At 35.4% G+C, this 70000-nt stretch overlaps 8 protein-coding genes, 1 long non-coding RNA gene and 2 other non-coding genes across 16 annotated transcripts in view; 5 read left to right on the forward strand and 6 right to left on the reverse strand.

Moving 5' to 3' along the window:
• Window positions 1-689, forward strand: part of LOC147412019 (uncharacterized) — a 6970-nt gene extending 6281 nt beyond the window's left edge. Inside the window, exon 3 of the long non-coding RNA XR_015181959.1 lies at window positions 551-689. This is a non-coding gene — a long non-coding RNA (uncharacterized LOC147412019). The remainder of the gene's footprint in view (window positions 1-550) is intronic.
• Window positions 1-6363, reverse strand: part of KAT3 (potassium channel protein) — a 10862-nt gene extending 4499 nt beyond the window's left edge. The window contains exons 1-6 of one of the 2 annotated variants that reach the window (XM_086455160.1): window positions 5673-6363; window positions 2930-3145; window positions 1981-2142; window positions 1135-1192; window positions 419-736; window positions 1-175 (exon numbers count right to left, since the gene is read on the reverse strand). The exon at window positions 1-175 is cut by the window's left edge and continues 65 nt beyond it. In XM_086455160.1, coding sequence (XP_086311286.1) covers window positions 1-175; window positions 419-736; window positions 1135-1192; window positions 1981-2142; window positions 2930-3145; window positions 5673-5854 — 1111 coding nt within the window. In that variant the 5' untranslated portion in view covers window positions 5855-6363. Of the gene's footprint in view, window positions 176-418; window positions 737-1134; window positions 1193-1980; window positions 2143-2446; window positions 2579-2929; window positions 3146-5672 lie in introns of those variants that run through there. The other variant, XM_086455168.1, reaches the window with a different exon arrangement.
• Window positions 6364-10741: 4378 nt separating this feature from the next.
• LOC147412021 (Pentatricopeptide repeat (PPR-like) superfamily protein) lies at window positions 10742-15201 on the reverse strand. Of its 2 annotated transcripts, XR_015181954.1 has the most exons (5): window positions 14577-15201; window positions 12648-14485; window positions 12457-12564; window positions 11630-12231; window positions 10742-11101 (listed from the first exon to the last, which is right to left on the reverse strand). XR_015181954.1 is itself a non-coding variant. In XM_086455148.1 (3 exons), exons 1-2 carry the CDS (start codon window positions 14650-14652, stop codon window positions 12657-12659), a joined length of 1905 nt encoding a protein of 634 aa, XP_086311274.1. In that variant the 5' UTR covers window positions 14653-15201; the 3' UTR covers window positions 12453-12564; window positions 12648-12656. The 2 variants fall into 2 exon arrangements, 1 of the variants encoding a protein (XP_086311274.1); XM_086455148.1 differs by lacking the exons at window positions 10742-11101; window positions 11630-12231 and having other exon boundaries at window positions 12453-12564.
• A 135-nt stretch (window positions 15202-15336) lies between these two features.
• MSH7 (MUTS homolog 7) lies at window positions 15337-29626 on the reverse strand. Of its 2 annotated transcripts, none has more exons than XM_086455137.1 (17): window positions 29187-29626; window positions 28109-28652; window positions 26782-26877; window positions 26624-26679; window positions 25810-25876; window positions 24773-24874; window positions 22576-22707; window positions 22435-22468; window positions 22303-22350; window positions 21145-21344; window positions 20939-21065; window positions 20573-20850; window positions 19167-19361; window positions 17418-17837; window positions 17181-17277; window positions 16898-17025; window positions 15337-16283 (listed from the first exon to the last, which is right to left on the reverse strand). In XM_086455137.1, exons 1-17 carry the CDS (start codon window positions 29432-29434, stop codon window positions 15810-15812), a joined length of 3246 nt encoding a protein of 1081 aa, XP_086311263.1. In that variant the 5' UTR covers window positions 29435-29626; the 3' UTR covers window positions 15337-15809. The 2 variants fall into 2 exon arrangements, with proteins under 2 accessions (XP_086311263.1, XP_086311266.1); XM_086455140.1 differs by having other exon boundaries at window positions 24773-24868; window positions 29187-29625.
• Window positions 29627-31155: 1529 nt separating this feature from the next.
• On the reverse strand, window positions 31156-39166 carry LOC147412023 (heat shock 70 kDa protein 15-like). The gene is made up of 10 exons (XM_086455188.1): window positions 39009-39166; window positions 37326-38534; window positions 35044-35271; window positions 34833-34928; window positions 34523-34741; window positions 32590-32784; window positions 32351-32497; window positions 32116-32265; window positions 31872-32002; window positions 31156-31724 (listed from the first exon to the last, which is right to left on the reverse strand). Exons 2-10 carry the CDS (start codon window positions 38493-38495, stop codon window positions 31520-31522), a joined length of 2541 nt encoding a protein of 846 aa, XP_086311314.1. The 5' UTR covers window positions 38496-38534; window positions 39009-39166; the 3' UTR covers window positions 31156-31519.
• A 4375-nt stretch (window positions 39167-43541) lies between these two features.
• On the forward strand, window positions 43542-55250 carry LOC147412024 (DDT domain-containing protein DDR4-like). 3 transcript variants are annotated; one of them, XM_086455207.1, is made up of 12 exons: window positions 43543-44005; window positions 44115-44225; window positions 50075-50161; window positions 50260-50297; window positions 50396-50477; window positions 50701-50807; window positions 50906-51065; window positions 51156-51248; window positions 51424-51547; window positions 53360-53402; window positions 54335-54986; window positions 55148-55221. In XM_086455207.1, the coding sequence occupies exons 1-11, from the start codon at window positions 43820-43822 to the stop codon at window positions 54966-54968; spliced, it is 1665 nt and encodes a 554-aa protein (XP_086311333.1). In that variant the 5' UTR covers window positions 43543-43819; the 3' UTR covers window positions 54969-54986; window positions 55148-55221. The 3 variants fall into 3 exon arrangements, with proteins under 3 accessions (XP_086311342.1, XP_086311333.1, XP_086311326.1); XM_086455216.1 differs by having other exon boundaries at window positions 43542-44005; window positions 44115-44192; window positions 54335-55250; XM_086455200.1 differs by having other exon boundaries at window positions 54335-55246.
• Window positions 55251-56176: 926 nt separating this feature from the next.
• Window positions 56177-56260, forward strand: TRNAL-CAA (transfer RNA leucine (anticodon CAA)). The gene has a single exon. It is a non-coding gene; the product is annotated as a tRNA-Leu (tRNA).
• Window positions 56261-57082: 822 nt separating this feature from the next.
• TRNAL-CAA (transfer RNA leucine (anticodon CAA)) lies at window positions 57083-57166 on the forward strand. Its single transcript has one exon. It is a non-coding gene; the product is annotated as a tRNA-Leu (tRNA).
• A 949-nt stretch (window positions 57167-58115) lies between these two features.
• Window positions 58116-61886, forward strand: LOC147412027 (uncharacterized). Its single transcript, XM_086455251.1, has 2 exons — window positions 58116-58387; window positions 61099-61886. The coding sequence occupies exons 1-2, from the start codon at window positions 58186-58188 to the stop codon at window positions 61782-61784; spliced, it is 888 nt and encodes a 295-aa protein (XP_086311377.1). The 5' UTR covers window positions 58116-58185; the 3' UTR covers window positions 61785-61886.
• A 986-nt stretch (window positions 61887-62872) lies between these two features.
• On the reverse strand, window positions 62873-66058 carry LOC147412028 (FRIGIDA-like protein 4a). Its single transcript, XM_086455228.1, has 3 exons — window positions 65153-66058; window positions 63868-64043; window positions 62873-63687 (listed from the first exon to the last, which is right to left on the reverse strand). The coding sequence occupies exons 1-3, from the start codon at window positions 65997-65999 to the stop codon at window positions 63103-63105; spliced, it is 1608 nt and encodes a 535-aa protein (XP_086311354.1). The 5' UTR covers window positions 66000-66058; the 3' UTR covers window positions 62873-63102.
• Window positions 66059-67930: 1872 nt separating this feature from the next.
• The window catches only part of AME3 (Protein kinase superfamily protein), a 6892-nt gene continuing 4822 nt past the window's right edge, over window positions 67931-70000 (reverse strand). The window contains exons 9-12 of the mRNA XM_086455238.1: window positions 69064-69128; window positions 68839-68936; window positions 68498-68603; window positions 67931-68216 (exon numbers count right to left, since the gene is read on the reverse strand). Coding sequence (XP_086311364.1) covers window positions 68079-68216; window positions 68498-68603; window positions 68839-68936; window positions 69064-69128 — 407 coding nt within the window. The 3' untranslated portion in view covers window positions 67931-68078. The remainder of the gene's footprint in view (window positions 68217-68497; window positions 68604-68838; window positions 68937-69063; window positions 69129-70000) is intronic.

Consider the following 70000-nt stretch of genomic DNA (forward strand, 5'->3'; position numbering starts at 1 on the left):
AAAGATGTTGGGAGATGCTGGATCTTATTGCCTTGGGAAGGTCTTCAAATACTTCGTCTTGCTGCAACTCCACTGTCTTGAATTTTAGTTGCATATGAGCTAACATCTGTTCTTTCATGCTATCTGGAAGCCTGTTCTTGCTTGCAAATCGCAAAATTTGATGGATAGTGTCCCTCTGCAAAGATATCACTCATACTAATATAATTGTGTTTTAGGTCACTTGGTTATTAAGGCTGAACATAGCTTTGGTTAGACCAAAATAGAGTAGGGGAAAAAACCGAAACATAGTTTAAGGCAATGTTTCGGTCTAGAAGGAAAAAAAACAAAACATTTTGAGACAATTTGAAACATTTAATGTTTCAAATGTTTTTACCAAAACATTTTGAAACGGAACAAAATTTTGAACCATGGACGTTACCATTGCGAAGGTCCGAGTAGCACTGTGGACAACGAGATTGGTCATGTTCCCAATGAGGTAAGCAGTGAGCCCAATGTTGAAAAGCATTAAAAAAATTGTAAAGATCTTCTCTCCTGTGTTATTGGCATGCAGATCCCCATAGCCGACGGTGGTGAGTGTGGTGATGGACCAGTACATGGCATAAGTGTATCCCAGCCAGATGCTTCTGTTTTGGAAATCATGTATTTCAGATCCAATCCATGTCTTGTCTTTGTATCGGTATTCAACGGCCATCCAATATAGGAAACAACCTGCCGTGTGCACCACAAAAAGTGTCACCTGCGATAAATAATAACTACATGAGTAATAAAGTTCAGGAAACCGATTTCATCATCATCTACACCTTCTCCTAATTACTTAGTTCGGCAACATGATTCCTACTTCACCAGTTAACGCTGTCATGGACCATATCTTCAGACAAAACATATTCATATATTTTCTTACCACTCCCATCTTTGCCGTTTTTGGTCTTATTCCTACCCTTTTAGAGCATTCGACTTGGAAAAAAACATTCCTTCTCACTGACATGGTTATTGGTTTTATTTACATACACTCCAACCATCTCAAGACTGCTAGCGAAATTTAATATTTATTTAGAAAGTGAGAACTCTAAAACTTTTGTGGTATTTTGGCTTATAAGTAGCAATAACAGGGGTATTCAGGGAAGTGATGCTTACAAAGATGAGTTTAATGTATCTTGTCCAAAAGTAGCTGAAACGCGTGTCTTTCTCTAGCCTGAAGAAAGAGAAGTAGTGATTAGAAATGTGATTTGGATGGGAAATAGTTTGAAACTTCTTCACTCCTTGTGCTCAAATATCATGATTCATTTACAGTAGTATAGTGTACACTTCCAGAAGATATTACACACATAAACAGTGTTCAAATATTGCTCTGCATATATAAAACAATGGGTTTCCGAATATCACTCTGCACGTCATGATTCATCTTAACACAAGCATGTGCCTGCACCCGCACAGCCACACCCACATGTGCACATGAGCTTCAAGTGATCAGTACTCACACTAGTATGAGCTTCAGGTTAATAGTAATCCACACGCATTCGCTCACTTGCACAGACATAAGCTGACACGCACCCACCCACCCATGCAAACACATACACACACACACACACAGGTTGAAGAAGTCTTTTAAGATTATTTGGTTTGTAGATGTTCCTATGTTACAAGAGCGTAGATGATTTCTTCGCAGTGGTATTGGAGCCTAGAATAAATTAGTGAAAAATAGTGAATGTAGGTTAAACACACTAGCTATGGTTTGAAGCTCTTGTGATTTTAGTGTGATAATTCTTAAATGTATGGGATTGGTTGAACAAATCCTGTTCCTCCATTCCATTCTATCTAAAGCCATATCAGGATTCATGTTAGGATCCTTATTCCAAGCTTGAGACCAGAGCACACAAGCTTACTGATCTCACTTGGTTTTGCATGATGTGCAGAGCCCATCATGGCATATCTGCATCTCAGGCCCATTGAAACTTTGATTAAATGTTGGAATGAATTTACCTAGTGAAAAGTTCACTAACACGTCTGAGTCGCCACAGCCGAAGCATGTTTAGGAAGCCAAAAACATCGCCACCATGCATTTTTCCAGTGAAAAGTCTATATATGGCCTGAAATGGTAGTGTTGACGCTACATCCATGAAAAACCATAGCTTGCTTATGTACCTGAAGAAAAAAATGAAAGTTAACACAGGAGGGGATCCATATTACACCAGCAGTCTTATAATGGTGTAACTGCCAGCAAAGCTACCATTATTAGATGATGAGATGGTGGGGGCCACATATGATACTTACAGTTTGGACTGGCCAAGTCAATTCCATCCAAACTGGTTCATACCCATTTGGAATCAATTGGGAAAAAAAACATTTAAATTTAAAACTTTAAATTGGCATTTATTATAAACTGGATTGATTAATGTAATAAGAGTTAGTCTAGCCTTCAAATCTTAATACAGGTCGTTGAGCTCACCTTGTCACAACCAAAAACATGGTCTATGCCATAGAGACATAAAGGGCAAAATTCCCCCCCACACAAATTATATTTTTGAAATTATTATTTTTGGATCTGAGTTTTTCCATGAAATCTAAAGGACTGGTGTTGGATTGCCAAAATTTGATAATCTATTTGAGCTCATCCACCTTAGATTTGATTACTAAGGAAAGTGTTTTTTCAAGTAACAAAGACAAGAGTAACAAATCTCGAGGTCTTTTGGCAGTGAACGAGGCTTAAAAAAGCTTTTTTCCTCGCAAAAAGGTGGTCTAGTGGGGCTCCTAAGACAAAATTATTTGCTTTTTGGTAGCTAGTGAATGATTTGACAATCTACGTGGCAAATCATTTTTGGGCCCACTGATCCCACAAAGTGTGTTTTTTCTAGCCCTTTATGGACCCACACAATGTACCTCTCAATTCCTGACCGTTGGACTAAAAAAAAGTAGAAGAGTGAGTAATTACCGCTTAGCAATTTTCTTGGGATCATCAACGAGGAGGTAGGTGGATTTATCCAAGTAAGCTACGAAGAAAGTAAGGACGATGTCGAATGCGAAGAAAGCATCAACCACCAAATCAACGGGCATGAGAGAACCGGTTCCCACATGTTTGAAAGCTAGCTCGAAAGGAGATGCCCACGCAGAGTAGAAGACTAGGACCACAAGAAACAGCTGCCACCACCTGCGTATCAAGTAACAACTAAATTCAGATCAAGATCAAGATCCTACCGCCCCGACCCAATTCATCAAAGTCTATACTTTGTAGAATTAACACACACTTCACAAACTTACCTACCTCACACCCTAAATTTTATTTTTATATATTTTTCGAAGTTTATGTTTTAAAGTTGATTACTTACTCCTTGGCCTCAATCTTGTTGATATAAATAAAAGAATGAATTATCTTGGAGTGACCTAAGATTGGATCTCATATCGCACATCTTTATATGAAAGTGGATAGGAATTATAGATGCTTTTCACTAGTATATCGAGGAATATCATTTATGATTCTCATATACTTTCATTTCAGGATGTGCAATGTAAGAATAATCAAAATGACTTGTTTGAATCTTGAGGAAAAGAATTGTGTTTCCACCCAAATGTAATAAAATGTTGATGATTTTAGTAAATCAAAGATCTCATTTAAAAATTATTTTGCTTCAATCTCACTCTTAAAAAACCTCTATCTTCTACCTCTAGCCCAAAATCCATATCTTCAAAGTCATTAAAAAAGCATTCTGATAAATAAGTTATTTTTTTTTTTCAAAATGATCCTCAAATAAATTTGATGAAAGACCAAGTTTGCATGTACTGTTTTAAAAAATAAATAATTATCATAAATGTATATATATATATATATATATATATTATATATATATATATATATATAATTTGATAAATATTTTTGAAAAATATATCATTACAGTTATTTTGAAATCTCTAATCCCTTTGATGTATAATTTATTTTTATTTTTGTATACACCGCTTTGAGATGGAACTAATCCTTACAGTTTGACACTTCAATCTAAAATAAAAAAAATTCTCAACACGTAACAGAGTAAGTTAGAATTGGGACCCATGGGGCGAAATCTATGGGATATCTATCGTACACCAACCATTGGATTTGATTGCGCGTGTGCGTATATATATATGAGCCTCTTTTGACTCATTTACTTTTAAGTTTGAATTCTAAGGGTCGCATCCGTGTTACTAAAGGTCCAAAACGGCAATTTCGGAATTACCTAATATTTTGACTATCTTAGTCAAATGGGGCAATCAAGGCCAATTACAACCAATCAGAAGTATTGAACCGCATTGAATTTTATTTATTTATAATATTGCATAATTAATATTACAAAAATAGAAGAAAAAGACGAACCGTAAAAGATAACCTACCTTTGGAATTAGTTTCCCTTGTCCAAAAAACAAAACAAAAAACAAAAAACAAATGGGAAATAGAAATATTTGAACAAGTCATCCACGTTATAGGTTTCCAGGAAATATGTGGCGCAAGTCTATTGGTCATTGGACGTCTCTTATCCAACACCTATTGTCTTGGTTACGGGTCTCGACTCTTTATGTCTATTTGAGCCATACTCATTAGCTAACGTGTCAACTTGACCAAGCCGAATAAATCTAAAAGTAAGGGCGTGTTAAATAACTTTGAATTTAAAACCGTATGATTCCGTCAAGTTTCTAATCGAGTCGGTGTATTTCCTAGTTGACTCTCCCGAATTTCTGAATTGACTCAACAGTTTAATTGAATAAGTTTCAAAGGCTAGTCAAATATTCAACCAAGTCGACTATACTCCATGGTTTCAAAATTCATCTTAGACTAAGATAACTGCTCATATTGGTAGCATTGGTGAATAAGGCAGATATGGTACGTGAATCATCATTCACTCATTCGATATCTAATATGACTCGTTTGAGAGTTTTAAAATTATATCAATGGAATTAATAAATTTTGGATAAGTCTATTTTAATTTTGTAATTTTCTTTATTTTTTTTTTCTTTCCTGATTTAGATATTTATATATTTCAAATAAAATAGGATCTTGCCACTAACAATCTTCTAATCTATCATATTTTGTAAGAGTCAACCGTAAACACCCATAAAGGAAAGTTCAAATCTTACTCACACGCTCCAACCTCACGAAAGTTACTCAACGTACAACAAATTAAAAGATTACTAATTTCGAACACATAGTTCAGAGCACAATAAAAAAAAACAGACCCTTGTCACTAGTTTTAACACACAACGGGTACCACACCTCAAATCTTGCTATATAGACATCAAATAATCTTCTTATTACTCTTATGTATTTGATAAGAGATTTGTAGGGAAGATCTGAAGTTTCGTAACCCTCGTCAGTAGATGCATACAATTTAGACTCATATTATATAATAAAAAGAATGTAATTTTCTAATATATATCATAAATAAATTTAAATCAATCAAGTTAAACAATTGATCTTCCTAACATGATGATCAAGTTAAACGACTTGTCTTGTCCTAGACAAGATGACTCGGGCTAATCAACTCAATATCCATGGGGAACAAGAAGAGATGGAATACCAAGTTTTAAAAACTATAAACAGAAACCTAAAAACCAGTTGAAGGGAGACATATATACACAAAAGATTAAAGCCATGATCTTGCTTCATCCAAAGAAAGAAAGAAAGAAACCAAAAGAGGGAAAAAAGTTACCGATATCTTCGATCGTAAGGAGCGATAATATATTTTCTTAGGTTGAGATAACCATCATCAATGAAAGTTCCAAATGCAGGCAAGATACTACTGGAGACTGTGGCCAAGTTCTTGATTTCTCCGTTCGATGGTCGTACCAACAATGGTGTCGGCGATCTCATTCTGCTATCCGGAATCGACATCGTCGTTTCTGGTGACTCTAAGATGCCGGACGGTCCAACTATTTGGCTCTAAGTGTTGAGAGAATTTCTTGTTTCTTTCTCACAATATACAATTCTTGATGTTCAATAATGTCACCCACGTACGAACTCTAGCTTGGATTATATAATTTTTATATTTATTTAGTAATAAAATAATGGTAATTTTTATTTTATTTTATTGGGGTTGAAATGGAAGTCTCCACCAACTCTTCGGCACTCTGTTGGTGTTAATCGGCGATTAATCGTGACCAACAATTGTAAATTTTTATTAAATTGTAGGTAATAATTAAGCTAAAAAAAGATATATTTTCCTGAACATAAGTTTCTAAAATAGAAACTTTTTTATTTATTTATAATATTTTCAAAACTCCAAAACAAGATAAGCAATCAAATACGGGTTGCGTCTGGGATCCGTAGACACATGAAAAGGAACTCATATATTCACACATGATTCCAACCCTGTAAATTTAAATCTAACGGTTGAGATTTATCTTAGAGATATTTTATATATTAATGAGATATGTATTTTTCTCTAACAGTTGGATCTTTTCTTTAATCGGTTGGGATACGTGTGAACATATCAGTTCCGGATCATAACCCATCAAATACTTGTAATTTGTATTTTTTCAAAAAAATCATTTCCTACCAATTTTGAAAACTCAACTCGAATGTTCACCGATCTGAGCATAGTTGACCTGGAAAAGTCAAACAAAATATATTAAATTTTAAAATAAATAAGAATATTTATTTTTCTGTTCCGGCACGCACTTCAATATTTTGAAGGAACCTTCCATGCATCATAAACTTTTCCAATTTATTTCAAGTCCTTACTTTTTTAATAAATATTAAAAATATCCCTTAAAAAACCACGTGTCATGATGCAAGAAGGGGTTTTTCAAAAATTTGATGATACTTTTTTCCTTAAAAAGAAATATTGACAATCGTGATAAACTGACTAAAAATAACTTTCAACTGACGTGGTTTTGTAATTCATCCTGATAGGGTGACTTAAAAACTCATCTGATGTGGCAGGTGTTAAGATTGTAGATTTTTTTCTCAGGATACACAATTGCACATCTCCATAAAACATGTGCAGTTGTGTCTCCTCCAAGAAATAAATCTACGATTCTTAGACTTATCACTTCAATTGAGTTTTTGAATTATCCTGTCAGGTTGAGTTACAATATCAATATTCCAATAAATATAATTGCAAATTTCATTTGATTTGAGTTTCTGATCTTCCTCGATACATCTTCAAGTTAACTTGGTCGATTTGATAAATTAACTCGATGATTTCCTGTGTTGACTCAGTGAATTGATTTCATTGATTCTTGGCACAACTTGAGGATTCCAATTGAGTCAAAGCAGAGAGTTCAAGTTTTGAGTTGACCTTATGAGTTTTAAAACTATGAGACAAACTAGCAGAAAAACACATCAAGTCCGAGTAAGAAAGAATCGTTGAAATTCAGGATTGATTATTTTATTTGTGATGTTGTTTTCAATTTAATACATCTTTGAAAATATTAAAAACTTAAAAAATTCACAATGGATATCTTCTCATTATTTATGAACTAGATATTGTCATCTCGAGGAGGACATCTTCTACTGAATTATATATACCTTATCCAATTTTTAATTAGGGTTTGGACCGTTGGATTGTCCTTGGGATGGTGTCGTACTCGATTAACCAATGACCCACTAAAATTGAGACAAATTATCCAAATTTATGGGTGGTGGTGTAATTAAGATTTTAAATGGATGTATATGAAAGAAATAGAGTGAGGTGAATCTGACATCCTGCCTAATTTACGACTATTTAAGTCACAGATCATCTCTTGATTTTTAAACCTACGTCTTCTGTCCCCCTCACATTGAATTCATTTTTACTTTTTCATTCGTAATAAATTTACCTAGCAAACACGTGGATTAATCCATGGGATTTTCCGGAAAATGTGCGTAACTTATTTCTAAATTTTGATTTTAGTACACTATTCATACTAATTCCGAAAACAAGTATAAATTATTTTCCAGAGAGTTCGTTGGAAGGTATTTTTAATTTAAAGTGACGAAGTTGTTAGTATTAAAGTAATGAATTCGTACATACATTTTAAGACAAAGTATCCTTATTTTTTTACTGGCAAATTCACCACGTTAAATTAAAAATACTTACTAACGATTCACTGAAAAATGATTCATGCATGTTTTCGGAATTAATATGAACGGTGTATCGGATACTTGATACCAACCAAAGTTGAAGCCGTTCTTATTTTGGAACCACTTTTTTCAGTTCTAGAACTTAAATCGATATCAATCGTAGTCTTTTATATATGACAGATTTTAATTTCAATTATGTGGCTAATCACCCATTGGACATTTCCTTTGAAAAAGAAGAAAAGAAGCCATGAAAGTTCAAAGAGGCACACATCAACACAGTTTTTTTCTTTCCCCATGACCAAGCTTGATTAATGAGGTGAGCTTGCATGCTCTTGTTTACTTATTTATTTAAATTTTTTTTTTTTTTAATATATATAGATAATATTGAATTTTAGATCTTGAAATAATATTAAAATGTTGATGATGTGTTGACATTTGTGGATGGCACCGAAAGAAATGTTTTGTGGAAAAAAAATATATTTTATTTTTATTTCAAACAAAACATAATATATTATAGTTATGGTGGTTTGTGTAGTTTATACTTTATACTTTATAGAGTTGTCAATGGATTTGATCAGATTCGGATATGGATTTAAAATTTAGGATTTGATAAGGATCCAATCCAATTATGGATCGGTTTTGATCAATCATAGAGCTCTAATCTGATAAAATGTGAGGAAATATGTAAATTATATTTTGTGTATATAAATTAACTTTATTTATATTTCAAATCAGATTTGACCTAAACTCGACCACCTATACTATAACAATTGGAACAGATTTAGATCCTATTATCGAGATTAAAAGAACCTGACCCCTCACAAAGGGTCCAATCCAATTCATATTGGATCGGTTTGGGTCCAATTCTATCCTTATCAGATTGTCAGATTGGGACCGTGAACTCTGGATACAATCCCTTGACAACTCTTCTACTCATGGCTTCAAAACTCATCCAAAATCAAGACGTATCGTCCGAGTTAACTCAATATTAGGGCTGAACAATACAAATGCACAAGTCAGGTTTTTGACCGAGATTTAATACCTCACGCTTAATTTTTTATTATTTTTGAATGAGACTTCTCAAACGTATCGGAAAACTCATCCGAGACAACTCAATATCGGACCTGGATGAGACCAGACGCGAAACCAAGTTTTAAAACTATATTTATACTTGAAACTATATATTATTTTTAGAGAAGATAGTACTATATATTATGAATAATCTTGAAGTGACCTCAAGATTAGACCTCACATTGCTCACCCTCACGTAAAAGTGTATAGGAACCATAGATGCTTTCCTTGAGATCTAGCACGACTGTCGTAAGGGTACACGTTAAAATGCATTAAGTACATGTTGGAACAAGCACCTAGGGGTATTTTTTTTTTGTCAAAAAAAAAATAAAATAATTGAGAGTAGTTTTGATAATAAAATAAAATAAAAAAAAATCAGATCCCAAGGTGTGTTTAATGCATTTTAACGTGTGCCCTTAGGGCACATGTTAACAAAATCCTATATTATATTATGAAGCTAATGTAGGAGAATGTAAATGGTCTGGGCGTGGTCCAGGATGTATAATAATACACTTCAAAGTCAGAACTCATAACTACTTCAACTGTACCTAAGTTGGTCCCCCTAGTGAACAAGCAATCATTTCTTTATTTTCATTTGGTTGTCCAGAAGAATCTAAATTTATTGGATGGTTGAGATTAGTCGATCTTACTGATTTCAATGATCTAATGGGTCTTGTTGATTGCCATTCGGCAAATTTCCACAGCCCAATAATTATTTTCCTTGCCTTTAGGCAAATATCCATAGCCCAACATCCAAGAATATGTCCAAACATTCTTAACCCATACCCAATTTGAGTACATTCCCATCATAAGAAGTCCATAACCCAAAAATCCACACACTTCTCCCAAAGATGACACTTGTCAACCCTTTTTATAAGCTCCATTCTTCAAGAAAGGTTGAAGCCTACTGGTGGGTCAACATCCATGATAAAATGTTCACTTTGCCCTCCCATGAGACCAACCAAAGTCAACCGAAAAGTGTTACGGTTTTCTTGTAAATTTGATAAAAGCTTTGAAAATTTTCTACTTAGGATAGCTTTTTTGATATACTTTTTTATGTGGTTAAAGAAATTTTATTACGCTGATTTGTTGTTTGTGTGTGTCATTTCTAATCAGATGAAACCGATGTTGAAAATAGTTGGCGGTATGCATGGTTGCTTGCTCAGTTCTTTCTAAATAGATGACATCAGATTTTGGACATGAATGATAATATCTATTTGTTTTTAGGATAGTATAGGTAGTTCACATTTTGATGGGAATCAATTTATTTTGGAGTAATCCATTTCACTCTTAATATTGTATTTTCTAAGACTAAGGGGTTTCTGCAAGTGAATCAAATTTTGTGTTTGCAAATGTTTGCTATTGCCATACTTCAAAAAAAGTAAATCTTAATTGACTATGGATGTTCCTACCACTAAGCAAAATCGGATATAGAGGAAGTTATCAGAGATAAAGCAAGCTAAAATTAAATCACTTTTTTATTTCTTGTTTTTTTTTTTTTTCTTTTAAAGATTTGTTATAATGGTTTATTTGATAAATATATTTAATTTTAAATTTCTTTCATTGAATCAAAATAATGAATATGTTGTAAAGAATCTGGTTCTTTACTTTCCATAATGTAATTTCAATGTGATTTTGATTGCATTCTTACCTCTGAACAAAGAATCGTGTTATTATTATTATTATTTATTTTTTTAAAGTGTATATGCATAGCTGATTTTGTCATGTGTAATGATTTTCTGACGCCCCCGTCACAAAACCGTAGATCACTTGCATTGGCATATGCATAATCATAAATCTTTTTCTTGTATATCCCGAGGAATCTGATCTACGGTTCTGTTATGGAGAGTCATATTGTACCACATATGTCTAGAAAATCCGTGCTTAAAAAGGAGATTCTTTACCGCAAGTGTGAAGGAGCCTCCATGTGGATTCAAGCAACCTCATTAGGAAAGGGAAAGAGTTCGTGCATGCAACACCAACCAGCTAGCGGGATGAGGCGACCTGAGAGAAGAAGATCAAGTTCGTGCATGTTGTCCAGGATGCATAATAATACACTTAAAAGTCAGAACTACTTCAACAGTAACTAAGTTGGCCCCCCTAGTGAACAAACAATCATTTCTTAATTTTCCTTTGGTTCTAAATTTATAGAATTGTCAAGATTATCCAATCAGACTGATTTCAATGATCTACGGTTCTTGTTTTTTGCCATTTTTTATTTTATTGGGCACTGTAGAATTTTAGTGTGCTTTTGAGTTGGCCATCACAACAATAAAAAAACTTTGTACCAAAAATTCAGGGTTGGCTAAACAAATTATATTCTTCATTCAACTTTGTCCATAGAAAAGTCCTGAAATTGAAAATGAATTCATGTTGCCGGCATCCACCTTCTTTTTTGGTCATCTTTTCATTCTTTTAGAACAGTAGAAAATATGAGTTGACTAACAACTACCCATGTTCAGTGGGGCAAAAGAGTAAGTTAAAAACTACGAGTAATTCAATCATTATAGAATAAGCAAACATGGCACTAACCTTGTAACGTCTTTGCACTAGTCAATAAAGAATCCACCAAAGTTGAAGGGATATCTCACCAAAATGAAATATCGAAGATTAAATCAGCTTCCTACTCCATTAGGCATTTTTGGAAAAATTCGCCGAATTTTGTTACAGTGGTCCATACTTTGTTCTTGAGCTCAAAGCTCCTTACCCCAATGGAGAATCGGACTCTTTCACTGTGACCGTGCTCATTTTTGGAATAGCCAATCTGTAAAAGCTCTTCAGCTCATGCCATGGAGGAAGCAATCTGTCAAGGCACCTTCCATCAAATTCATTTGCCAACACCAAAAAGAGCTAACAGTCTTCAGTCATTGTTGGACATTAAGAGCTCCAATCTTCCTATGCTTGAGCTGAGATTTTCCCTGATGCGAATCATCTGTACTTGGCTATCCTTTGATCTGGCTTTGAAAATCTGATTTCGGATTCCAAAAATGTGTGCCATAAATGGAGTCTGTGAGAGAGCTCTCACTAAACTCTCCTAGAAAGGTGAACTGGTACTGAAAACCAGTGGTCTTTGGCTTAGAAGTAGCGACTTTGAAAGAGTTTTGCTCACAGTGACTACATTGGATATTTTATACCTGTATATTATTCAAAAAAGATTTTATTAGAGTGGGATGCATGCACGGGAGACTAAAATTTCTTTTGACCTAACAGAATATAGAATTTCTGTTGTTCTACAGAGAAAAATATCGCCATACGTAATAAACAGGGGCTACTATGACACAGCACAATTTCCATGTGAAAAACTTCACTTGACAATGAGATCTCACAATATAGTATACAGAGCCAAGTTTTAGAAATACCTCGAACACTTATATATATGGCACAGTGTGGAAGCTCAGAAAGTGGGCATGATGACAAAGAGCTCTATCAGGTCCATTGACATTCTTAAAAGAGCCAGGTGGGCATTCCTGCAGCAATTCAGTCCTCATATGGTATATAATCCACGAAACTTGATAATAAAAGTAATGCCGACAGTATTTATAAAGCTTACCAGACCCCCTTATGAAACTGCATCACTGCGTTCTTCATCGATTTTACCTACGGCTTCAAGTATCGACGAGTATGTAATGAGATCATATTCAAATCCATTTGTATGCATCTCTTTCATCAGCTTAGCAGCTTCTTCAAACATACCAGCACGACTAAGACATCCCAAAACCGTATTATAAGATACAGCATCAGGTTTGATCTTTGAATTCTTCATGTTCATGAACATCTCAATAGCCCGTTTTGGGCCACTGGATCTCGCCAACCCATTCAAAATTATGTTTTGAGAGTTTAGGTCTGGAGCACAACCCTCTTCTTCCATTGTTTGAAGCAAAGAATGAGCTTCGTCTAACATGCCAACCCTTACAAGTCCTGACATGAGTGCATTGTACGAATAGACATCAGGCGTGCATCCAAGTTTTTTCATCTCATTAAAAAGATTGACAGCATCACTGAGTCGACCACATTTTCCAAAGTGTTTAATCATTACAGCATAAACCCGAGCACTCGAAGATCCACAATTCTCTTTTAATTCCTGAAATAACTCATTCGCGGCTTCATACCGTTTTGCTTTTCCAAGAGCATCAATCAAACTACAGTAGGCTGCCGGACAAGGAGGGAAACCCTTCTCATCCATCTCCTCAAGAAGCAACAAAGCCTTCTCCACTCTATTCGTCTTGCAAAAACCATCAATTAAAATTGAGTAAGTAAAGTCGCTAGCAACAATGTTTTTTACCTTCATCTTCTCAAACCATGAATCAACCTCGAATGTCGGAGCCTTGGAGTCAAATAGAGATTTAATTATAGTGTTATAAGTCACCACATTTGGCTCACATTGTAAAGAGCCCATCTCCTCAAACAACTTCACAGCATCTGCCAACCGACCTGCCTTGCCCAAGATGTTAATTAGATTGTTTATGAGCACCACATCAGGCTTAACCCCATCTTTTCGCATACAAAGAAACACCCCATAAGCTTCATCAACCCTTCCACTTTTTCCAAGCCCCTTTATCAATTCCGTATAAGTAAAGACGTTTGGAGCACAACACTTCTCTTTCATTTCACGGAACAAACCCAAAGCTTTCTCCACCTTTTCTGACTTGAAATATATACCCATTAGTGTAGTATAAATCCTCGCTGTGGGCTGTAATCCATTCTCCTTCATTTCATCAAACAGCCTAATGGCAGAATCATCCCGACCCAATTTTCCAAATGTCGATACAAGTGCATTATATGTCATAGTGTCAGGTAAACAGTTACCCTCGTTACACATCTCGTTATAAAGCTCATGGACCTTATCATGATGACCCTCTTGCATTAACATCATGATCATGCAATTATAAGCGCTGGAAGTCGGTTTGCACTTGCGGGTTTTGATTTGGTAGAATATCGAAAGGGCCTTGTTCACCATCTTCGCTTTGCCTAAAATCCTAACTATTTCGGATAATTCGGTGGGTCCGATAATGCAATTGCTATGAACCATGTCTTGGATCGTCCTCCACAATTCACCAACAAGACCAGATTCGTCCAAGCTCCGAATCAAAGCCATGTAAGTGGTCGAATCATGCTCAAAATTCTTTCTTTTTCCAGCCCACTTAAAGAACTGGATTTTAACATTAACTTCAACATTTACGTTCATGACCTCACGAACTAATCGATGATCAACTTTCAACATTAGAACTTCCAAAGCCTTCTCGGCATCAGGTCCCCACTTGAATATTTTCAAAATCCTCATGAACCGCTCGTCCAGTTCACGAAGTGAGCGGTTCGTTCTGGTTTGTTTCGAGTTCGAATGCCCAACATTGGGGTTCGGTAATCGAAACATTTGAACAATTTCGTTGTCTACAGGTTCAGAAGAATTGAAATCCATCAAAAACTTGTTAAATAGTAGTAATTTAGAGAAATAAATTGGGAGAAAAAAAGAGAACGTTACCTGTTTGCTTAATTCTCTCAAAGAGCTGAGGCATAGTTGAGATTGCTCGCTTTGAAACACTCGATGTAGAAAACATCTTTCTTTTACTTTTACTTTTATGAGCAAAAAAGACTAGATTATGAGAAATCGAAAGGAGACTAGAAACCCTAAAATGCTACGCGCCTTCAACACGCGCCTTTTTATCGGATTGGTTTGGGGTTGATCCGAACTCGATCCGAAAATTTTCAATCCAAATCCGTCCTCTTTTTTTTTTCCGGATCGAATCAGTTATCGGATAAAAATTGAACCATTGCCATGCCAGTCCTACCGACAAGTGTGAATTTGGGTAATAATGAGGTACCCTCAGGATTTTGATGAAAATCCAAGATACCCCTTTCCTTCAATCTTCGATTTGAAACTATCCAAATAACCTTGTTTTTCCTTCAAATATCTTTTATCTTCGAAGTGTTCAGTTTGGATAGTAGAACCTGATTGTCGATTCTGATTATGATTTGTAAAAATTAGATTTTAAAAATGGATTTTCAGAATCCACGATCGTGTTTGTTTACTTGATTTCTAAAAATTGATTTTACAATACAAAATCACAACTTTGTTTGGTCAACACTTTTCTTTAAATTGATCTCATGAAAATCTTTATCAAAACGCACATCTTAGGTTTGAATATGAGAAGATTTTTGGTAAGAGATTGAAGATGGGGGTCTTTATGTTGTTTTATTAGTTTCAATTGCATTTCTATTGAAAATTCTAAAATACAAAGGAAGACCCAAACAAATATCTATTGCATTGATGAAAGTAGATATGAAAATGCTTTTAAACAAAAGACACTTGAAAAACTTGATTTGTACTTCCCAGGGATAAGGTTTCGACGATGATGGTCGATTTCATTTGTCCTTTGGCTGGTCTTTCCACTACCTAGCGCAAAGTACTTCTCTAGATGCTCTAACCACAATGGCGGGAGGAGCACAAAGCACTAAAGTTAGTTTTCTAATCAAGGCTTTCGGGTGACCGAGGTAATGTACAACAACCCATCCTAGATCTCGATAATGATTTGTGGTCAACACTTGGTACAATACACAATCCAAAACTTCTCATAACCATCTTCACTATGCACCTACTAGGCACTACAAAGTACAAACCATCTATTTCCTTCCCAAAATTAGGTCACTAATTACTAAACTTTGTAAACACTTACCTCCCAACTTTTATAGAACTTTTTTTAGCAGAATGCTAGTTTCAGTTTCCTGTTTGATAAAAGCTTTTCAACTCATGCCACAGACAAAGAAATGTGTCCGAGGTATCATCATCCAAACCACATCCGTCAATCCTTGACATGGCCAGTATCGACTTCAGCCACTCTTCATGAAGGGTAGAGAACTTTGATCTCTGTTCACTTGACCTGAAATTTTCTTTAATGGACTTTTTCATCACTTGACTAGCCTTCGATGCAACTTCAACCACCTGTTTTGAGATCCCAGCCATTAATGCCACTTGTAGTCCATAGCTCTCTGGGCATGCTCCCGACGTGAGACGGTATAGAAAAACTAGCTCCTGATCTCCTTCGAAGGAGCTTCCAGTTTTGGGCTTAAAAGAACAGGCCATATGTTGTAGTTTCACACGAGGATGAGATGCAAATTCTTTTGTGAGAGAGTGATAGTGAGTGGCAAACAGTAAACGGCAGTTGACGTTTTCAACAAGATGGCGGAAAACCTGTACAATTATTCAGAAGGTACAGCTTTATTAGAATGACAAGCATACATGGAAGTTTCAAGAATAGAAAACTAATTCTCAATAAATCTGAATAAGGACAATGTTTATGCAATGATCAAGGATGCCCAAGCAACTCGTGAAAAGGCATGAAGCATCAGCATCATCTACTCCCCATCAATAACATCGGGATCTGCAAAATGAGTACAAATTCTCCATTCTTCTCAGTCTTGAGCGACAAATTCAGTTAAGGCATCTGTTTTCAAATCTCTCCTTATTACATCCACAACATTATTTTAAACCTTTTTAAAGCCTTTGACTAGCACCAAAGAACGTATTGGTCCTATTATTGACCTATGTTATCACCCAAACTATCTGAAATGACTTTTCTTTATTTTATTCCCATTAGAGATATTCCTAAATTCTCTTGAATGAATTCATTTATGATTTTATCGGTCATATCACCCATTAGAAGGCATGGAGCAAGCTATATAATTCCCAGTAGTACATGATATCAAGCAAATGAAAAAAATAAGACCAAGACTATGTGCGTGACAAATATGGAGAAGAAAACAGTGGAGCATCTATTATAAGCATAGGCGAGACTCAATACTCACAGCATATGCAATGGCGTATCCATCAAATGTGCTTGTCCCCCGACCGAGTTCATCAAGAAGAACAAGAGAATCATTAGTAGCATTCTGAAGAACTGAAGCTGTTTCTGTGCATTCAATAAAAAATGTACCTGCAAAATAGGATTTGCCTTCAAGTTGCAATTTGAAAGATAATAATACAAATCTATACAAAGATTTGTTTCCATTTACTTACATGAGGATCAGGGAAATAAAAAATCAAGCAGCCAAAAACAATCCATAAATTGTTGATTAAATAATAACTCACTTTCTCCTGTCATGATTCGATCAGTTGCACCAAGCCGGGTGAAAATAATATCCACAGGTGATAGCACACATGTCTCACAAGGCACGTAGCATCCTAACTACAAGCCAAGAAAGAAAAAAAGATAAGAAAAGAAAATTGATTGAAAAGGACTCAACATAACAATATTCAAATGCTCCAAATCAGTAAGTAGATTGTATATTAATCATTCAAATATTTCATGTTGACAACATAGCAAACCTGGGCTAGTATAACAGCAAGACAGGTGGCGCGCATCAAGGTTGATTTTCCACCCATATTTGGTCCAGTCAACAACAAAGTACGAGGACAATCTCCATTTGTGTCTTCACCAAGATTTATGTCATTTGGGACAATTGTTCCACCATTCATTCCAACCGCAGCATATGGATGACATAGTCCTTTCATCTTAAGTATTGGTCCTCCAGTCTCCTGGCATGATATCGTTGATCTGCAATTATCAGGCAAGAGAACAGGTCTGCACATAGACCCACATGAAGAAGTTGCAGTCACAGCAAAGGATCGCAGCACATCAATACAGTTGAGAGCATGGATGACTTGAGACCACTCAGTAGCTTTCTCAATAAGCAATTCAATCAAAACAGACAATGTTTCAGCATCTGAGCTTGACACATCATGGTCCTGGTTCCATGTATAAAGTCAGTACCGTGACCGGAACTCCAATGTAGAATGTGAAGTACAGAAAACTATAAATCACAAGTCATATAAATCTTGGTCTTTGGAGAAACTAAAGAAAAAGGATAGGGCACAGTTTTTTTTGCAGATGAAAATATGTTTAAATTATGAATAATGCTGAAGTGACCTCAAGATTGGACCTCACATTGCACACCCTAAGGTGAAAGTGTATGGGAACCATAGATGCTTTTCCTTGAGACAAGTGAAAAAGCATCTATGGTTCCTATCCACTTTCATGTCAAGATGTGTGATATGAGGTCCAATCTTGAGGTCACTCCAGCATGACTCTTAAATTATTTTAAAACTTGGTTGATTTAGATATACCACTTCACGTTCTGGAGAATATTTGCAATACCACATGTTTTCAAGATCAAGGGGGGTATCTCATCAGTTTGAAAACACAAGATGTCTATATCACCAAAAGACTTATAATAGTTTCAGATTTCGCTCATCTTTGTTCACCAATCTGAAAAGGCCAACTCAACTTATTGCTACAAGGGAAAACGATTAAAGAAGGTGAAGAAGAATAAAAGCAAACTCATCTTTTTTCAGTCCCTGAAGCTGTAAATTATATAATCCAAAAGCAGTTGTTCATTAATGATGATGCAGGATCGTAAGAGTGAATTTCATGTTCAATTCCTAGTGAGCTGAACAGATAAGGTTTTCTGTGAGAGTTTATAGAACAAATGAAATGTCCAGTACAGTACTTCATTTTCATTAAAGTTAAAATGACATTGAAAACATATTTCACAAAACCCAACGGAAGCCACAATTCATACCAAAAAAAATTCTACGATAAGCATTTGGATCAAGCATGCCTTTTTTTAAATCTGTAAAACCAAAAATACCATGTCATTGTGTCATTCCCCAAAGATTGTTGAAGGTTATTGCTAAGTTCTTTCATTTTCTAACAACAATCAGACATGCTCGAGACTTCTTCAAGAAAATCCTTAATATAAACATACTAACTAAGAAATAATAAAACAAATTAGTACTCAATTTATTATATTTATATCTAAAAAGCTAAAGTGAGCATCAAGGCAAAAATTGACATATATTTATAAATATGTAGTTTTAAATTTTAAAAATTAGACGTCTAGTTAATACTAATCAATCAAATATAAAACTATAAACTTAACAATGAAGGGGAAATAAAAAGTAATCAAAATAGGGAACCACTAAAAGTATCCACATTAAACAAAGGAAACCTGAACCCCAATTTCCAAGTTTAACTAAAAAGCAAGATTTTTTTTACGCTGGATTAACACCCCGTACATTGTATTTGGGGAAGTCACTATCCACAGCTGCTTCAAATTGGGTAAGGAGTTTATCTAGTCCATTGTTACCACTAAGCAATGGAACATCCACAACTTTTGATAGCGACAAGATCTCATGCTCTTTCTCCTGCAAAATCATTAACAGGTCCATTCCGATCCGTAGTCCTTTAACAAGACACCCAAATGCTTTCACCTGCGTTGGACCCAAAAAAATTATATATGTGATCACTACAATTATCTCATTCAAGTGATACAGAGTGAATCAATACTGATAACAGGGTTTGGGTGAAATTCCTAGATAAATATTGTGCTAGCTGACACAGTAGTAGTATTTTTATTATTGAGAAGAAAAAACATATATGTGAAGACAGTTACAATTGTTACACATCTGCCAAAATATAGGGATGAGCATTGATTACATGTCATAAGGTATTTCGGTATGTAATACTAACAAAAACTCCATTTTAATGAAATCTGCATTATTAATGAAATCTGCTGACTTGGTTATTAAAAACAAAAACCCCATTTAATAGATTTCACAATATAATGAAAATCCTGCACAAGAATGGAGGATTTGCAGAAAATAAGGTTTGTTTATTTTATTCATTAGTAAAAGGCAAAAATATGTTTTGTTTTTCACTAAAAGAATAAAATTGAAAATTAATGAATTCAAAATAAAAAGAAACCAAATCTTATAAAAGTAAACCCCAAATAATATAGGAAATTGAAAAGAAGAAGAAAGAAACTGAATAGGCAAGCCTAGAAATCTAAGATATTTCAATCAATATAGAAATTAATACAAATTTCATACATTTGATGGAAATATTAGGGAAATTTTTATTGACATGGTAAGAAATGATAAAACAAGCATCAAAACAAACTTACAAGTCTTCAAACTATAATAAACCATCATACAAAGTGCAGAAATGAACATCGATAATGTTCCACTACACACTAGCGCAGGCACTTGCAAACCAGAAGCCAAAGTAACTATATTATGCGTAGAATGAGGATATTCATGTTAAATTCACCCCAACACCTTAACATATATATAATGCTGGCATAAATGAGCATATTATTAATCACTGCATTCATGTTTGATTATATGTGAGTGTGAATACGTATGTATTAATATTCTTACATGTGCGTAATAATAATCTTTTGAATAAATCAAAATAAGATTATATAATATGTAATCAATCATAATCCATTTCTACTATTGAATGAACATTATATATAATTTACAAGTTCTTTCTACAAGCATTTTAAAAAGGGGGGAAATAAAAGAAAATAAGGGTTTCTAGGAATACTTAAGAAACCACATTGAAATGGCACTGAAACACTCTGAAAATAAGCCAACAGTTAATGCAAGCAAATACGAACACTTCATAAACAAGTTCATACTCGCTGTTTCAATATTTTTACTCCAATCAAGGGGAATAAAAGTGAAGCTGATGATCCAACACTGGCCTTGACACGTCCAAGGAGCCTCTCTATGTCTGGAAGCTTGCGCAGATATTGAGCCACAAGGAATGTAGTTTCTGGATGCATTATTAGTTCCTCAACCACATTTAGCCTATTATTGATTTCCTCAACATCCTTCAGTGGATGACAGATCCAACTTCTTAAAAACCGCTTACCAGATGATGTTACACAACTATCAAGATATTTGTACAGAGTACCTGAAAATAAAGTAAAAAATAACTCGTTAAAAATAACTAAACAAAACCTAATCTCTTCATTGATAAAAGAAATTGTCTCTCTACTTGCCTGCTGAACTACCATCCGCGTTATTACTAAAAATCTCAAGATTTACAAGTGTCTGCCCGTCCATCCTAAGGCAGCCTCTATAGACTTGATAAGGTAAAAGATCTCCATTGCATAAAACATCATCTAGCTGTTTTAAACTGGAAACTCTCAATAATTACAAAAAAGAAAATTGATAAATGTTAAAGAAAGCATGTAAAAAAGCTTACCTTCAACCTAGATAAGTGACTAACAAGCCCACCAAGGGCACAGATGCAGAGATCATGGTGTAAATCACCATGAAGTGCATAATCCAAAGAACTAGATGACCTTTTAAAGTATCCCTTGGACTGAATTAGTTTTCTAACTTCAGAAGCGTCCACAAAATCAACGACTGACAGCATTGGAGACAATTGCAATGTAGTCGAACCTGTATGATAAACCAAATTTGAGCATGCATGTATACCCTAGATACAAGAAATGTTCGATTATTGGACAGAAAACCAAGGTTCAAGACACCCCATTTTCATACTAATATAATGGATGGATGATCAAGAACCATCATAAACCGAGAACACGCATCAACAAAGTCAATGGAACCCAGACTGACAAGAAACCCCAAATGTTTGAATTGAAAGCGCAATTTAATAAGAGCTGACCTGTCTCCGATTAAATGAAACAACATCTGCTCAAGGAAACAGAAAACTCATGGCAAGAAGTTCAAGTCAATCTAAACTGAGAAAGGTGTCTTGGATATCCGAGATCATAACATGGAACTGACTTATCTCCAATCAAAAGAAACATGATCAGTAAGACCATTCAATGGTAAATCTGAGCTCATGAAGGTGTCTTTGATATCCGAGATCACCTCACTCCTCCGTCTAGGGACCGAGTTGGAGTTTGCTTACTCCACCCAACTTTTAACTAATATTATTGCAATTAACAATTAGAACATTTGTCTATCTGAAGCCAAAGCTGCACTTAGACCGACTTTAACCAGAGTTGCACCCCACAATGTGCTGATATCAGCACATTGGATAATTGCACAGCTATGCAAATCAAATCACACATCGGTCATATCACAATATGTAGTCACACTCTTCCATTATGCATTTAGATTACTGATCGATCAATATAACCCAATGTGAAAAAGTTAAAAATAAAGTATAATGGTATTTGACAGAAGAATTTACTAACAGACAATGGTCCTACATATTGAAAAAACCCACATCTTGACATAAAAATATTGATGACAAATACCTACCAAGAAAACTTGATTGTTACAATGAACAAATATTTTCAAACAAGAACCTCAATTTATCATCATCAAAGCCTAATCCAAATTCTCTATACAACAGCTAATAAGAAATCTTTGTTTAAATTAGCACCTGCAGATGAATATTTCTTGAGTGCTTTGTGAGCTTCTTTGGACAACCCTGCAAAAGTTTAAAAGATACAGTCAAAATGACAGAAATTTCAGGGACACTTCCAAACAGAACCCTACCCAAAAAAAGCTTTACCTCTGCTTTCATATATAACCTCCTTGGGTGCCACCTGAGAAAACGAGAATCCAACAAGGACATGAGTCTTAAAAATAAAGAACAATACTACATTCTGTGTTTTAAGACTTAAGAAACGGATGAAGGAAGAAAAGAGCTTACTTGCATCAACAAAGCTCCCAAAGCTGCACAAGAAGCATCATCACTTATGGAACCCACCCAAAATCTTAAAGCAGCACAATCAACAAAAGAAAATCCATATATAGTTGAACCATTCTCCAACCTACAATTCCCCTAAACACGGAAGAATGCATCACATTAAAGATTAATCATATAACATCACTCCCATTCTATATATAAAAGATAAACAAGATTGTTTTTTATGTGGTATGTACACAATTTTGCTGAGACAAAAAAATAATATGGAGAGATCACCATCTACATCTAACATGAATGTGGAGAGATGAATAAATAATTCCCAAAACAGGAGGCATAATCAACAGAATTATATAGGAGAAAGTTTAGCAATTGTATCAACGAGAATCAGATTTAGCATACAGGGTTACAAGGAGCACAATTAGTAGTTTATTTATATTTTCTAAATACATTTATGAAATTGTAGAAAAAGTATTTCTATGATCACAAGAAATATCCAATGAGACTTTGACCTTATGCACAACAAATATAGTAAGCAAGGCAGATCTTAACAATTAAAAAAAGCCAGCCTCTAGGGGTTGAGGCACAACTCAAGGCTACAGTCTCAGATGCATAAAGTACATAGGCCACCTGAAAATGGAGAAGGAAAAAAAAAGATATTTTTAATTTTCCTCTTTCCCCATAATACCCCTATTTATGGTCTAATATTGCAAATATGACCTAAATGGGTTAGTCACATGCACCTTTTCATGTTTCTGAGAGAAACTCAAGTCCTTTGAAGATGTTGTGATTGTGAGTTCATTTCTCTTTGGAATTTGATTCCACCAATTCACAATAAGATTTATCAAATAAAAAAATTCATCGAACCTCTTGGGGGGTGGGGGGTGTTAGACTGTACAGGAATGGGCTATGAATCTTGGAACTATAGGCTATTGTTTTTTTATTTATTAGTTTGTTACTTGTTTTGCTATTTTGATATTTAAGTCTAACTTGTTTTTTGATTTATAATGAAAGATTCGTTCATGGTTTATGTTTTTTAGGTGTTGAATTATGTAGATAATGCATTGAAGGCATTATATATCGAGTGTCTAACGCAGAAAGGTCCCTCATTAAGGTAAATCATAAATAAAAAAACAATCGATATGCTTGTTTTATAACGATAATTAATTTTGGAGCACCTTCTTTTTCTTTTTTCTTTTTTCTTTTTTTGGTGGTATGCCAGATGACTTTTTAAACATAGGCAGGTCATGTATAAAATGTGAACAACAATTCATTATAATTTAATTTCCACAATTTTTAATCTCCAATTGGGAATATTCACTAAAAAGAAAATGCCCATAATCTGAGAAAAAGGTGAAAATGCATGGCCAACATACCTCCTGTGAAGGAAATTTGATCATCTTTACTATATATATACATAAATATAACGTTGAGAGTGAAACAACTTGCATTTTTATATTACCATATGAGGAAAGGATTGACCACTAGCATTTAATCCAATAAATTTAAATAGTATAATTGAAGAGGACAAGAAGTTGGAATTTGGGGACCCAAATGGGCCTATTTGGTTGACACAATTTTTGTTACATCCGAACTATCTCATGTTATAAGATATTGCATGATATGTTTGCTTCTCTAGTCATTTTAATAGTCAGTACAGTAGTAGGATGATTAATTGGACATGGATTCATTCAGAAGCCTCACTATGATTAATTAATTCAATATTGCAATAGTTTATGATTGCCCCCGGAAATGCCACATGTGGAGCACATTGATTACTTTTCATGCAATTGCAACCATTCTTTTTTTTTTTTTAATCTTCAGGAGAGGTTCATAGGCAAATCCTCATCACATGCCAGGAAATTTTGCTTACACCACGTGTTTGCTCATTCAAATGGTCAGTGGGACACATGCTAGACTTGCTTAGAACCTTTTGACCATTGCCGTGTTGGGATCACAATTCAAAACATGTATGCCTGGAAAGTGCTATCATCGTAAATAAAATATGACATTCTATCAGGCAGACATGCCAGTCAAATACACAAACAAGAAGAGAGAACATCTAAAATAAAATTAAAAAAAATTAAGAACTAAAGAAGCAACGGATAGAAATTCAAACACAGGAGATCTGGACGTGTATCAACACTTATAAGATCTCCAACATGTGAATACAAGAAAGGAATTAGAAAGTTGCAGTGCTTACCTCTTTTAAAGCAAGAAGATGAACAGCATCAGGCCCAATGTTGCCATCTATTGTGGTAGATGGTGTGACTACATGGACTAATTTCCTTTGAATTACCTGAGACTCGAAATATTAATCACAACAAGAAACACTAAATAGTCATCCGGCCAATCACATCTCATATAATTTGAAACATGTGTACACAGGATTTTGTAGTAGTAGAAAAGCACAAAAGGAAAAGTAAAACCTGAATTTGGTATCTGAAGAATCAAACCACCATGAAACCTTTGGATAGTTAAAGTACTAAAGCATAAAAAACTTTGTGTCCCATACATGACAAATTATAAAATGAAAACCAGAAACAAAAATGTATAGATCGAGTGAAGAAAAGTATGATCTCAATTGTTTCTCGACATATAAGTACAAAGAAAAACTTATGAAAGATACAAGAACAAGAAGGGAACAGTTAATAACTAGATTCACGGTGTGGCATGATAAGGTCCCTTACTTCCAAAGCATATACAACTTTGTGTTCCATACATGGACAAATTATAAAATGAAAACCAGAAAGAAAAATGTATAGATCGAGTGAAGCAAAGTATGATCACAATTGTTTCTCGACATATAAGCACAAAGAAAAACTTATGAAAGATGCAAGTACAAGGAGTGAATAATTAATAAATAGATTCATATTGTGGCATGATAAGGTCCCTTACTTCCACTTAAGGTTCTGCTAATATAACTATTCTTATTAATTTCAAAAGTCTAAAGATAAACAATTAGTGGAAACATTCGGATGAATTTAGAGTTCCAATAAATGAGTTTAGTGTAGCTCTAGGGTTTCAAAGAAGAAGAAAAAGAGAGGGCAAGGAGAAGAGTGGGGCATTCCCCCCCTCCTCTATTCTCTTCTATTAACTAAATGTTGATGGATCATAATGCCCTTAGATGATTTTATAAAGAACAATAAAAACATTAGTTATCAACTAAGGCTAGAGAACAAAAAACCATGGTTATATTCAAATATGATTTGTTTTCCTGAGAGTCCATGAAATACTTACAGAGGCTCTTCCTCTTCCTTTGGCTTGATCAGATGTCTCAAGCTGTTCTATTCTTCCAACTTTGTATCTTCACAAGTAAAGGTGAATGGACATGCACAGAAAGCAGGAAGCCAAGCAGGATCAATAGGTGTAAGCTTTTCATGAAAGTCTCTTAATTTCAGAAAGATAAATGATGTTCAAGGAAACTTAATGATGCAAGTTAAGATACAATCAACTCACTTAAGAAAGTTAACTAAAGCACGAGAGACATTTCCAATCATTAGCACATTATTTACATATGTATTTTAACTTATAAAGAATATCATGCGTATTGAACAGAAATTTTGTATATGGAAAGAAGAACAAGTGTAACCAATTTATTCAAGAAAAAGGTTTCCAGCCCATTTGCCATCCGTTGGGGAATTTGGCTGGAACGAAACAGTTGAGTTTTTGAGGGGAGGAGGCACTCTTTGCAGGTGGTGGGTGTCCATTCCTTTTCTCTTGGAGAAAGCCCTTTTAGAAGTTTAGAGGGTTATTTTTTTGAGGATTTGTTGTATGGGTGAGACTATTTGTATTGCTTGAGTTGCTTTGTTTTATTTTGTTTTTTCCCAACCTTTTTTCATTAAATATTATTTGCCTTTACCTATCCAAAAAAAAAAAAAACACTGACTGCAGCATATAACATTTCATACTACCAAAGAAAGGGTATTACGATGCATGTCCACACAGAGACATTAAAATCAAATACCCTTTTTCTCAAGAATCAGGAGCCTTCATAACTAAGAAAGGACCACCTGACAAAAGGTCATACAAGAGCAAAAATTGTTTCCCTTACCCACGAGCAATTAGCTTCTGAACAGCATCATCAATTCCATGCTCAGAAATGCCAACCTGACCAAAAAGGAGATGCAACAGACATAAATGACTTCCATGTAATGGCTAAACAATTAAAGTACAGCAGAAGACCCATGACCATTAAAGTTGAACGCTTACCTGTCTACATTTACCAACACCACTAAATGTCATTTTCCAATCAAGCTCTTTATGACCAATTTCAGCATCCAATTCATAGAGCTCATAGAACTTACCCTAATTTTTTGCCAAATCAAACATATAGGTAATTAATATTTCAAAACCAAGGATCCCTAAAAAGATTGAACTTTTTACCATGTACATTTCTTGATGTATAGATTATATAATGCAACACTTCAACATGTTAGTAAATAACAGGCAAAAAAACAAACTAGAATATATGAACAAATAAACATGTTATTAGCAAACAACTATGCAAGGTAGATAGATACCACGGATTGAAACCGAGGACACTGCATAAATGTGTGAATTATGTGAGGGTGACAGCATTAGTGGGAAGACATTGAAGCCTAACAAGAGTGGCACATTGAACAAAAATATGCATGTACGTTGCACTTTTGAAGTGAGAAGTTTAAATATCAGGTCTATATTGTAACTAGATCATTAATGTTTTTTCTTATTTAAAAACAAACAGTAGATTTCTTTTAATGAAATTCACATGTACACCCATACTCCAAAAGAGAAAAACCATTAGTGTTTTTTTAGGGTTTTAGGTTAATTGGGTTATATTTTACATGATATTGTGTCTTTTTAATTAATAACACGTATTATAAAATGGTTTTAGCATGAAATATTTGCCTTAAGAGGCCATAACATTGCTTCAATTCTTATGTAAGGGACATCATGGTCCTTCAAAATTAATCTGCTGTCCAAAAGATGTTTTTTTAACCAAATGATATTCCCCACTCCTAGACCCATAAAAGCACTTCTTTATCATGACTACCGAACAAACAATGCTTCTAAGAAGTGCTTTCACAGAAATGCACAATGTTCCCAATTGAGGCCCAAAGAAAACATATTTTACAAAAATTATGCAATCCCTTGTTTGAATATCCCAAAATTATTCCTAACGGTCTGAACTTAAGGCCTTGTTGAGCAATTGCAAAGAGCTCTATAACATACAACTCCCACCTTCCTCTTTTGATTCTATAGAGTATGTTAACACTTCATATAAAGGTAAATTTTCTTACAATTGAAACACCATTCTTAAGATTACTGAATAAATTGCTGCACAAGAAAACAGAGTAGTTTGTTATTCATTATGTACAATAGGTTTGTCTCTTTACTAATCAAAAAAATACAACGCCATGCTAAGCCACAATCTAAACAGTAGTACTGATTACGAAAATAAAGACAAATGAAACAAAATTCAGGTCCTAAAGGATCACAGTTTTCAAAAGATAGGATAATATTGGCAATTTAAAAAGAAATGGTAACTCAAACTAACCACTTTAAAGAAGAGCACAACATCCATATACTTGCATTTCTCACTCCAATACTGTTTCTGAGATGCTGACATTTTTTTCAAAGCATCGGGCGGTATGTAAAGTGTCCTCTTGTCATAAAGAGGATCATCAGGTCTTCTTCCATTAGAATCTCTTATTGAAGAAGGGTTGAGCCATTCAAACTTACAACTAGTTGTTTCGGAAACTTTATCATGGTTCTTGCTTTCAGGACTTGAATCTTGAAGAGACTTCACTCTTTTATTAGAACCAAGCGAGGAAGAATCGTGCTTATTGTCAAAACTAATGCAATCATCTTGAATTCTCTTCAAACGAGGAACGAGAGGCCGCATAGCCGGTGTTTCAGGTCCTAAATTATCAGGAACACTTCCAAAAAGTGAAAGATCCCCTTCACCATGATAACTAAACTCGGAAACATTGTCTTTTGGGGGATCTCGGGAAGGTGTTTCTTGCCTAGATAATCCCTGAACAACACTAAATTTACTAGAAGTCGGGCAACCACTAGAGGAGACACAGTTCGTTTGGTTCCTGCAAATTGGCCAAAAACTAATATAAGATAAACCCAATGTACATGCACACATGTGAATCAAAACACACAAAAATCTCCACATAACACAAGTAATTTATCAAAAATTCAAAGAATCTAAAGATAAACACAATTGTGTGATGTCCCAACTTTCACTGATCTTGCTTTCCTAGAAATAAATAAATAAATAATCGTTCAATGATACTTATCAAAAAATAATAATAATAACTGTCCAAAGACATAATTCTTCCCTGGAGCACATTTCAAGCTTCATTTACAAATATATCAGATAAAATGGGGGGAAATAGTTTTGCTTTTAGGTTGAATTTATTTAAAGCTGCCAAGTTCTTCCATTCAAATATCAGGAGAGAGAGAGAGAGATTCTGCAAAGTTGGAATCGAAATCAAACGTGCATCCTAATAAATAGATCCCATAAACCCTTAGAAAACATTCAACAAAAACACAAAATTCACAGCCGAGACAGCTGAGAAACCCAAATTTTCAACCCAACTGCCCTAGAAATTCGAAAAACTTACTGATCGCGAGAGCTCTCCTGTTCATAAACTTTCGTGAATTTGTGCATTATACTTGAGACCAACGAAGATCTGGTTTCATCGTTCTCCGGAACTTTTTCCGGGAAAAACTGACGCGGCAACTTCTCCGGCGGGGTATCCGTTCCTCTAATGTCCGGCGAAGGATCCTTCGCCGTTGGAACGGTAGATTGTTCTGGTTTTGCATGCGAGGGTTTCTGGAAGAAGGATAGTAATGATTTCTGGCGTTGCATCTTCGAAATCGAGAAGGGAAACTGAAATTACTGAGAATCTGACTGTGTGTGTGAGTGAGGGAGGCGGGAGAAATTATTTATTCATGAAGGCGGTAAGAATTGGCGCCATTTTTTGGCTTTGGAAACTGGACTCGGATGAAGCCGGAGCGGGTTTTTCATGAGTCAGACTAGCCTGACTAATTTAGTAAGATTTCAAATCTTATTAAGGGGCGTGAGCTATCATTGTGACATTAAAAGTCATGATCGGATGCCACAGGGATGTACAGGAAAAAATTTACAAACACCTGAAAAAAAAAATTTTAATTTTAATTTTAAATTTAAGAGTTTCGGCCCAATAACCCCCTCTTCAAACTTTTTTTTCAAAAACCATTTATCTTCTGACCAAAATTAAAATTTATTAACTTCAGAATCCCCTAAATCCAAGAGTTAGTGAGGTTTGAAGATTGACTCTTCAGGTTGAACAGGTTAGAATAAATGAATTATGTTCTTCAATTCTACTTTGTCCAAAACTCAAAAGCCAAGTATTTTATTATTGAAGACTAGTTTATATTTTGGATCTTCCTTTCACGTTTTTAACATCTTCAACTTGAATATTTCTTCTAACTAAGACTAAATATCGCCAAATCATCTCGACAGACTCTTTTAATTAATAAACTACTAGAACTAAAACCACTCAACATTTGCTCAAATGCAATTGGATTTTAATTTAGAGATAATTCCCAAAACATGAGCAACTTTTGGTGTAATTATAATTCCAATTCGCTGCTCATTTTAGTTCTCAAATCCTGAAAATTTGGCAAGCTACAATGAATTTTATCTCATCGCTGATTTATTTTGGAAAAAATATGATGTTGCTACGAGATTTTGCTGATTTTGTACCAAACAACAAAATCAGTAAATAAATAAAAAACTAGATCATTGGTTTTTGTACAAAATCAATATATAAATAAAAGAAGAAACATCATTTTCAGGCTTTTTTTTTTGTTTCAACTTTTACTTGAAACGAGTAGCGTATCGTATTGGGAATTTCCCCATATTCAGCCCACGAAATGGTAATTTACCATTTACCCTATATTTATTAGTCACTCTTTAACATTTCTCATATCCACTACACAATTTTATCAAAAGATGTTTCTTGACAGCAACATTCAGCTTATAATCCATAGATTGATGATTTGTGCTCCCATATCTGATGAACTATTGGATCAAATACGGATCAACCTTCACCCTATCATCAAATAAAAATGTAAGAACATACAAAGTGTGAGCGTGCATGTGCACGTCTGCCTTGTTTAAATATAATCATGTTTTGCTGATCCAGACCTACATCGATTGTAAGTGGATCCTAAAATTGAGATACGATCAAAATCCAACAAGGGGCCAATCAGATCTTTATTCAAATTTGGTCCCAAATCCCAGATTTGGTCTGGGCCCAATCCATTGACAGCCCTAATCCTTGCAGCATATTTACAAATGGAAGAAACAGCATATCCGAGAAACAAGGGCCGGGATGCTAAATCTCGTCCACAAAATTTGCAAAATAAGCATAAATCCTCCAACCAAAATCAGGACAGTAACAACGTTCCTGTGCATCCAACAAGAGTTGAAGTTGAAATGAATTGGCGATCCAACCATGCCTAAATTATCACATCCAAGCCAAACGCATTGAGCTCATACTACTGCAACTTCAATGTCCATAAAATTTCAAATGAGCAGCAAACTTACATGAAAACTATTAATCCATTTCAAAAAAATAAAGCAGAGATGTAGATTGTCACTGCGACAAGTAAACATCAGTAAGTCTTAGTTTTTCTCATAAACCCATTTCGAAAACTGGATTGTTTAGACCTCTCTCCTAATAATATAAATGAAGCAGGCAGGCCACCTGACAATGGTGGTTGCATGCATTTCAAACATATATCACCTGTGTAGAGTAAATGTCCTCATCCACTTCTCACCCTCTCTACCCACCCATCCAGACTCAGGTCTCAGGGCTAAAATAATATCACACAAACAGAACCGAACCTCGGCTTCTAGGGATGAAAAGAAGAAATAACAAAAACAAAACCCTTGTGTTTACTAGAATCATGGAGGGCTTGAGGCACCACCGGACTTGTCAGCGTCCATCGGCTCTGCAGTAGCAGTTGGATCCTCACTGTTCCCATCGCCGTCTGTTGCGTTCTCACTGCTGTTTTCAGAACCTTGAGATTGGGGTGGAGGAGTTGAAGTCTCTGTGGGAGGAGTCTGTGGCTTGGCTGGCTTGGGTTTTGTCATTATTGGCCTACAAGACCTGTTCAGAAAAAATTATAATATTTCAACATTGTGAAAAGAATCAAGCACAACTCAGAGCAAAGATAGGAAGTCTTTCAAGTTTCTTCCTAGAAGAAAGATCACTTCAAAAAGTAAAAGCCACAGACTGGATTATATTCAATTATACCTGTCAAGGGTCTCGGCCTTCTTTTTGATGTCAGCTGTCAGCAACAATGGAGTGGCATACTTGACCAGAGAATCCTGCTGCTGCTTCCTCTCTCTTAACCATGCCTCTGCTTCTACACACTCGTTTACAACCTATCAGAATGGAATAAAATAAATATCGGTTAAGTTCATCACCTACTGAAACCAGAATTCCATAGAAAACCCCCGACATTCCCCCAAACTACAAAAGGCCTCCAGAATATTACCTTCTGCTTTTCAGCCAAGTCAATGTGATCAAATTTGGGATCAGTTGACAAGGCTGCCTCCCTGTAACTATTGATACAATACATTAGTTGATCAATAGCTGGTCCCCTCTCTGAGTGCTCCTTGTAACGCTCCTCAATGGGATCACCTTGCTGAAATTTCATCACACTCTTGTCAAAATGCAGAATGTTAAACCATTAATAACCAACCAAACAGACAGCAACAAAGAACCGTTACCTTCTTCAGTTCCTCAAGCTTGGCAACGTAAACACCCTTTGTTTCATCCTCACCATCTTCATACAACCAATCTTCCACCTCTTGAAGTTTAGCAGTTAAATCTTCCCTCTCAGATGCAGTAACAAATTCCTGATATTTGTCGTTAATCTGGACATCCAGAAATTGTTTTGTAAGTTTCATAATCTGGAGTTAATATATAGTACATAATATTGTATTGAAGGAAGGATCATTATTTTTACCTTGTTTCGCATGTCATAAACATATGCCTCCACTGCATTCTTCTTGTCTTTTGTTTCTTCCATGACACGATCCTGCAGAGCCATCTCAAACTCCTTCTCAATAGCCTTCTGTACATCTGCAGGAGCCATTCCGCCATAAACCACCTCTGTAACTGGAATATTTGTTTTCTTTACCTTCTTTTTTGGAGCCTCAACCTGTAGACCAAGAATATAAGGTTATAAATTCGAACAATCACCATATTTACATTCTGCATATAAATAGGGCAAACCAACCAATTAACACACATGCAACAAGCCTATGACAAGTTTACAGAAATTATACGGCTTGTGCACAAGTTGAACTTGTAGCTCAACCGGTTGACCTAACAACTACGATGCGGATTTAATCCGGTTTACCCTCGATAACAATAACAATGATGATGATAATTATGAAAGAAAGTTTTTTCAGACATTATACCGCTTTTGCACAAACAGTGAGTAGACCCTTGGTGTAGGAGGAAAAAGTACTTTTTTTAGAGCAGTTGAGAAAGGCAGGTTGGGAAGGTTTAAAGTTAAAAGGTGGATGGTTCAATTTTGCAGTTGACACCCCAAATTTTTGTGGATGGTTCTCAGTCAGCTCAGATATTTGAGAGGTCTTCTGTTGTGTTTTGATGTAGTAGTAAGATATTTGGGTGGGTGCAAGGGGAACAACAAATCTTTAGCCCATATGTTGGGGTGTAACATATGAAAAAAATTCAACAAAACTGAAGAATCCATAAACAACTAAAGAGCATTTTATATATTTCTCTTCCACACACCCTATTAATAGGAAAAATTCCTAGAACATGAAATGAAACTATGGAGCCAGATATCTTGCAACGAAAACATACCAAACTACTAAGAAAAGACATAGTAAAGCAAAATGATGTAACTCGTTGAAAGTAAATCACACGTATGCATGACCAATTTTTCAGGACTGAAAAGCATATGAACAAAGGTACCAAAAAACTCACAAAGCACTTAAATATTCAACCTTAAAAGGAAACCAAATAATCCAAATGAAAACCATACAAGGCTGAACATAGCAATGCTTTGTATGCACCTATCAAAAAATATTGTTAAGCCCATCTTCATGAGGGTTAAAAAAAAGGAGGATGAAACGCGCTACAAGAAATTCATACCCTCAAGTAATGCTCTCATACATGCATCAAATGATGTTCATGAATGGAAACAACCCGCCTTCTAATGTAGCTGTAGGGTAAAGGATATTCCTTGGAAAAGAATCTAACCAAAAGAAATGAACACAAACTAGGAGTACAAATTGAATGGGTCAAAACAAGCCAAACATGGTTAACCTAACCTTGGGTTAGGCTTGGCCTGGTACTCAAAAAGTTGTACTTGAACTCAAAGGTTCAAAATCTCGTCTCGAGGCAATGTTTCGGGCAAGAAAACCTGAGACCATCTTAACCAAAACATTCTGAGACATTCTTTGGAAACAATCTGAAACATTCCCAAAACATTCAATTTTTCAGGGTCTGTTTCGTTCTGTCTCAACCGAACATTCTGAGGCAGTATAAAACTTTGAACCGTGGTTTTATCAGATAAAAAAATAGACTTTGGCTTGGGCTTAGGCCTTGTGCAACCCAACCTAAACCAAGCCATCTCTATTTCTCTTTCCTGTGTCATTATCACCTCTCCCTTTCCCTCTTCTCCATTTTTTGATTGTTCTCAACCAACCCCTAAACCCAAGTCAAGCTCGGGATGGATCCTGAGTACCACGGGTAGAACATGAAATAAGCATCTCAGGCCCAACCCAACCATTCAGACAGAATTGGACCAAAAGCTCAAATTAGTACCGATACAAAATCCAATTGGCAACGGCATAAATTAAATATAAGACAGGCCACAGGCACAATGCATAAATATAAATATTGTGTGACAGCAATAATCTTACCTTGGCGTCCGTTTCCATCTGCACAGGCTTGTCTCCAGATTCAATTCCACCATTGTCAACTCCAGAAGCATCATTGATACCTTTAGCATCTTGCATATTTACATCACTTTCACCAGTTCCAACAGGAGCTTCAGTTGAAGCCTCATCAGTGTCCATCTTCATAGCTTCCTTTGCTGGCTCCTTTACAACTGGAACCTGAACTTCCTCTTCTTCCAAAAGCTAAAGTAACCAATAAAAGACCAGTCATTCACAAACAAATGAAATAACCTTTTAAACCACATTTCAACTCAACTAGAGCTCTAAAACTTACTGTTGCCGACTCAATAGAAACAATGCCATGGAGATTCAGGCGAACTTTTACTTTCACTTTCGCACGATCACCTTTTGCAGATTGGAACGGACCAATCTGTCCACAAAAATACAGAACATGCGTTAAAAAGGGAAATACAATTTTGAAAGGGCAGGATACAGAATAGTGGTAAAAAATGTGAGTTTCAGATTAAAATAAGGAAACTATTTACCGTGTATGTGCTGATCTTTGGCGGTGCTTGCAATTCATTTATATCAGCATACACAACATCAACCGTGAAAGTTGTTGATCTGTAGAATGTCAAAGCCTTGACACTGGGAAATGGATTACCCTTGGGGAAGACGATAGTGCTCTGTTGGTGATCCATTGTTCCATTCTGAGAATCAGGGGAAGAACCCTTCCAAGACAAGGCAATTGGGAAGGGAAAGCTCTCATTGACCTAAAACAACACATGAAACCATTAGGACTGTGGCATGCCAAGATATGACTGCTAAAGCATGCGCAGATATTGGTAAAATCAGGCAATAATGTAATACTTAAAACAGCACTTACTTCACAATCGAACACTCGAGGAGATCAATCTTTATAATTCATTATGTTGTTTTTAAGGAAGTTATATCTTTATTTCATAAGCAAGCATGTTCGATCATAATTTACAGTGGACAAGACAGTGATATTGCGGACTGACAATTGGATGGTTGCGCAGAAAAAGCTTCAAAAGTGTGACACTTAACTGAACAATAAATAACGTGGCCACAATTACAAAAACAAGTGCAAGCAAAAACTATCGCTGGAAGAAAAAAACAGTAACAGGTAGAAAAACTTTCTTGTACAACTGCCTGAAAATATATCATATACAAGGAAATAAAGTAATGAAGTATTGAAATCAAAATGCATGCCAGAAATTCCTGATAGAAAGAATATCTTTACCATAGTATCAAATTCCGAAATATTTGCACGAAATATACCAAAATATTTCCATAACGTCCATCACGAAATTTAACCGACAGTTTCTTTATGTATATATTTTGGTGGTAATTACTATTCATTTCACGAAATATTTCTATGAATAGTGAATTTTGACCGAAATAATTAAGTGTTAGATATAAAAATATAAGATTTCAATGAAAATATTTCGATGAATAGTAAAAAATATTCATATAAGTACTAGCGTACAAGCATTCTTGCTCTAATTAGTTGGATATATCGGTAACTTGGTCGTACATATTTAAAAAATAAATATGTGTATACATATGACATTGTTATTTTATATATATTATAATTATGTGATAATGTAGTACGTATAGTTTGTTCATTTAAGAAAGTGATACATATTAAAGTATTTGTAGTTATGTGATATTGTTATTCTCATTTCCAAGAAACATATGGTTCATTTAAGTGTCGGTCTCTTAAATACTCATGCCAACGTACAACGAAACATTAATAATCTTCGTTTCCATAATTCTTACAACTGTTTTTATAATATGACGATTTAGGAGTATCTTTTCATGTATGGCTTATCATTTCCTACACTTTCAATAAAAACTTCTTTGACATTTCTATCATTTCCTTAAAATTGTATTGATTTCCACATTGGTCAAAATATTTTCATTTCCAAGTTCCTTGATCTTTACTATTATAATGAGAGAAGGCAGAATGATGGTGGTTCGACACCAAAAAATTGGCCTACCAAAACAATCCCACGACCCTTGTAACCAAGTTCAGTTAGATTCTAAAATTACATAAATTTCCTTTCAATATGTTATCTTCAAAGTCACCATAGATAATATTTTAATTTGCCCTTAAAATCTCATGATCCCAATAACCACATTAATTAGTTTCTAAAATTGCAAAAATATCTTTTTATTATGGTATATTCAAACTCACCTTAATTAGTATTTACAAACATGCCCTTATAATATAGTAAATGATAAAATTCGATATAAATTAGGTTATCTATCTAAACTAGAGTTCGCACATGCCTACGGCACGGTCATCCTCTTTGAGGGTTAAGAAGGTAAAAGAGGAAAGACAATAAAGTTGTGGGAGTATTATTGGAAAATGGGTCGAAGGGTAAGGTAATAAAGTTGGAGTGGTAGTATTGGGAAAGAAAAGGGAGGGGGGGGAGTTGAAAGGGTATTATTCGAAAGGGGTAGAAGAGAAACGGCAATAAAGTTGAGGAGTATTATATAGATTTTTTGAAATACATTTTTATAAACCCTAATTTATGTAATACATACGTGCTTGCATGTGCCACCTACCAGTTTTATAGGCAAAAACAATGGCAAACTGCACAAAAAATACACCACAAGCACAACTATGAACTATCTAGTAATTTGAGCGAGATAACCGAGTGTTGGACAATTTCTAGAAAGTTCTTTGGGAGCACATAAGCCTCCTCAGGAAACTTAATGATTTTCTTCAACAAAAACAGCACATATAACCACACAAAAAATCAAAAAGAGGGAATATATAGAAATAGTATAGTTTTACCTGAAATTCCCGCACTTTGAATGTGGGACTAAGCATTGCACATTGAAGAGCACAGCCACGTGCGACACACTCACTTGCATTCATAGTGCGCCTTGGTTCCTTCCCGAAAAACTCAGTCAATATCCTAATAATTGCTGGAACACGAGATCCTGAACCAACAACCTCCACTGAATGGATATTCTCAACTCCAATACCAGCTTCCGAAAGAGCTTTTTCCAAAGGTCCTTTCACACGCTCTAAAATAGGAACACTTATCTGCTCAAACTCATCCCTCTTAATAAACCCCCTCACATCTTTCTCATCCATTAAGCACTCTATATTCAAAGGTGCCTCTGGATTCGCACTCAGCATCTTTTTCAATTTCTCACACGCAGCCCTAAGCCTGAGACAAGCCCGTGCATTTTGTAACACATCTATCTTGTATTCTTCCTTAAATTTGACAGCGAAATACTGGAACAAAACTTCATCAAAATCTCTACCACCAAGTGATCGGTCAAACGCATGAGCCAAAATTTTCAGTTGTCCCTTCTTGAATCCAGCAATGCATACTTGCATGCTTGCATGACCAATGTCAACAAAAGCAACATTTAATGGATCGTTCTCAGGCAAATCAGTCTTATAAATCCCATAAGCCAAAGTAGTTGCTGTTGTTTCATGAAACAAACGAAGAGGATGCAAACCAGCAATCGTTGCAGCATCTAAAACTGCTCTTCTTTGAACATCAGTGAAATAAACAGGTATTCCAATACAACAGTCCACGACCGCTGCATTCAGATTTTTCTCAGCTATAATCTTCAGATCTGATAGTACCATCCCTAGTACTTGTGTGGGTGTGAAAACTCGAGTTTCCCCTAAGTATCGTGCATGAATTAATGGATAACCGTCGGGGCCTTCCGTGACAGTAAAAGGCAAGGCCTTGAGATCCCGTTGAAGTTCAGGATCAGAGAATTTCTTGCCTATTAAACGCTTTACCTGAGAAACCGAGTTCTTTGGATTCATCATAGTTGAAGCTGCCCCAGCTGTTCCAATGAACCGCTGCTTCTCACCGAAACAGACAACAGCTGGAGTCTCCCTTTTCGATTCATCGTTGAGCACAACATCGATCCCACGTTGTCGTGCAACAGCAACAATGCAGCTCTCGTTGCCGATATCAAAACCAACAACGCTCATTTTCGCCGAATTAAAATAACTCCGATTGAACAATTTGATCTACTACCAATTAAGAAGAAAAAAAAACAACTTAAACATTAATGCATCAACACCAGCAACCAAATCCAAAAAGGAAACAAAAATTGCAATAAACCCAAATCATTATACATCGACCTAAGGTTTCAAGTGGGAGGAAATCACGCAAGTGTGCAAATGAAGAATCAAACATTCCCATAAAAATTTCATTAAAAAAAAAAAAAAGATCTGAGTATGTATCTATGCAGAATCATTGAATTGGAGCTAAAACGTCAATTGTGAGACCTCAAATATCGCGTAGAAATAATATAAGCTAACAACATGCAAAGTGATCGATTTTATTTTAAAAAAATGGAAAATAAACGAGATCGGCCCCTAAATCTGTCCAAAATGGTTAAAATATAATGGAGAAGACAGATCTGTATATTTAACAAACATCACAACAGATCAGTTTCCGAAGAACCAGATAGAAAAGATTAGGGTTTTTGTTGAACGTACCTAACGATTCAGAGAGCTTCTGTATGAGAGCTTGTTTTGAGGTGCTTTTTTATGGATCAAATGTTTCGTCTCGAAGGAGGAGGACGCTAGAAAGAGAGAAATGTAAGACGTAGTCATCGGTTCGTTGTGGTGTTTTCTAGAATCCTCTGTTGAAAATTAGGGTTAAAGATTAGTCGGGTGGACTGTCGTCTCGAATTATGAACTATTGATAATCCTCGAGATTGGTATTTTGCAGCTAACCTTATTTAAGAGGCGGCTTGGGACTTGGGTGGACCGGTGGTCCTGAAGGTGGTCTTCTGCGTGGGTGAGCGTGTAAATAACTTCTTCTTTTAAGGAGCATTTCGTGATATTTGGTTAACTGATAGTAAGATCTCTAGTTTCTTCTATCTTGACGAAAGTCAGACCGTCCAGGAATTCCACGTAAGCAACTGCCACGTGCCTAATACATAGGTTCTAAATAACACGTGAATTTGGTTTCACCGCCCAGGAGATAACAAATAGAGTCCGCCTAACTTTATTAGGTGATCCAGCCCCGTGTTACCCAATTCGTTTCTATTATTTCGAACCACGAACCGGTACGGAGCGAACCAGTTCACGGTAAGACTTGTATTGGGCACTTAAAAACAAACGAACCACGAACCACCGAGTTTTGGTTGGGTTCGACGAACCCACTAATTTAGTTCGGTGAATCAAAAAAAATATTTATTTCTTTCCTTATTCATATTTAAATTTTATAAATTTATTTATATTTAACTTATAACCTTTTAATATTATAATTATAATTATAATTTGTATACATGAATTATATATATATGCACAAGCTAACAAACCGATCTTGGAAGCCAAAAACAAATTTTCTCTATGTACCCCTACGACTCAGGTTCATTTTAGATTGGCGAACCACGAACTCCAAATCCAAATTTGAATCGATGAACCAAATAACATATTCCAAACCTTACCCAAAATCTGACTAAAATTTTATATTTAGAGTTAAATACCATACTTCTAAATTTTGAGTAAAAATTAGACTTTTGACCCTCCAGACATTTATCCAACCCTATCAAATTCAATTTTATCCGAATGTAAACTCAATTTGAATATGAGTTTGAATTTACTCAAACCTTCAACCGTTACTTTTGGGGTCCTACGGTAATAAAAATAAAAATAAGAAAATTCATATTTCAACTCACACACTCTTATTCTATTCCTATCGTTTTTTTATAACTTTTTCTCTACTCCTCGTCTTATACACCATTCACCAAAATTTTAATTGTTTTATATTTTATATTCTTTATTAACTTAATTATATATATATATATATATATATATATATATATATATATATATATATATTTGTTTTTGTTAAATTTTTATTTAAGTAATGGATTATGATTATCCAATGTTTGAAGATTCTCCAAGTTTGAAGGAATCTCAAGGAGCCGAGATGATTTCTCAAAGTGGTCATGTTCGTGATAAATGCTTTAGTATGGTTGAATATGAAAAACTTTGTTGAGCTTGATTGGCAGTCTCCCAAGACCCAATTGTAGATAATACTCAGATTATGACGGTGTTTTGGGATTGTGTTCATGTTTATTTATCTTCACAACCAAATGTTGCACAAAAGATAACCAGTATTTATTTGTCTCATCGTTGGTCTTTGATACAATAGATAGTGAAAATACTTTTTGATTTTATGACCAAGTGCAAATGAGGCAATAAAGTGGAATCGGGGAAGTAGACAAGGTATTTATTTTTAACTTAAAATTTTATGATAATGTTGTGATTTTATATGTTGATTGTTTTTTCTTGGACCAATGATACCAAATGCATGTATCATTCTATCAGGAAAAAAATACACTTCGTATTTGAAACGTGTTGGGAAATATTGCGATTAAGTTGTAAATGAAATTAGAACACATTCTAATAAACCTACAATCGAAGTTTCATCCCCTTCAACTCCTCGACTCCAAGTACTCCAATACTCTCTTGTATATGGTCTAGATCAGGATCATCAATCTTCAAGTAAGAAATTAAAATGACTTGTTGGTAATTAGGTTGAGAAAGAAGTGTGAGTGAAGAAAACAATCAACGATGTCAAGTACGATGGTTTGGTAGCCAACCAAACTAGACTTATTGATGCTTTGACAAATATTTCCATCGAAAATATGGATCGAGATTAACAAAAGACAATAGATTGTCAAAATAAGACTGAGAATATAGATGCATAACTCCAGACGCTAACGATGATAAATGAGATGGAACAGAGAAATAAGGATCATAAAATCATGTTGATGGACATGACCAATCAATCTCCTTTACAAGGACCTTACTACGAAGATCTTCAACACTAAATCATTGCTTAGAATAAAAATAACAGATTTTGAATCTTTTATGTTTCTTTTTATCTTGTATTATTTTATCGATCATTGTATTAGTTATTTAATTAATAAATGCAGTGTTTTTATCTTTGAATGACCAAAATGTTGCAATGGAGGAAAGATGGGAGGGAATACAGTTTGGGAGGAAAGACTTTAGAATGAAAACAAAATTGATAGGAAAATCGATTTTGGATGGAAAGTATAAGAAACATAGGTGGGATGATCAAATTTAGACGAAAAATGAAATAAATATGTTTTTGGGATAAGATGGGAAATTTTAAGAAATATTTTAGCATAAATTGACATTTTTGGAATGATACACATCAAATGAAGTTTTTACTCGAATTTGAGTAATGGTTGGAGATGCTCTTAGGTTAGTAAGGATGCTGCATAAAAAATAAAATAAAAAACATGATTTGATGCGTTAGGGTTGTAGAAGACAAAATTCTACAAACTTTGAGGAAAAATACCGTTAAGTTTGGGAGTTACATGGAAGTTCACATCCATTTTCAAGATGTTGGATTGAACTCAAAATAAATCATACTTTTTAATTATTAAAAACCAAAATAATCCAAGGCCCCTCAATTTTTTAGGAGCACGTATAAAAATCTAAAATTTGTTGTGGGCATTCCATGTAAAAGGGCACCCTCTTACCTTCAATAATTTAGACGAATTCGATGAGAATGAGAAGAAGAAAATTTGAGAGATGGAGAGAGATCAAAGGAGAAAACAAAGAAAATGAGAAAAATCAGAGGAAAATGAGAAGAAAAAGAAAAAACAATTATAGGGGAAGAGATCGAAGGAGGAAGAGGAGAAGAAAAAATAGCGAGGGAGAGAGAGATTGAAGGAGGACGAGAAGAGGAAGAAGAAAAAAAAAACTGAGAGGGAGCGAGAGGAGGATTAGAATAAAAAATAGTGTCAATAAATAGTATCAATAAATATATATTTTTCCCACTCTGGTCCACCTTCTGAGAAAGTTGGTGTGTCAATAAAAATTGAAAAAATTACTAAAAAACCCTCGTGGAAGGGTTTCTTTTTAAATAGTCCATAAGTTTTGCATTGTAGCTTGATGGGATATTTAGCAAACTTTTTCTTTATCAATGGTCCCTTACGTGAACTCACTGTTATTTTATTTATCGTCTAGGTCACCACTGTTTATTATTGTCGAACTTAATGTTTTTTTATCCAGTGTCAAGTTCACAATTTTTACCGTCGAATTCACTACTATTAATTGTCGAGTTCACCACTTTTTATTTACTGCAGAACTCGATGTTTTTTTATTTACCGTTGAGTTCACCACTTTTAAAATAAAAAGTGGTGAACTCAATTTGGTAAAACCCACCTAATTCAATTATTGAGTTTTTCCTGACTAAAATATACAGAAATATTGACTAAAAACTTGAGATAACGACTTGTTTAGATGATTTAAATCCAAAAGAACCCTTCTTGATTGATTTATGTTAAAAAAAAACGACAAACCCTAATTTTTTACATACATATTCAAAATATTAAAAAAAAACTCTTGAAAATGACTTTATCTTATTTCTTAAATCCTTTCCAATAAAATGGAGTCTCTGAATCTCGATTGAGATGTCCAAAATCCAAATTTTGGATAAAAACGATGAGTTGGTTAGGGTATTCAATCGTAATAAATGTGGGAGATGAGGTCCAAGGATCCTTTAGAAAGGAAAAATTTACAAGATGTCCCGCCAAGCTACCACCAAAAACTTAGGGACTATTCAGAAAGAAACCCTTTCGCGAGGGTTCTCAAGTAATTTTCCTATAAAATGTCCCTAACATCAAACCTAGGTGAGTCCATGCTTCCAAAGTATTTTTATCCCAACAGTATTGAATTACACGTGTCCCTTTCTTAGTTGTCACTACGAAGAATCATTCACAACTGTCAATTTTGAAGCATCAACCCGAGCAGTTTAGCATGTGGAGTCGTGCACACAAAAACAGCCTGATCAACAATATCTATCCGTTAGATTAAACAACGCCTCCATCTCACGAAGATATTTGGTGTGGGGTCCACTAAAAGAAATTGATCTAGTGTGGCCCACCAGAATTACGTGCAACGTGGCAGTAATCATACCCGTTAACCCATTACGCACGAATGGGTACCATAGAAAATTTTTCACTATAACATAGTCGGTAACTCAGATTGGGTTAAGAAAACCAGAAGAACTCCTGAAATTAACCTCAGAAAGTAAACCACGGTTTGAAGTAAAACTTTTCAGGCGGGATCGTCTTCGTCTCTCCCACTCTCCCAATTCTCTCGCTCTCTCTCCATGCCTTTCTCTCTTTTTCTCTCTATGTAGATCGATTCTCAATATCTACATTAGAGTATTAATCTCCATCACCTTCGGTCATCGCGCTGGGCTTCTTCTGCATTTTTCAAATTTAAATCGTACGGTTTCCCGCGCATTTGCCATGGCTGAAAAGCGTGGGAAAGGTAGACCACCAGAGATAGTTAAAGTGGAAGAAAAGGGTTTGGTTAAAGATTCGATTGGTGAAAACCCATCACTTGTATCGTCTCCGTCTGTATCTGAGTTACAACTCGATCGCCTCCATCTTCGGGAACGATGGGAATTGGCTTCTGTTCTTAATTTCTTACATGTAGTTTTTTGTTTTAAATCATTTTTTTCTTTTAGATTTTAGATTTGATTTTTTTAATGGTTATTTATAATGTGTTTGTGGATTTATGTCAATTTGATATTTTTTACAGGTGTTTAAACTTGTTATTCAGTCGGATTTGGAGATTTCGGCAGAAGAGATCGAAACTGCTCTCATTACGCCTAACAAAGTTACGGCTCAGCTTCACACCTCCCTCTTAAAGGTCCTTTTTATAATAATCGAGATTTCTGTCGGTTGAATTGTTTGCTTAGATATATAATAAGAGAATATAGTTTCTTTAATTCTCTGATTGAATTTTCATCGAAGTAAGGACAATCCATCAAGCTAGAACTAATGACTGCTTACAAAACCCTTCCACACACGTAAAATAAGAACAAAAAAGAAGAATCTTGGTTTGAGTGTCTCTTGCACGAATGACTTTGCAAATCAAATTTTTTTTTTTTTTTTCCGGGAGTGTTTGTATCCAAATTATGCGGCTATTATGTTTCCATATGTTTAGATTCTCTCTATTTTAAAATGGGAAGCTTATCAACCTCGGCCAGGCTTTACCCAGTTTTTCTACTATTCACTTATTGGTTCTTTTTGTCTATGAATTTGTTCTAAAAATGCGTGTTCTTTGAAGGTGCCGACTTCAAAAGTTAGTAATGTCTTTGTGTGGTAATACTACAGACATGGGATTAAAACCCCGTCTTCATCTCTGTACCCATACAAAAAAATAGCTTGCTCTTTCGTGGGCCATTTCCCTTATTGGGGTTTGATTACTGTTTTGTTCTCTATTGTAATCTCTCACGTGTGTTGAGTTTAGTCCCACATCGGACACTCATTGCCTTGTCTCTCTCCTAAAGCTCCTGGGCCTCTCCACTCATTGCCAATTGGTTTTGAGTTGGATACCCAAATTTATCATGGTATCAGAGCAGGCTTTTTTCTCCTCCATGCCACTCATTTCATATCTCCACGTGCTTTGGCCCAGTCCGGCCCACACGTGCGGGTGTGTGTTGAGTTTAGTCCTACATTGGATACTCATTGCCTTGTCTCTCTCCTTATAAGCTCTCGGGTCTCTCCACTCATTGCCAATTGGTTTTGAGTTGGACCCCCAATTTATCAATGTGAACCACAACATTCATTGGAGCCCCCCCCCCCCCCCCCCTCCAAAAAAAAAAAAAAAAAAAAAAACTACTCTCTAAAATGGGCATGGTAGGTGTGACAATGCCGATAAAGAAGCCTTGGTGGATATGATTATTTTGGAGCAATGTGACGATAATGGCAGTGGCAATGACAGCAGAGGTGTGGAATCGATAATATTGCATTCACTATTTCAACCTAACTTGTATTGCATAGAAAAATATAAAAGAGAGAAGTTATAATTTGATAGTATGAATTGTAGACTCACTCTCGTTTGCTAACCAGTAATCACGATAAATGTTGAGAAATTAGGGAAGAAATTATGTTGGATGTAGAACACTCACTTCTTGGTCACTTTGATTGAATCATGCAGTTAAATGTTGAAGGGGCTTAGTTTACTGTTTAAGATGAAGGTGGTCAATGATCTCACAAGAATATCACATCTAGTGAACTTTGAATCCATGCAACGAAGTTGTAAACTATTTTCCTGGTAGACTAGTAAATTAGGTTGTTGAAGGGGTTTAATCTTTCTAACGCGATGGACAACAATACCAATGTGGATGCCATATTAATGTTGTAAACAATTCTTTTTCATTCCTCATCATCGTACTTTCTTTTCCTTTAATAGTTGAGTAAAGTTCTTTCACATATTTTATTCATTCTAATTATATCAGTTTGCATCATTTCGTCTCATGCACCTTATATGATGGTGCTCGACCAAAAGAAATATAATGGCTCATTGTACGACTTATATCTTCCTCACTTATAACAAAGACATTGTGTGAAAATTGTGTTTTCAATAAATTTTCCCCAAAAGTCCTAAGAAGTTCAATATTATTTTTCCGATGCTAAGGTGAGGCGCTCAACTGGCCCTATCTTGAGACATAAGGTGTATGCGTCACATGCATGAGATTTCTAAATAAATATATAAAAATAATTAATGTTGAAAAATAGAAAAATTAGGAAGTGACCATATATTTCCCAAATTTCAAGTTTCAAATTTACAAAATTGAATTCCAAGTTTAAATAATTGGAAGTTCCAATGGTAGATAATTATTTCATATTTATTGCAACGACATAACTAGATTCTATTTTTCAATAATTTTTTCAGCCGTTACCGATAAAAATAATTTTCTTAGCATAGTGTTAAATGCAACAAACATTTATTTAAGAATCAGATCAATTCAACAACTTTCTTTGCATACATTTTTTTATTTTATATATACTTTTAGAAATATAAAATTAATATTAGGCATGAAACTCAACCAAAAGGCATACGCTACACACTGAGACATATGCATTCTAGGCAATTCTTGGTCTGAGGTAGAAGCCTCAATTGTTTTTACGTTTTAACCTTGTACCCCAAGGCATTTTTAACGAGCCTCAAACTGAGGTGTGTCTTTGGTTGCTATTTGGGGTCCTAGAGTCCCCTTCAAGATAAGCTTTTTCGTGGACATGCTCATGCGACGAGGATTTTGGGGGGTAAATGTGATGTGCCTTCAAGATGGAGAATCAGTTGACCACCTCCTTTTTCATTGCACTATTGCTTCGTTGGTCTGGGGTCATTTCTTTAGTTTGTTTGGTATTTCTGGATGTCTTCTAGTCACAATTAGACAACTTTTTGAGAGTTGGCTTGTGCAAGTTAATGCTTTTTTGGGAGTGAAGAGACGTTTGTGGGGAATCTCGCCATTCACAATTTGTTGGGGAGTTTGGAAAGAAAGAAATAGTTGTTGGATCTTCAAGCAATCATCTTGTCAGTGTTGGGTTTTATTTTCTTCTGGTTGAAGGTCTTTGATGAATTTAGAGGAGTTGTGTTTGATGATTTTGTAGTTAATTGGGATCTGGTGTGCATTTTACGGTTAGAGTAGTCTCTTTCTAACCTATCGCTGCTTGGTTGGTCACCTCACCCGATCTTGCTTTTATCAATAACTTTTTTTTTGCTTATCAAAAAAAAAAAAAAAAAACCCTAATATCTCCTCTTTCCGCTTTATGAATTATCCACATATTTTCTATCCCTTCAAATTTTCCAAGAGATTTTTCAAAATCTCATAACCTCCAATTGGTAATGTGAGTTGCAAAAAAATTTAAAAAGCTAGAAAGCTCTTGTTGAGATTTTTACAATCATGAAGGTGCCAACTTGGTGAGTTGGTAAAATCTACGAGTGCTACTACCACGGACCTGGGATTGAAACCCTGTTTTGGACCATTTACCTATAAAAAACTTTACAGCTGCATCCAATATTTTTAAAGGGTCGGGATGCTTATGCCTCGAGACACGCCTCAAAGTGAGATTCATTAGAAACATCATGAGGCTCAAGGAAGAAACATAAAAGAAGTTGAGACTCATGCCTCAGATCAAGAGGTGTCTAAAGGCATATGCCTTAGTGTGAAACGTATGCAACACATGAGTTTTTTTGTTAATTTCCTATTTTTAATGCATTTTTTACTTTTTTTTTTTCTTCTTCTTTTCTTTTTTCTCTTCTATTTCTTTGTTGATGCTGGAATGCAACATGATTGGAGCATTTTGAAACGGATTTGAATACAAATGGTAATATATTTTTAGTAAGTTGTGGAATTAATTAATAAATATTTTTTGCTGTATTTAGTGTCATGCATAGAAAGTTATTGAAATAACAACAGTTATTTATATTTCTGCAATAAATGTAAGATACTTATTTATTGTAGAATCTTTCAATTAATTAAATAAAATATTTCTTTCTTGTTCAAATTTATATCATTATTAATGTAAGGAATTAAAACTTGGAATTTGAATAAATAAGTGGTGGCTACCCATTTTTTTTTTTTAAATAATAATTATGTGTATGTTATATTGTTTGTTAAAAATTCCGTACATATGAGGCTTATGCTTTATGTTCGAGGCTTATGCCTCGAGACGTTGGCTTGCCAAGTGCCTTGCTTAATGCCTCAACATTTGGAAACATTGAAATTCAATTATTATTATTATTATTATTTTTTTAATACTACTTTGATATTTATTTCCTTTAATACCAGTAAAATTTTGATTTTTTATGAACCAAAAGTGTAGTAAAAAATAGTAGATGGTTATTAAATGATGCAAATGACCAATTAGAGCTCATGAGGATCTGAGAATATGTCATTTAAGTTGCCTATTCAATAATTTCTTTCCTAAGTAATTCTTTCTATTATTCATAATGACAATTTACAAAATGCAATTACTTGGGCATCTGGTACCCTCCCCCTAGCACTCTCTAATAGTGATTCGTGTTGCTGAGGCAGCTGAGCCCATAAGGCAGATGTGGGTGCAAGGTTTGCACTTGATTTAGGTCGGATATGTTTCACCTTGAGATACACATGGATAAATCTAAGCATTCGAGAAGTTGGCCTGAGAAGTTAGAGATTGGGTAATACCATGCTATTGGACATTTGGGTGATCCACGTGGGTACCATTCGATGAACGGCATGTAAATCATCATATGAGAAATGAAATTTCATCTTGACTCAATCTTGATAGTTATGGAATTTTATATATTCTTGCTCTTGAATTGGTTGTTATTGGGAAATATATTTATCAATCCTATTTTTTTTTTTTTAATGATAATGGGGGTTAAGAACAATCCTAATTTTAGGAAGGCCCAATAGGTTATTGCAATTATTTTTTTTCAATTTAAATAACCCCATCAATTACAAAAATAGTAGAACTAGTTCAGAGAGCCCAGGGACATAGTTAGAGTTCCGACAAACCTCACAAAAAGTCTAGTGTCCTTTCTCTCTCTTTTGATCAATAAAAAGTGTATAAATGGTGATTTAGCCATCTCTAATTTAGTTAGTGGCATTGTAAAAAAAATAGTTTGACACCATGTGACTTGGATGTGCCTCATGTTGGTATTATTACACAGAAGTACCCATGCCTGTGAAGCTTCTGCTTAAATCATTTTCTGGGAGAGAACACTTAATGTTCATTACAAGGGCCCTGCAACGTGTCTGCTGACAAGCGATAGGCTGAGAAGGGGACCTTTTTTCCCCATATAAGTAAAGAGATTTATATTAAAAACAAAGGAGGCCTCCTAGAGGCACAAACTAAAGACAGAAAGAGAATACCAAACAGCTACAAAGGTCAACCAGAACAAATTATATGTCACGTAAACAACAAATACTCAAAACATAGCCCTATAAACTTGTTTGAAAGTTTGCTCCAACAGAATAAGAACCCCAATATTGACAAGAGAACCACATGCAGTCAGCCACTCTACTGTTCCATTCCAACCAAATTCTCCAACAAATGGCAAACAGAACCAAGGACCAAAGGATTATTTTTATTATTTATTTTTATTCAAGATCCGTGTCGCTAAAATTGATTGCGGAAACTCCAAGAACTTTTAAATGGTCATTAGCCTTAGTGAAGATCCAAAAGGCCTCGTTAGATCATGGATTTTTTTTCTTATGTCCAAGGAAGATTTCATTCTACATGCATTTCCATTGTGAAGTCCTTGCTTATTGCTGTTTGGGATTTTCCCATGTCTCAATCCCGTCATTGTAATTCTAGTGCACTATAAAGCTCATATGTTCCAGTCTGGGTGATCAGAAAGGAAAATATATATCCTGCTCCCCCTCCCCCCCCCCCCCCCCCCCAAAAAAAAAATCAATTTTATTTAGGAGAAAAGAGCAACTCATGTTACATTTCAAATGCGGTTAACCCATAAGACTTGCTAAAGAGGGAGATTACTCTTTATAAAGTAGAATGTCAAGAAGAGATTCATGACCCCAATATTTGGGATAACGCATGGATGATGATGATGATGACGACTGTTTGCTAATGAAGAACGTATTTTCTGCTGGATTCTGCAGTATAACCATTTTTATGATGCCGCCAAAATTGGTTAATATGCTAACTAAACCATACTATGCATGCTAATCCTTTTTTGACTGAGACGATGTGAATGTTTTCCAGGGTATACCACCAGTAAGGAAAAACTTGGCTGACTCTGACGCTTGGGTGACTGCACTTTGTAAGCAACTTGATATGTGGTGGCCCTGGGTTGGTCATTCTAAACTTCACGCTTCTATACAGTTTTACTGCATGGATTTATGTTTCTTTGTTACTCTATTTGTGCACTTAAATTGCCTTCGATGCAGATGGCGGAAGGGGAGCTTCCAATCAAACCAGCAAATGGGTATGTGTGTAGCATTCATCTTTTTTATTGAGTACCTTTAACTCCTGATGTCATTTGAGACTTTAACTTGAAGCCATGACGGATTCTTGCAAGTGCAGAGAGGAGATACCTAGATACAAAGAACTTGATCCAACAACTCGCTTACTGATCCTGAAAGCTCTATGTGAAATCCGTTCTCATGTAAATTAACCTCTCTTTGTCTTTTACTGTTGTTTTATGTGAATGGGTTGTACTACATGCTTCTTTTGTTGGAGAGATCCAACAGGCTGTTCTTGTGTTCACATCACTGTATGTACTAATTTTCATAGCTGTCTGTGGCTGTGTCCAGATAAATTATATATGGGCAGCAGTACTCTCGTTTCTCTCTACTGTTATTTAAACCCTTCATTTCTTTTATACACAGCAAGACGATGCCGTAAATTATGTTAATGATGAACTGAAGCAAGGAACCAAACTTTCTTCTTTCTGTAAAGATAGGATAGCTGGAGATGGAAATGGAATTTCTTACTGGTAAATATTTGATTATGATTTATTTTTTACATCTTCCCTTATTTTTGAAAAATTACTAATATGCCACATGTTGATGGCTTTTCTTCATTTGTTTCAAGGTACGATGGAGATTCAGTCATTGGTCATCGATTATACAGGGAAGTAACTAAGGTTGAATTAAAGCCAAAATTAAAAGGGAAGGGAAGCATAACAAAACCAATAAACAGTTCTCAATGGGAAACACTTGCAACCAATCTCGAGGAATTTCGACAAATATCAGTATGCCCTCGTGATCACTGTGCTCCCATGGGGATGTTTTCTTACCAATGAGCAACCTTTATTCGGATTTTCCTATTCTGGTAATTTCAGGATGAATTCTCTTCTAGCAAGGTTGTGGTGGAAGCTGCCGTTGCAAAGATAATTGATAACGAAATAATACCTGTTCTTGAGGGAATTGAGAAGGTGAGCTTTTAGCATCGTTTTGGCAAAGTAAATTGTTCAACTTTGGTGTGCACCTGTGACTTTGAGCTTAATTTGATTGTCGTAGTTATATATACTTCTTGCAGTCTTACTGTTTTCCACATTATCATCTTTCATATTTGTTCTACTTGTCCCTTTTCTTTCTTGCTTTGTGCAGAAGAAAGAAAGGGTACTAAAACGACAACAAAGGCAAGAACTGCTGTTGAAGGGTTCTCTAAATTCCTATGCAATGGGCACTACTCGTACCTGTCGTGAGCGTAGACCTGTCACATACACATTTGGTATGATCATTCCGTTTTTTCCCCCCTCTCATGGTCAATTTACATGACTAGGTGTTCGATACACAAACACTCTTACCTATTCTACCCCATGGGTAGAATATGTACCATAGCAATGATATTCACATGCACTATTAATTGTAAACAGCTAATTAGACTACCGCATAATATTTTTAAGGATATAACCGCAACAAGAAATATAAATCTGTCTACTCGGTGGTTGAATATGACAAAAGTACGGGTGTCAATGGTTACCCATTTAACCGGAACCGAAAACCCTGGTTCCGGTTCCCTTTTTATTGGAACTGATCAGAGCTGGGTCGAAAATGGAACCAAGCCAATAGGAACCAAAACCATTAGGTTCTATCCGATGGGTACCCGTGGGTATCCGGAACCGGTTTATTTTGTCATTTTTTTATAAAATAGATGATTTAAGTTATTTTTTCTATTGCAAAATTAATTCATGTTATATAAAGTTCTTCAATGTTTCATATAAACTATGGTTTAGAGTTCTAATTATTTATTTATTTATTTTTTACTTTTAAAGAAGATACATTTTTATTTTTGAAAAAAAAAATCATTAACTTGTATCTTTAGTATAATAAATTATAACTAAGTTAATAATTTTATAGATAATATGTTATTTTTTTAAATGAAAATGTTTTTTTTAATGATTTGAAACACTTTTTTTCTCACTCGATTCTTGAGAACCGGAACCAATAGGTACCTGTGTTTTTTGGCGGTTCCGGTTCCATTTATTTTACAACCGAGAAAAATGTAATGATTATGGTTCTAAGAGCCCTTTTGGATAGAAAGTAGAAAATAGTTTCCTTTTGCTTTTTAAAAAGTTAAGATTTTTTACTTTTTAAAAGTAGTTTTTTTAAAATGAATCCAAACTAGTTTTTTAACTTTTTGACTTTCAAAAGTAAAAAAAATTACTTTTCTATGTGTATCCAAACAGGCTCTAAGTGCCTTAGGAACTGAACCGGAACCGACTCATTGACACCCCTAGATGCAAGTATCTATGCTGCACAACTGTTGCGCAACTTGGACAATGCAAATTGGAGGGAAATTAGTTAAATGGCTTGTTAAAAAAAGACCATGTTGACCAACGCGTGTTGGTATCCGACACAGGTATGGTGTTTCTGACACAACACATTTAGATGGCCAAAATGTGACTCATCTGTACATATGTACCATTTTTGTTTCTGACTAAATGATGGAAGTTATGGCATTCTGGAAAAAATAGAACAAAAGCAAAAGCACTTTTGGTGAGGAAGAAGAAAAGAAGAGAGAATTGGGTAGAATGGTTGGTTGCAATAAAGTGGTTTGGTAGTATTGTAAATTTAGGCAACTAGGGGGACGGTTATAAAAATCCCCTCTTTAAATTACAAAACTTTCCTATTTAAATTACAAAGCTTTCTTAAGTAATGGTATTATCATGATACAGGGCCACACATGGTGCTTCCAAGTGCCCCATATGTGTGCCACTTCAAGCCATCAGAGGCAGGGAGAATATTTTTTAGGTGGTAAACACTCAATTTCAATTCCAATGCACTCCAGTTAGATTGGTCGAGAGAAAAAAAGGAAAGAAAGATAATAAGCTCCGAGAGCATTATACAAGCATTGCCAAACCACGATAAATCCTTGGCTATATAAAGTGTTTGCATGCATGCAAGTCATAAGTGCTTTTCTGGCAGAATCAAAAAGGAAAAAAAAAGAGTTTTCTCTTTTTTCTTTTGCATGCATACCCTTCTTGTTATCTTTTCACTTTGTTTGGTTTAATCTTTGTTATCTCTCTTTTTCTGTTTACAGATGAGTACGACAAATCTATTGATGAAGCTATTCAGCTAAACAAGTAAGTTCTGTTTGACTTCATGGTGCCTTTCTATTTAACTATTTTTTATTGTGTTTATTTGAGTAAGAAATTGGAGTATGGGACTTTCATGTTGAATAAAACATGAGTTGTGATAATCGGACTCCACCACATGGCACTCAAAATACTCTCCTGACGTGGCATGTGCCAGAACTATAGATTTTTTTTTGCCTTGGGATACACATGCACATCACCATAAATATGTGGAATTGTGTATCCTGAGGCAAAACGATCTATGGTTCTAGCACGTGCCACATCAGGAGAGTATTTTGAGTATGCCACGTGGGGGAGTCAGAAAACCATTACTCATAAAACATCACTATAAGTTGGACTAGAAAACTACGTCTAGGTGGAAAACCAGAAAACTATGGTTTGTTAGAAGACCATTTAAAGTGATAGTAGTGTCCTTCAGGTCTTTTTTTAGCCATTCATGATTTATGCAGAAAGTCACGAAAAATGACAACCCCCATTTTTAGTGACAACTTTAGCTTTTATCTTTCAATAATTATTGGAAAGTCCTTTAAAAAAAAAATCTCTGATGCTCCTGGTTTTCAAAATACCTCCTTTTTACATAAAACATTGAAGTTTTATCTAAACAAATAACTGGTTGTTACATGTCAGAAAAGCTCGTCTCTCTTCTATCTCTTTAGTTGGGTTGGACACTTTGATTATTTGCTTCAATTTTCTTTCGGTGCATTGAGGGAAACAGAACATTGTCCCAATATCTCGAGGAGGCCTAAATTCCCTGGTTTTTGAAGGATTAGATTATTCACTCAATATATTTTTTAAATAAAGAACATCTTACATGGGAAAAGGTGACATAATTTAGACCTATTTTAACCTTACTTTACCTTTAAAATATCTATATGCATTGGAATTTGGAAACTATTTGACAATTTTGAATTGTGGATCAGAAAAACAAAGAGAACTCAACAACAAGAGTGTTGGGGAAAAGATGCTGAGCTTGAAGATGGGAAGGATATCCCTTCTAATGACAATTCTGTTCAAAACAATGGACTCAAGGAAAACGAAGAAAATGATACTTACGATGATAAGTTTAGAGGAGTTTGTGGTGGTGACGACAGTGTCGATGATGACGATTATGATGGCAAATCTGATGGAGACGAAGATGGTGACAATGATGGCAAAACTGATGAAGATGAAGACAGTGACAATGGTAATGGTGGGGACTCAGATAATTCTGAGAAGGAGAACAAGAATTTTGGTTTTGGGTCACGCCCAACACGCCATTCTCAGAAACAAAAAGTACACTTGGCTAAAGATGTTGCAGGCTTACGCCGTAGTAATAGACTAACAAGTCCTACTAGTCATCCCGTCACCGAGACTAGAAACCGTGTGGATACAATGAAGGTTCTGAGGCAGAGACCTTCCCATAACACTGCCTATGAGCCCGTTTCTGTTTCCAGCTCCCAAGATGAAAACTTGTCTGAAAATCTGAGTGATGAAGCATCGGGCACCGAAAAGGAGTCTCTAGCCGTTCTTGATGGATTGTTGGAAGAGAGTGAAGAGGAGAACAGTGATGCCTGAGGACTGCAAAACAAATGGGTAAGGCACATAATGGGTTTCTTGAGTTTTACATTATAGAAAGAAAAACTGAACAAGCTGTTTGTAAAATCTGGATGAAAATTCTTAGGCAGATTTTGTTTTTGGAATGTAGTTTTTGAACTAATCTTGTCTGTCATTCCTTTGATCCTTACTTTGGTTAGTGGAAGTGTGTATCATCAGAAGATAATACTTTATCAGCCACCATTGTTGGAGTCAAAATTAGTTTTCCTGAGTATATTATTAGCAGTAGAATACTAGTAATTCTTGATATTTACTTGAAAAACATCATAAACCAAGCAAGCAAAAGGCTTCATTATTATTTTTTATTCGATTAACAAGAAAAATTTGCCCTTTTTACCAACTTGATACAAATCCGTGGATCTAGAAATTTATTTTCAGGAATTAAATCTATTCTTTTTTAAGAACCAAAAAGAAAGGCTTTAGATATAAATAGAGGTACTGGGAAAGCAAAATAAAGTGAGGGAGAGGAGGATAACTCATTCAGTATATAGAACTTTAATGAATTTATATAAAAAAATAAAAAATGAAAGGAAGTGGTTTGAGAAATGGAGCAAAACAGCTGTTTATATCATTTAAACATATGGAGTACTATTATCATGTTTGCCCAAAAATTACAAACCTTTTTTAGAGTAAAAACTCCATGGTCTCTACCATTGAATTAGATATGAATTATATTGGAGTTGATGTAAATTAAAATTTCTTTGAAAAATCTGGCAAAGTTGAAGATGTTGCTGTTTATACTAAACTTTTTTATTTTGGGTAAGCCAGACTTGAACCCGCCACAACCTCAGAGTTGCTTTAAAATGTGTCAAACCTTCTGAGCTTTGGATTTAATCATAATTGCTTTTTCAATAATTCATAAATTTTTGTAGTAAGCCCACCATTTGGATATAAACTGATTGATGAAGAGAAAGGGTGGGTTTCAATTATTTTCGTTCTTGATCTATCTATTATGATATGGAAATCAAAGCAAACCAGGAAGCTTAAACTACCTAGAAAATGAAATGTATAATGGAGCTGGTTGCAACTGGACTGCCAATAATAGCTTAATTTTAGATAAACTCTAATACTAACATCATGTGATTCATTGATGGATGGAGAATTGATGGGAAAGATGTATCAAAGTTTATATAAACTTTAATTATTATTTTCATTTTGAATTACATGAAGTCAGGATGGCCGAGTGGTCTAAGGCGCCAGACTCAAGTTCTGGTCCTCGTGAGAGGGCGTGGGTTCAAATCCCACTTCTGACATTATTTATTTTTTATTTTAATAAATATTCATTCATTCTGGCATAAGTAATTTGATTGAAAAATATTACATTTTCCTTCATAAAAAGACAATTGTAGCCACGATCATGGTTTGGTTCAAAATATTTGAACTCGAATCACAAAAAAGTCAATGTGAAGGATAATTCTTATTAACCATCTTTAATAAGAATAAGAAGTTTTATTGACAGAGATAATGATTCTTGTCCTTGAGACATATTTATTTAGATTAACAAATATAATTCATGCCACAATCTATTTATTGCATCAAATGATTCCTCTACTTTCAAGAGAGCCATCCTAGTCTTCTTAGGAAAAAAAAAAAAAAAAAAACAAAAAAAACCCACAACCTCACAATTGCTTTGCAATGTGTGACTGAGCTTGGAATTTAAGCAAAAATTACTTTTCATAATTTTTTGTAAATAATTTGTATGAAGCCCACCATTTTTGGGTCTAGACGACAAGAAATAGATTCAATTATTTTCTTTCTCAATCTATCTATTGATATGGGTAACAAAACAAACTAGGAAATGAAAACGCGTAACGTAGTTGATGGCAACAAATAATATGCAGCCAACCTCCCTACTTATGTTGATCATTTGACTTGTGTCACCTTGATTGGGATCCTAGTTTAAAAATAATAATAATTGGACTACTAATAGTAACTTAATTGTAGATGAAATGCTAATACTAAGGTCATGTGACATCATTGATGGATTGGTTTGTATGGATGGTTGGTGGGGTAGATGTGAGTGTCCAATTTTATACGGTTGTTTAGTTTAATTTCCTCTTCTATTTATATGTCAAGTCAGGATGGCCGAGTGGTCTAAGGCGCCAGACTCAAGTTCTGGTCCTCGTGAGAGGGCGTGGGTTCAAATCCCACTTCTGACATTTTCTTTTTAAAATTCCTTCGCTCAGAACTTGATTGAATTTTCTTTTGACATTTATATTAATAAAATGGAATGAATTGAATTGTGTCTTTAATTAAGATTAAATTTATTCAATATTTTTTTATTACACTAGAAGGTGACACGTGCATACACACATGTCTCTAAATGGTGGTTTTGAAAGTTACATAATAAAAATGATAGTTGTCCTTGAGACACTTTTATCTCGATTAATAGTATAATTTGTGCCCACGATTTATCAAATTGCAATTAGTGCGTTGAATGATTCCATTGCTGTTAGACTTTGCCAATAATAACATCATGATTTCTGCCATTGTGATGTTTTTCGCAAATCATCCTGGTCTTCTGGACAACCAAATGAGATAATCTTTGTTAATTATCCATCACATTGACTCATCCCAAATGGCTTGTCATTTTGAAAATATTAATAATGTTAATTAAGTAAAATAGTTGATATTTTAATTATTCACTAAGTATTAAATAATAAAAAAAGATTTTATGATTCAACATTTACTAATAGTCCTTGAAACAAGAAAAGAAACCTCGACAAGTTGGTTAAAGGGTAATTTTGGATTGATAAACGATTAATGCTCGTAAGTCATGAGTTTGATATTCAGTATGAGCATTAATTTCTTAGGAGGCACCCGCAAGGGAACACTCTCACTTACCTAGTGAGATTCTTGGGACTAGTCCTTCGACAAGACCATGGTTATAGACTGGGCAAAATCCAGATATGGATTTGGTCCGCCCTCTACTTGGGATAGCTGGTTATTAAAAATAAATAAATATAGGTTAGAATATATTGAAACGGTAAATATGACAATTATTTAGGACAATGAACCTAAGGATACATAAGTAAATATGAACATTCAAGGAGGGTGTAATAGGAATTAATTGTATCCGAAGAGAAAAATAGGCAGAAAGTAACAGATTAAAATCTGAAAATTTCAAGAAACAGAGAAGAAGGGTCGATCGATTGAGTGATTAATTAGGGAGGAAGAGATGGAGAACAGCGCAAGAGAGGCTCGAAGGAGGAGAATTCTGGAGAGAGGATCCGATCGTCTTGCCCTCATAACCGGACAAATTCAATCTATACCACCACTACCATCATCATCACAACCACATCACTCATACAGTGTGTCATCACCATCGGTGCTTTATCAAGATCAAGGTCTGCAGAATCATCTCTCAGATCAAATTAACGGTAAAATTCACCACCAATTCTCTCAATCTATCTCTGCGGCTGTTGTTGTTTTGGTTCGAATGCAATATTGATTTATTTGGGAATTGTTCTGTTCGTCAAAATTTGGTGAAATCTAATTTATTTGATTTGATAAGATATACTCTAAAATCCTATATATAAATCTTAAATTTCATAAAAATGAATTTATTTTATATAAAAATCTTAAATTTCATAATCGATAATTAAATCTAAAAATGATTTTTTTTCTCTGTTAATCACTACTTGATCTTCTTATATTCCTCACTATAGTTAAGCTCGTAACTTCAATTTGGACTTCAGGAAGAAACTTAGGGTTTTGTGTTTTCTAAATAGTGAAAAGGAGAATCCCAAATACACCCTAAATTTCAAAATTGACGAAAATTGGGTCCCATAAGGGTATATTTTTTTTCTATAACTCCATCATCATACAAGGGCTTAACTTTCCTCACGACTTTGAAAGTTTCCGTAAGTTTCTGTAATGTGGAGTGTGTGATTCAAGTTAGTTGAATAATATAAAGCTTGCGTGGCACCCGGGAGATATAACAAAGCCTATTTAACAGACGGATCTCTGGTGAGCAGCTAGCAGATTCAATTTCAAAGGTGATGTTGTTCTCTGACATTGTCCACCATGTTTTAGGCGAGCAATGTAGACGGATCTTCCAAAATAAATTTATGTACCCCTGAGGCTATCCTCTCCAAGATTACATGTGAGGCGTATGAGAAAGCCGTGAGTTTATGATAGGACATGTATTTCTCTCTTTAGATGGAGTTTTGCTCCAATTGGGGAATCCAACTGTGTTGCTGATGAGAAAATCATGCTCATGGGTGTCTCCTCTGGGTGGTGTGGTAGCTCTTAACAATAATGGGATTGATTGCACAACCATTATGGAAGGTCAGTCACGGCCTTGGCTGATAGAGAGGATGCTGACATAGTCCCCTATTGATGAAATCCAAGATATAGCTAGGGGTATTGAGTTGGATTTGAGTTAAGGAAATTATAGTTCCAACAGACTCTCAGGTTGCGATTCATTGTTTTGCAAACAATGAGCCGCATCCTTGGCAGGTCAAGAGGATGGTGAAGGTGGCCAAAGAGTATCTTCTAGCCTTTGATGAGTGTTTTTTTATTCCATGTTTGGAAACAAACAAAACATGGATTTTTAAGCTTCTTCTACTTCTGAAATATATTGAGATGCATCCTCATTTCTTTCAGTCGAAACACTCAAAAAATTTGGATGACGATGCCAATGGTCTTGTATACCATATAATGTAAATATTTCTTCTAATCAAACAATTCAGTTGGGGTCTGCCTAACCTCAACTTACTTCCCCAAAAAAAAAAGATATCTTCACTTTAACCCCATGTTAGCAATTTTCCACAAGGAGAAAGGTGGGTATGGGAAAAGTTCAAATATACATAGTTTCCATTTTTTGGTTGGATAAATATATATGGTTTCCATTTTTATTAACTATGTCAAATATTTTGATTATTCCAAAATTTTGAATAGGATGCCTAAATAGAACATTATTTTCTAGTAAACCAGAAAAATTGCAAATCAAATTGTTTTAATTTTAAAAAATTGCTAAAAGATCTTACAAAACTTCCCTTCATAAAATTTTAAAACATAATTGATCTAAGAAACAATATTATCATAAGTTGATAGCACAAGTGCTTTTGTGGAAAAAAATGGAAAGCTTGGTGGTCACAAAGGATGCACTTGTGTTATATCGTTAGATACATTGGAAAGTGTCTGGCTCATATGCTTCCTTAGGAATGTTGAAGATTTGAAGCCATCTTAACGAAATATGTTGGACCTAGTTCAGAGGAATACGAGTTTCCCTCTTGTCAATAAAGGTGTGAAAAGATGAACAAGAGTACGGTTTAAGATTTTGAACCTCTACCTAGAAAATCAATCCGGTTTCATATATAACAATATTGGAGAATCTTGCCACACCACCACAAAAGAAAGGAAGAGCAAAGTGGGTGTGACTGGGTTAGCTGTGAGTGATGAAGAGAAGAGACATGGGTGGGGGAGCAAGAAAGTTACCTTTCTCAGCAGTGAAGAGCTAAACCTAGCACAAAATAACACCGTTAAAGATTCAGAAAGGGTAAGTGAATATTTTTAAAAGGTGGCTTATTGGAGATCTATTGACATGGATTTTTAGTTTACAGTAAAACTTAATCTATAATACACCAGCTCCTTTATAATCCATTTCATGGCATTTATGATTTTGTCTCTATAAGAGTAAATTTCATTAAAAACCAAAGCAAGACACGAATTCTTGAACCTGACATTCTCATGCATGCGAAAAGATGACTTGGTTTATGATTTTAAAAAATTATGCATTAAATTCCATTGTTCTCATATAAACTACCTCAATCATTTGGTTCCATGTTACTTATTGAGGATTTTTTGTTAGTTGGGAAGATGTTTATTGTTTATCTTCTATAGCTAATTTTGGTGTCCTGTTTCTGCCTCTGGTTGGTCATCTTGACCACTTTTAATAATAATAAAAAAAATTCTTATTAAAAAAGAGAGATTCTATTGCAACACCAACTTTTGCTAATGTCACCCCAATTCATATGTAAATTACCGAAGAATTAGCATACATCTTGGGGTGGTGTTAGCAAAAGTTGGTGTGGCAATAGAAGATCTTAAAAAAAGTTGCTGCTTATTGATCTTATTGGTATTGCAGTTGCTCCCCATGACAAGGATGATACCTCAAGCACTGCGTTGCAGAAACATGAGAGTAGCATGGACTCTGTAAGGAGTGCTGCTAGTGGCACCAGAAGCAGATTAGAACCTCAGTTGCGTAAGTGTGAGACAAGCATTGATGCCACAAAAACACCTGCCCTGGACATCAACAGTGAAGTACAACCATCCCTGGTTTCATCAACAGTTAAGAATTCTACAGGCAATAATAAGCAAGGCCCTCATGCAGAATCACAGTCCCATCACACAAGGTTCTTCACAGCCAACCAAATCAGCTCCTCCATCTCCACATCTGAAAATCTTCGTATTTTTTGTTCCATCACCATAGCCCTTTTGGTAATTCTATCTCATCTTAGCATTCCTCTAATAAGCAATAACATCCTGATGAGCATAATAGCCGTCCGGCCCCTTTATCTGGTCTTGTTGACTGATGTAACCATTGTGCTTGCACAAATACTATTTTGGAAACAAGGAGGTTCTGTGAAGGCTGTTGAAGAACCAAGAGGAGGAGTGCGTTCAGAGGACCCATATAATTGGGCAGATGGAGTAGGTAAGGCCATGGAGATTGGGCTGGTGTTGTACAAGGCTGTCAATGCAGCTTTCATGGATTGCAGTATATATGCAGTAATCGTCGTCTGTGGCCTTTCTTTGTTACGATTTTGGATATAATGTTAAAATTTTGCATGTTTTTTGAATGTACGGATTGTGCATCAGCTGTCAACTCATTGCTGATTTTTCCTCACGAGTGAACTTGGATCTTTAATTTTATTCTATTTTGTGTAACATCATGAATTTTTGTTCCTCGTAATCAACAACCCATTTGCGATAGGGTGAATATAATGAAAACCATGTTTGAATTGAAATTGAGATGTTGATGGAAGTTCTCTTCGGAGTCAAGATTTCTTGTGCAGGATGGTCTTTTACGTTGGAAGAAGAATCACACTAACAAGATGTCTAGATACAATACTTCAAGCCGTGTATCTCGACTCATTACTTGATGGTGGATCATTGCTCGCCATTCCATTGGGAGAGCCACTTGATTGCGGGTCCTCCAACCTCTTTCTTTCTTGCAGGTCCATGTGGAGGAAAGAATTTCATAGTCCCTGACTACTGCACGACTCCAAGAAAAAGAGCATTATCAAATCCTCCTTATCCCAAAGATTGAAGTTTGCTTAATAAATCTTGTTCCTTCATTCTACTCTTATCTAGAGTCATGTTTTCTGCTTCTGCTATTGAATGCGTTCACATATTTTCACTCTCCAACAATGGTCTGTATGTTTCTTCTCATTCTTTTAGGTCTTCAAAATTGATTATCTCTTCTAACTAGGATATTAATAGTCAATTCTCTTATTTTATTTTTAAATATTTCCACTGATCCATTAAACATTCTCATCTCTATTACACTGAAATTTATTAACAAAACATATGTAAAATGTGGGATTTGAGTCCTTGCCCTCTTGCAACACAAGCCAAGAAAACGATAAAAATAATGGAAATCTTATAGGAGAAATAGAAACCCCACATTCTCTAACGAGGGTGTTTTTGTAAATTGAGCATGCCTTCAATACACATGAAAACAATAGGAATGTGGGGTCTTAAGATAGATAGATCTGGGTGTGATTTTGCCCCAATTCACACCCTATCTATTGGTTCTAATCAGTTATACGAGTTCAACTAACTAGCCAGTGATTGAAGGGATTCTCTAGACCACGGCGGGCGAAGCCTCAAGCTTCATGATGGCCTTACGTAATCTAATGTACAAAACACAAAGCTGTTCACATTGTCCCTTCAATGATTGAAAACCCAAACAAAAATCTAAGGTTCAAAGAGTACACAGAATTTCAGCTTTGGTACAGGCCTTGATCAGTTCCAGCGTGATATTCTACGAAACACAAAACAGCACTAGAACCACGAATCTAAGGAAAGAAAAAGTAATTTTATGTGTTGCATAACCAAATTATTCTTTGGCTAATTGATGGGCACTTACCTACTGGGGATATGGAGGTTGGAAAGTGGCTGGAGCCTGAGCTCCAGTGTAATCATATGCACCATAGCTACTCTGTGGGCCATATGAACCACCTGTTCGGGTTCCACCAACACCCATATCTGTGGAATAGTAATGTTGAGGCGGTGCAGCAGGACTTCGGGAATGTACTCCTCCACCGTAAGGTGGTGCATATGATGTTGAAGACGGACCCTCGTAGACAGCTTGATTAGGATAGTTGTAAGGCCCCGGATATCCAGCAACCGGGTTCTGATGTGGAAGACCTGAATTTTGATGCGCAGGAGCGGGATTCCTACGTCCATAAGAGTATGCATTGGAAACTCTCCCTGCTTTGGCTGAGCGGAAACCACCCGGGCCTCCGCCACCGCCACCACCACCTCCTCGGGCTCGCTTGTTTTGAGGCTTGTGGGCTGCAGGTGCATTCTTCTTTATGTGTACCTTGGATTTCTCCAACTGACTGGCACGCTTCCTTAGCCACTCGAGAGCGAACTGGGATTCGAGCTTGTGGTCTTCAATGCATTTGATAATAGCTTTGATTGAGTTCAATTCTAAGGCATTGGCCTCCTCCTGAAAAAGTCAGCTTCTTCATATCAATTAAACATCCCGAGAGATATAAAGCAGTCATGAATTTACGAACACAAATTTCAGAGGACAAATTTAAATGCAAGTATATATGGTGTTATGATGCATGAATGCCTTCACAGAAACTTTTGATGATGCATGGAGTATGAAATTGGATAAACAAACCGTTGCAGCCATGTTATAATTGCCATTCCTCAAAATTGCATTGGCATTTTTCCTTGATTTCTTGAGATAGGTGTTAAGCAGAGAAACCGGTGGAAAGCGTTCAGTCAAACCAGACTCATATGCAAAATATACAGCCTCCGTCACCTTGCCACTCTTCACTAATTCATCAATTAAATCTGCAGGAAAAGATAGTAGCTTTAATCAAGGGATTTAAACAATGAGAAAATGGTCCTTAAGAGACACCTGTCCCACCGAATATGTGCAATCGGTGGCGGCAGAAGTATTAATTAGCTCAATGAAATATGTTTTAAAAAAAACCCACCGAAATCCTCCCCTCTAGGCCTTTGTGAATCAAATTCCCTTCCGGGCATCAAGTGCTAAGAGCAACTCCAATTGGTCTCTAAAAACTCTAAATTTAGAGATGGAGACATCCCAACTAATTCCAACCAGTCTCTATTTTAGAGAAACCCCCTCTAAATCAGTATTCACATCTCTAAATCCCTATTCACCTTTTTTATTACCTATTTTATCCCTCTTTTTTTTTTAAATAAATGTCATTTTGACGTTCTCTTATCATAGAACATGTTTTAAATACCATTTTTGTCCTCTTCACTTTTCAACTTTTTCAAGAGAATAAATAGTGTTTTAGAGCATGAATAATAGGGTTTTAGAGAAGGGACCAGTAAGAGTTCAAATTGGTTCGGTGGTGAGCATATTCTCTAAATTTAAAGAAGACGCCAATTTTGAACAAAAATTTAGAGATGTGGGTTGGAGTTGCTCTAAGAAAGGGCATTGACATCCCCTCATGATACACTGAATTCTCGTTTTTTTTTTTTTAATTGAATTTTTAATGCCTAGACTAGTCACTCATTGAATTTCACACATTCATGGGAAAAGAAATGCTCTGGTAGATAAGCTTGCTAACAAATGGACATCCCAAACTTTGGACCAGAAACCCAATACATCAATTTCAACAATAAAGGCTATGAATTTTTCCTCTATGTTTAAGAGAACTTCACTTTTTCAGAAAGAAAAAGGGTACTCAAGCTCATTGAGATTCATACTAAATATGCATACTTTTGACAGGAAATCACAATAAGTGAGTAAAAGATACAAACTTTGCAAACACAAAAGAACCTACAAAACAATTAATGAAACACAAATTCATCATTTAGTGGATAATTCTATCTATTTCAAGTATGCAATTGTAACAAATCAAAACAATAAATAACAAATAATTGTTCAATTTGGGCTATAAAAAAAATAAAATTCTCAAAAACCGTACCTCCCATTTTCTCCCCAAACCCTAATTTCGCAGCAAGCTTCGGCATTTCCCTCCTCGATGGAAATCCCAACACCAATTTCTTAAGAAACTCCTCCTCGAACCTTGAAGTTAACCCAAACCCAACCACAATTTGCAAAAACATCGCAGCCTCCGCTGGCCCAATCTCGCCCCCTTCCTTCTCATCGATTTTCAACTTCCACGAACTGGCGATAGAACCAGCTCTTTCAGCAATACTTCCAGAAACACCAACCAATTTTCCCTCCAAATCAGAATCAGGAAAGAGAGACTGAAGCAGCATTCCACAAGCCCATCGTCGATCCGAAACCCCAATCTTCACAGATTTATGAGAAATATAATCCTCTAGGGCATCCAAGACAAGACGAGGTGGATCAACAGATTCGGCAATTGCGAGAGAAATCTCTGACCTCAAAGCCACAGTTTCCTTTCGTTTCGCCAACATAAACCTCAACAATTCGGCCGCGTCCATCTTTCTGCAACAAGAACGCAAAGCTTCCGCAAATTCGAGATTTACGGAACTTGGGTTTTCGAATTCCAAGAGTGCGGCTTGTTTCTGCTCTTCGACATGGATAGCGGCGGCGGATTCGCGTTCAGGGATGGAATTTTGGCGGTGGTCCAACGATTCTAAGGTTTTTTTAGTGTCTGATTCTAGGGCTTCTAACTTTGAATCTAGGGATTTGGATTTCTGGAGGAGAGATTCTTCTAAGGAAGAGAAATGGTTGGAGAGGTTTTTCCATAGTTGAGTACAGGACGTTAGAAGGGTCTTTTCGGTTTCGAGTTTTTCGAAGAGATTCTGAAATCGATCTCTGTCGATCACTTCGGTCGCCATTAACAAACAAAACAAAGCTCTTCTAGTTTCTAGTTTCTACAAGAGGGGAAATTTTTAGGCTTTTTTAAGAGAAAGGGTCAGTGTCGTCTTGTACATGTACAGTGAGGATTTGCTACAAATCATTTGACTTTGGTCTTTTACAAGAAAACTAATATAGAATAACCAAAATGCCCTCTTCATCTCCCAAAAAAGCCCCATTCCTCCGCGACTACTTGATTAAATTAATAGGATAATATTTTTACTAGGGGTGTCAATGGGTACCCATTTATTGATTCTCGTATCGTATCTAAAAATGGAACCAAATCAATTGAATTGGAACCGTTCGATTCTATCCGATGGATATTTGCGAATAGATGGAAATATTTTATTTTTATATTATAAATAATTTAAGATTTTCTTTCATTTTAAAATTAATACATATGTTAAACTCTTCAATTTTCTTTATTAAAAATGCATTAGAGCCTACAATGGACACTTTTAAGTATAAAAAAAAAAAAAAAACACAAACCATTTTGTCAAAAATATATATATTAGTTGTAAAGCATATAAATTTTAATTTTAGGTTGATAATTTTGTGAATAACATATTGTTTTTTTAAAAGAAAAAGATTTTAGAGTAATTTAAAATATTTTTGTCTCCTTCAATTTTTAAGAATCAAAACCAGTGGGGTACCCATGTTTTTTGGTGGTTCCGATTCCGATTCCAATTCCATCTATTGTAGAATCGGAACGGAAAAAATACATAATGGTTTCTTTTCTTAATACATTAAGTACCAACCCATTGAACACTCAAATCTCGAGTACACAATAGAATATTTAGCAACGTTGAAGATTATGGATTTTTTTAATAAAACCCAAAATTATAATTTATCAAATCACACCTTCAACCATCACAACTCGAGGACAAGATGGGTATTGAAGAGGTTGAAGATATTTAATTTTGAAAATAAGGGCATTTAAGTTAATTTAACTAGTCAAGATAGAAATCCACGAGTACACCTTATCAATTAGAAAATGCAGAGGCAAAATATCTAATTGTTAGGAGGAGACTTCAAAGATTGCTCAAAGCTCCAATCGCAAAAGACCAACTATTCCGAATTTTGATAATAATTAGGAGCCCGACTTTAAAGAGATATATATATATATATATAAATGGCGTTCGAAAACCCTAAATGAGATTATCCTCACAACAAGTCAACCCATTCTGAAACTTCTAACCCTATATAGGGAAGCGTTCGGAGGTTCTAAAAAGAGCTAGACATTGTGCCACACATTTTTCAAAATAGGGGTTACAAGTTTTAGAATGAGCTGATTTTTTTGTGAGAATGATCACTTTTACAAGTTGAAGAATCATGGAATGTCTGATTTTTATAAATCACTTTTGGTGGGTTAGAAGTTTCAGGATGGGATTCCAAAAAAATATATAGAAATGAGATTCCATCTAAACTGCTTGTTTTCAAAACATATCATGATACTCCCCTATCAGAATAGGTGGTCAATTCCTTATCCTAAGACAGTAATTGATACGCTTGTAAAATTCTGAGACAATTGTTAGAGAAAGGACACCCATTGATGCACCCGAGCTTATGCTTACTTAAAAATCAAGCAACCTAGAGCTTGGACCCACAGCTTAGTCGGTTGCCGTGAGGGAACTACCATTGAATAATCTCAGTACGCACTCACTCAAGACCCAAGAGAGTAAATGTATCTGCCAAGTAACATCGGGGCAGGATACACTTTTTTTACTTGGGGTGCATATAGTTATCAACAATAGCTTGAGAGAGAGAGATAGAGAGAGAGAGAGAGAGAGGCTTCTCATGAAGTAGCTGGCTTGAAAAAAGATTGGTTCAAGGAATTGGAGTAACAGGGAGGCTGCGCCTCAGACAGGATTAGGTTAATAATTGGTAACAAAGGAAAACAATATCACAGCCCTACTACAAAATACACATTTGATTTAAGCTAAAAACTTTGTACAATGCACGTTAGAAACTGGCTGTCAGGGTTGATCCAGTTACCCATTTCCAGGTACAGCTGAAATGTCAAACATGAAACATTTATTTTGCTTCTAAATCTCTTCTGTTCAAGTTGGATTTCTGAAGAAGGGGTGATTCAGAGCTTGACAAGCTGTAATACGTTCTGATGGATCAAACTTCAACAGACCATGCAGTAAGTCGGTTAAAGAGGACCTCGAGTACTCGGTATGTTGAGAAACCAGATCCTGCCAACAAAGGATAGTAATCAGAAAATACTGGATAATACTTGAATTACTACATTACATGAAATCTTTGTAAATTTATCAAATAGAACTGAAAAACAGACTTGACATGTGCTACAACACCAATATTTCATGTTCTGAGGAGATAACAACATGGATCTCTCTACCCCCACTATTTGATGGACTACTTTAAAGATGAGTTGGGCTATTTGAAATGGAAAGCCACTAGTTTCGGCCATGTCATGTAAAATATCTTCCTATTAAATACCAGGTGAAACACAAACCTTAAGACGGTCCAGTTTCTTTACAGCCCTGATACTTTCTCTAGAAACAGCTCCTTCAGGCCAGTTCAATCGGGCTGCTCTCCTAAAATATTTTTCTGCCCCACGACTGCAGATAACCAGAAGAGGGTAAAAATTGAATAATTACCAAAAAAAGGTCATAACTGGAATATATTCCTCATATCAACCATCAGAGTTTGCAACCTCAAAAACAAGAGTTCAAGGGACCACACGTACAATGTGCCATTGACAACAGTCAATTTTGGCATATATTTATTATATAAATGTGACATCTCCAACGGAAAATGCATTGGACAGCTCATGAAATCACCAAAACTACTTACTTGGCTTTTCGAATCATATGCTCCGGCAGAGGTCCCAATACCCTCTCCATCATCGCCAGATGCTCCAAGTTCTCATGTGTCTGAAACAATGCTTTACCCTGAAAAGAAGCTACCACAGCTTGTGAATTCCCTCTTACATTTTTTTTTTGATCGGTCATAGCTTGAGAATTTTCAAGCTGACTACACTAGATATGAAATCTTAAAAAAATAAATTAGAGGACTAACCGAACAGAGCTCGACAAGTATGCAACCAACACTCCATAGATCACAAGGATAACTCCATCCTAAGCCTGTAACAGATGAGAATATGATAGGGATTAGGAATGGTCTAGAAAACAATACCTGCCGATCGAACGCATAAAACCCCAGTAAAATTTCTGGCTCATGACCCAATGAGTGGCAAAAGAAAGGGTTAGAAAGACATTATGAGTGAGAATTGGGTTAGTTTTTACCGTATTTAAGTAAGGAGGGTAATTCTATTTATGGAACATTAATATGGCATGAGAGAATCAACACATTTCATGTAAAGAGGTATCTAATTAAAGTGATTCTATTATAGAATTATTATAATCTTTTGAACTCATTTTGTGGTTCATTGCACTAATGTGCCTAAGCTACATTGACTATATAAAAGAGATGGAACATAAATCCGTGTGAAACGAACTAATCTTCTAGTTCTTCCAGAAGAATCTCATGTAATAAGAAAGGTAGAGAGGCCCCACAACAATAGAGCCAAATATCTGTAACGAACCTGACTCACCACTAGGTATTCGAAAGTTAATATCCATAATTCATTCAAATGGGATCAAGCATAGATATCGGGCCGTCTCAAATCCCAGTGCATTTACTTGAGATGCAAATCAACCAGATAAAACCTCCAAATTCTTTGACCTAATCATTGGTGGAAATTCCAACACGGGACTAAGAAACTACGTCTACTATATTTTGCAAAAGATAAAAAAGACAGAACTTTAGATTAATACTCTGAACTTGAAATGGATCACAGAAATTGAGGCATTCACACAAGAAATCCTAGTTTATCCAAATAAAGCAGAAAGACTGGGTTTCCAAATTGAGGACAATTTATCAGTTCAAACAGCCTGAAACAGGGATGAGCATAGAACTTGGTGCTTCATCCCCCCTCTTTTGCCACAAGGGTTAA

The sequence above is a fragment of the Akebia trifoliata genome, chromosome 1 (assembly GCF_017979445.1).
Source record: "Akebia trifoliata isolate Shusen 1 chromosome 1, ASM1797944v1, whole genome shotgun sequence".
Lineage (NCBI taxonomy): Eukaryota > Viridiplantae > Streptophyta > Magnoliopsida > Ranunculales > Lardizabalaceae > Akebia > Akebia trifoliata.

What these genes read in the sequence shown, in the direction of transcription:
- LOC147412023 (XM_086455188.1), bottom strand. Translation starts at nt 38,495, where the DNA reads ATGAGCGTTGTTGGTTTTGATATCGGCAACGAGAGCTGCATTGTTGCT. An exon ending in TCAAAGTGCGGGAATTTCAG is followed by an intron (nt 35,272 to 37,325) that starts GTAAAACTATAC and finishes GTGTTGTTTTAG; the next exon opens with GTCAATGAGAGCTTTCCCTT. An exon ending in ACTTGGCTGAAAAGCAGAAG is followed by an intron (nt 32,003 to 32,115) that starts GTAATATTCTGG and finishes CCATTCTGATAG; the next exon opens with GTTGTAAACGAGTGTGTAGA.
- LOC147412027 (XM_086455251.1), top strand. Translation starts at nt 58,186, where the DNA reads ATGGAGAACAGCGCAAGAGAGGCTCGAAGGAGGAGAATTCTGGAGAGA. An exon ending in TCTCTCAGATCAAATTAACG is followed by an intron (nt 58,388 to 61,098) that starts GTAAAATTCACC and finishes TTGGTATTGCAG; the next exon opens with TTGCTCCCCATGACAAGGAT.
- LOC147412021 (XM_086455148.1), bottom strand. Translation starts at nt 14,652, where the DNA reads ATGTTTTCTACATCGAGTGTTTCAAAGCGAGCAATCTCAACTATGCCT. An exon ending in TGAGAGAATTAAGCAAACAG is followed by an intron (nt 14,486 to 14,576) that starts GTAACGTTCTCT and finishes CTGAACCTGTAG; the next exon opens with ACAACGAAATTGTTCAAATG.
- LOC147412024 (XM_086455200.1), top strand. Translation starts at nt 43,820, where the DNA reads ATGGCTGAAAAGCGTGGGAAAGGTAGACCACCAGAGATAGTTAAAGTG. An exon ending in TATGTGAAATCCGTTCTCAT is followed by an intron (nt 50,478 to 50,700) that starts GTAAATTAACCT and finishes TTTTATACACAG; the next exon opens with CAAGACGATGCCGTAAATTA. An exon ending in GAAGCTATTCAGCTAAACAA is followed by an intron (nt 53,403 to 54,334) that starts GTAAGTTCTGTT and finishes ATTGTGGATCAG; the next exon opens with AAAAACAAAGAGAACTCAAC.
- MSH7 (XM_086455137.1), bottom strand. Translation starts at nt 29,434, where the DNA reads ATGCAACGCCAGAAATCATTACTATCCTTCTTCCAGAAACCCTCGCAT. An exon ending in CAAGAAATATTCATCTGCAG is followed by an intron (nt 21,345 to 22,302) that starts GTGCTAATTTAA and finishes TTTATCATACAG; the next exon opens with GTTCGACTACATTGCAATTG. An exon ending in TAAAAATATTGAAACAGCGA is followed by an intron (nt 19,362 to 20,572) that starts GTATGAACTTGT and finishes GGTCCAACGCAG; the next exon opens with GTGAAAGCATTTGGGTGTCT.
- LOC147412028 (XM_086455228.1), bottom strand. Translation starts at nt 65,999, where the DNA reads ATGGCGACCGAAGTGATCGACAGAGATCGATTTCAGAATCTCTTCGAA. An exon ending in GTTTGGGGAGAAAATGGGAG is followed by an intron (nt 64,044 to 65,152) that starts GTACGGTTTTTG and finishes CTTTTCCTGCAG; the next exon opens with ATTTAATTGATGAATTAGTG. An exon ending in ATTATAACATGGCTGCAACG is followed by an intron (nt 63,688 to 63,867) that starts GTTTGTTTATCC and finishes TGACTTTTTCAG; the next exon opens with GAGGAGGCCAATGCCTTAGA.